The sequence below is a fragment of the Papaver somniferum genome, chromosome 2 (assembly GCF_003573695.1).
Source record: "Papaver somniferum cultivar HN1 chromosome 2, ASM357369v1, whole genome shotgun sequence".
Lineage (NCBI taxonomy): Eukaryota > Viridiplantae > Streptophyta > Magnoliopsida > Ranunculales > Papaveraceae > Papaver > Papaver somniferum.
The window spans coordinates 92,793,724-92,865,812 of record NC_039359.1 but is presented as its reverse complement, the minus strand read 5'-3'; the positions used below and the strand labels follow the sequence as shown (position 1 = coordinate 92,865,812).

Here is a 72,089-nt window from a genome sequence, read left to right as displayed (position 1 = left end):
TGAGGTAAACAGGATTCTAATATCCAAAAAATGAAGAGGGGGTACCTAATCTGTGTAAAGGTTCAAAAATGTCTCTAATTAATTTGACTTATTACCTTGTTATCATTTCCATAACTAATTCAATCTAATCGAAATCGAAAAACTAAAAACCAAAAATAAACTCATTTGATTTCATTTCTTCTCATGTTCTCCTTATTTTATTTTCATCTTCTTCTTCTGCACCTCGTTTCGGCGACGATTAGTCGAGAACAAAGACAAAAGATAACAAGAAGAAACGAAAATCACCTACTGATGAACCAGTGGTGAATTCATCATCATCATTTTCAAATGAAAATGCACCTGAAAATCTACATTCAGTGAATGAAGGTGTTGACACAGACGCTAATACTCCTTATATGACTGCTATAAGGTATGAATTGAAAAACCTACTATTTATTTATGCGTTTACATGATTTTGTCCGATTCGAAAATTTTAGGTCTGAAAAACGGTTTTTGAAACTGTTTACGGCTAATGAGTTATTATATTCCTAGCCATAAATATTTAATATCGGCTTGGTAACTAATAACTCCCAACCGTAATTTGTTAGAAACGATTTGGAATTTTCGATTTCCTAGTCGTAAGTGATTTTATACGTCTAATTTTTCTCATAAGTTTTAGTTCTGTATATGAAAAAATATTCAGAGGTCAGGTTTACGTCTAGGTATTCCTAACCGTGATAGTGAATAACCAGGACGTTACACTTTAGTCTTAGCCGTAAGATATTTTAGGGCTGGATCGTGTTAAAATTTCTAACCATAGGTCTCCTTTACGTCTTGTAATTTTAAAATATTATATCTGAATGTGTTGTTACGCCTTGGTCGAGTAACAATTTCCCAACCAATGTAACCTTTTAATCTTGTATGTAGATATTTGAACACGGTTTTTTATATGATTTGAATTGAACTTTGTTAAATGCATTTATTGAACGGAGCAAATGAAAAGAAAAGGAATAAAACACAATAAGTATCACCTTCTAATGTCCCGACACTGGCTCCTCGTCACGGAAAACCTTTGGATGCAGATGAAAGGAACCTGGGTGGAATTACCATTGGTAGCGCAATTGGAGAAGTAACGACTAAACCCGCAATGGTGGTTACTCAACAATCAAATGTAGAGATTGAAGAAACGACTGAACCTTCAACAGTGGTTACTCAACAACCATCTAATGACACGTTGCTCCACCAATACTGTCCCCACTTAGCCACTCTGGGGTTTTTAACATGCATCGCTATGGTAATCCAGCAGTGAAAAAGCGGGGGTATAACAGCCACACCCATTAATTCGTTCGACAATCTGTATGGATTCCGAGAGCACTAGCTTATAAAGTGAGTTCAACCAAAAAAGATATCAACGAGTTATATCTCTTTTTCTCAAATCAATCAGCAAATCAAACAGATAGAAATCTATGATCCTGATTGATATGATAAATACTTGAACAGTACCAAAGACCAATGTCCAAGTGTCAATCAAGTTCTATCCAACAATCAAGGTAGGATTTATCAACTGTGATTGAACTACGCACAACCTGTGATATTTCAATTATATAAACAAATATAATTCGGAAAAGAAACATCACAAACACCATAATTTTTGTTAACGAGGAAACCGCAAATGCAGAAAAAACCCCGGGACCTAGTCCAGATTTGAACACCACATCGTATTAATTCGCTACAGACACTAGCCTACTATAAGTTAACTTTGGTCTGGAATGTAGTTGATCCCTAACCAAGTCTCACACCGATTAAGGTATGGTTGTGTTCCTTACGCCTCTAGAACCACATCGGTTTTGCGCACTTAATTCCCTTAGCTGATCTCACCCACAACTAAGAGTTGTTACGACCCAAACTCGAAGACTTATAAACAAATCTGCCTCCCACAGATTCTGATAGATAAACCTCTCTCCCACAGAAGTACCTATGAAGTTTTGTTTCGTCTTATGATAAATCAAGGTGAACAGGAACCAGTTGATAATCCGGTCTTATACTCCCGAAGAGCAGCCTAGAAATATCAATCACCTCACAATAACTTAACTATATGGTAGTAGAAGAAGTTATTGTGGAATCACAAAGAATGAGACGAAGATCTTCGTGATTACTTTTTATATCTTACCTATCAGAGATAAATCTCGAATAAATCTCAAAGAAGATAGTACTTAATACGATACAACAAGTAAGATCAAAATTTGTAACTAAAGAGAAAATAGTTGGATCTGGCTTCACGAATCCCAAATGAAGTCTTCAAGTCGTTAACCTAATATGGTTTTGTAAAAACCTAGGTTAAAGGAGAATCGACTCTAGTCGCAAATAGGACACAGGAAAGTGTCGGGATTAGGTTTTCCAGTTGCTAAAGTTCTCCATTATATAGTCTTTCAAATCAGAGTTTTCTTTCAATCAAAGCTAAGATAGCTTAGTAACAAAGCATTTAATATTCACCGTTAGATGAAATACTGATTTAAGATTCAAGCTAAGTTTGCTTAAAACCAAAGAAATATTTCTCCACCGATAGATGGTCTTAGCTTGTTACACACAAATGAAATATACATTTATTTAGATATGGGTAACCATACCTAAACGTGTATATTGAGTTGGCTCAATAACAGTTAACCGGAGTTAGCCATATGAACACTTTTGTATTAACCACATCCATCTAACACATCTAGATCAAATATGATGATCAATCAATCATGAAAGATAATAAATTGAATCTAATTGTGTTTCAAATAGAGTTTTTCAATTGTTCACTATCTCATAGACATATATATGAACAAACTGAAACAAAATCGGATTGATTCGTAATCGTACAAAGTACTTATATAAGAATCAATTCATGAACATTAATCCACGGTTTACAAAGATTGCATTCCTTAATTCATAAATGTATTTGTTCATGAGTATGAGAATCATACTTAGCCGATTTTAGAACTTACCCACTAAGCAAACAGGTACACAAACTATAGTTTCCGGACTTTGGTCTTGTCCAGACGTTTTCAAGTGGGTATGCAAACAGTCGACCCAGACCTAACTAAGGTAGAGCCGTTCGCATACTAGGTATGCAAACAAGGTTCCCGGACTTTACAGTTAAAACCGTTCGCATACTAGGTATGCAAACAAGGTTCCCCGACCTGAATCATTCCAAAAAAATTTGCATACTACGTACGCATATTGTGATGTATCCAGACAAATGTAATTGTTTTAAACTCCCACTTCAATCGTTGAAACATCCTTAGATTAAGACAATGGTTGTCTCACACAAACGATTAACTTACAAGTAATTTCAAGTGATCGAATGATCAATACGAACTTTCCAAGTAGACATCAAATGATTGTCTCACACAAATCATGTAATATGTCTCAAGGAAATTTCCACATGATCATCTTTTGACTTATTATTTAGTTTCTAACAAATAAATTGTTTCTAACTAAACTCGTCAAGAATAATGATGAAAGTAGCTAAAGAAAAAAAACTTCCAACATATATTTCGAGAAATAAATCAGCGAGATAAAATCGGCTCTAAATATCAAATATTTATATAAAAGTCTATATAGATATACGACTTAGTCTCATTAGGAGATATAATAGAATAGACTTTTGATTGATAGATAAGTTTTAGTCTCCACATACCTTTTGTTTATGAAGTTCCTCCAAGCTTTCCTCAGTAGCTCTTCATCTTCAATCGATGAACTCTGTGAAGTCTAAAGCTCAACTATACATTTTATCCTAATCCGAGACATAGCTATAAGTAGATTAAAAATCAGGACTTATGGTTTTGATCAACTAAACTTGACAAACAATCTTGATATAGCAACGCTTGTGAGTTCGACCGAGCAGTGCTCTAGCAAGAAGTAACTTCCCGGGAGGTCACCCATCTCTAGATTGCTCCCTCCAAGCACGCTTAAGTGCAGAGTTTTCTGCCAACTCTGGATCCAATTGTGCTGAAAAGGTCTCGGTATTAGGAAAGGACAAACCATTACCTGAATTTCAGTCCATCGGGAAACCACTGTCAAAATAGGGGTATTTCAATACCACCACCTTAAATTGGAGTCGTCCTCGACTCTGGAATATACTTTGGATCCCAGATATCCGATGTTCCCTTCCCCTCATGAGAGAAGCGCCTGGACTAACCCCGTCCAGCGTACCTTCCCACCCTTGGCAGGTGACCCGTCGTTGGACCTGATACCATTTGTAATGAACCGTACCTCTACCAATATTGTCCCCACTTAGCCACTACAGTTATCCGGCAGTGTGGAGTTTTCAATGGGCATCGCTGCGGTAATCCAACAGCAACTTCCCGAGAGGTCACCCATCCCTGGATTGCTCTCTCCCGAGCATGCTTAACTGCAGAGTTTTTTGTCAATTTTGGAGCCAATTGTGCTGAAAAGGACTCGGTGTTAAGAAAGGACAAACCATTACCTATATTCTGGTCCATCGGCGAACCACTTCCTAAACCAAATGTGGAGATTGGAAAAGAATAAATGGTCGAAACAAGTGTTGTTGTTATTGATAAGGGTAAAACCGCAGTGGGTGATAAGAAGGAGAAGAAGAAGTATCCACCAAAGGCTACAACAAGAAAAGTCATTGGTGTTATGCAGTTCCTTCCTCTTAAGAAGAATAAGATATCTTAGGGTGCGCCAAGAGATCGATCCGTCTTATTTGGTTACCAGACTTCATGGGCTTCCAGGGTTTGTATTTGCAAAGGTAATGAGTCAATTTGAATATTGTATATATATTATTCTTTTAATTTAGTTATGGATTGTTTATTGTAACAACATGTGTATGATTTATGCGGAATATCGACAAATCGGTGCCGAAACTAAAGCACCAACAAAGGAAGTTTAGCCGTTAGATAGAGAGCACGAATATGTGGTTGCCTTGGTGAAATCTTCGGGGTTATGGCATCGAATTGAGTCTTTAGAGATGATTTATGGCGTTGTTACTGTTAGTGGATTTACGTAAAGATTCTGGCCCGAAACTATGACTTTTCTACTCCCATTTGGGGAGATGACTATCATTTCGGATGATGCTCACTGTTAGAGCATAGCTCGGTTGAACCCACCAGGCGTTGGTATGTCAAGTTTGGTTGTCATATTTTAGTGAATCAAAACTTATATAAGAGTCGCTTGATTATGTACTAGAGACAACTTCGTATAGGTTATACTAGAAAGTCTAGGAATATGAGACATACAAGTATTACTCGAAGACCTGAAGAACGTGAAGAAGCAACGAGCCACAACGACGACATCATCCTTCCTCTCGAGGTTAGTAATATTGACTTAAACTGTTTCACTCCTAACGTATCTTTCAAGTCGTGCTATATTGAAAACATAACTACGAAGATGTGAATGATTATTATACTCTAGTAGTGAGACATGATCATATGATCATAGTATTAAGGAATTAGACTACGAAGTGTAACACTTATCTTTTGAACTTCGTAGATATGACATCGACGTAATCGTATGAATGCTATTGTGATTATGTGTATGGGTAAAAGATGAAGATCTCATCCTAGGAAACAATGTTAACATATGTTTAAAGGAAGTACATTCATGAACTTGTTTTATGAATCGAAAGGGAAATCTCTAGGCTTATTGGTATTGTTATTCATTACATATCTTTGGTTACCAATATGTGTGAGTTAGTAGAACCGATCATAACTTGTTATGTATCTTGGTATAACTAATCACAATGCCTGACTTATGATTTGGTATGACTAGTTTTCATTAATTAGTGTAACCGATCCTAAGTAATCACCCGAGATGGTATGATCGATATTTGTAATTGGTGTGACCGATCTTAGTAATTGGTGTGACTGATCACAAAAGAGTTGTGTAATCGCTCCTTGTAATTGGTGTAACTGGTCCTAGTAATTGGTGTAACCGATCCTGGTAATTGGTGTAACCTATCCTAGTGACTTGTATAATCGATCGCAAGCAATACCATGAGTATATGGTAACCGGTCCTGGTAATTGACGTAACCGATCCTAATAACTGACGTAACCGTTCCTGGTAACTTGTGTGTCTGATCACAATTAATCCATATTAAGGTATAACCGATCCTAGTGATTGGTAGAATCGATTGAACCCATGATTGTGATTTGATACTTGATCAATCACATAGTTGTCTTGGAATAGAGATAAACCAATTCTAAACTTGTTTGGAAGTGTGGTATAATCGATTGCAAGATTGTAAATACGAAAGATGATTTACAAATAAAAGATGTCAACATACTTTTAACACGAACAATAACTATTATCTTTCATTATTCAAAGTTATTCCTTAATTACTCAAGGAGATCCCGGTCCGAAATAAATTAAGAACCTTTTAATTAAGGTTGTTAGTTTTATATGCTTTAATTACCAGCAATTAAATGCATATATCTAGAGAATAAAATTTGTAATGTGCATTTACTAATTGGAGATTTTCTATTGAGATATTTTGGAAAATATTGGACAAACCGATTTGGGCATCTATTGCATATTTTGAGAATAATTTAGGCTTTGGAAATTCCTTGGTGTCCAAATATCCTTGGTCTATAAATACTTAAGTTTACATTTCTAGCAAACTATCCTAAGAGTCAGGAAAACTTCATCTTTTTGTTGTTTCTGGTGGAGCCGTCTATCCGGAGAGGAAAGTACCCTAACTAGCTGTTATTGAATGTCGAAAGCGCAGGGATACTGAAGAAACTAAGTGAAATAGGTTTAGTTGTTTGGTCTCAACTATACGAAGTTGGTTTAGATTTTGTATAACAGTTTAATTTTGAGAGTATTCAATTCTGGAATTGGTCCCGGGGTTTTTCTGCATTTGCGGTTTCCTCGTAAACAAAATCTTGTTGTGTCATTTACTTTTCTTTTCCGCAATAATAATTGTTATTATTATATTTTAAAGTAAATCACACAAACGTTAACTTTGTATTACTTGATAGTGATCCTATAGAGTTTGGTTAAGTCCGAACCTATTATCAAGTAATCACACTTTGATTGTTGTATTGTCTTGATCTCGTATCCATAGACCATTACACAAAGTGTGAATACCGATTTGTCGTATTGTCTCGACTATGTCTGTAGACAATAACTTTCGGTAAGAGGACTTATAGGTGAATATTTTAAAGATTGTAGCGTATTTGGGTACCCTCTTCTTTTCACTCACCAAATAACAGGTCTTTTCTTAGATGGGAAAGTTATATATTTACGGGTTTCGAGAACCAAATTCCTTTTGGATCTCTTTATGCCTTGGCAAAATATTTTCTTCAGTGGGGCAAAGTTGAAGCACATGAGATTTTAAGATTGGTATCGGAGCCAAGCCACTAAAATATAGAGATCTAACAGATTTATGGAAAAGTTTTTCAAATTGCAAGGAAGATTAACTTGGTTCGTTTGAGGTAAAAGTCTGTGGATTTGGCCGCCAAGGCTAAAAATAAACAAGTGGTGATGGACAAAGCAAGAGCTAGACATACATTTATATCTTACTTGTTGCACGCTCTTGGGACCGTATTTTTCAGGAAATAAGTTCAATGCTTGTAATTTAAATCTGCTGAAGACTCCCAGTCTTGATCAGGAGACAAACGAGGTACCCAAGTACTCGTGGGGCACTACCATCCGTTCTTACTTGGTTGATTGTCTATGCAAAGCTTTTAGGTGGGACCAAACACAAATTCTCGAAAATGTTGGTCTTCTCCAAGTATTATTTGGTTTTCATATTCAAAATTTTGTTGTAGTTGTGTGTAATATCCTATTCATAATTCTTTTTTCCATAGTCATGGGTTTGTGACCATTTAAAAGCTTATGACCTTCTTGGATAACAAATATCCTATAGAGAAACCTATGGAAGGAAGATATCCCTTTGAAGAGACATATGGACCATATGAACCATCTTTAAATGTCCTATAGAGAAACCTTAGGATCTTTTTTAATATCCAAACCTATAATCCAATTATCATACCATATTCTTGTGCTCCTGCCATTGTTCACCTTCGTGCTGTAATTCTCTTGAAGGATAGCTAGACCAGTTTCAATACTCTTCCAAATTCAAGAAGTATGATACTTTTTAGAATGAATATGCATAAAATCCTCGTTTTTAAAGTACTCGACCTTAAGGATTTTTGTTACCAGTTGGTCACTTTGAGTACATATTTTCCATGCCAATTTAGTAAGCAAAGCATGATTAAGCATTTTCAGATCTCTAAAGGCCAAACCCCCCAAGTCTTTTGGAATGCAGAGATTTTTCCATGAAATTAACTTAGCTCCTTTATTATGCATAAAATCCCATCGAAACTTCCTTTGTTGAGCGTCAAACTTTTTAATCAGCATTTTTGGCATTTTAAAAGTGCTCATCCGATATATAGGAACTGAATTAAGAATTGCTTTCACCGTAGTTGTTCTTCCTGCCTGACACAAGTTAATACCTTGCCAGTTAGATAATCTTCTTTCAAAAGCCACATTAACTTCCCCAAAAGAATTAGTTTTTGACTTACCAATAAGCAAAGAAGAGCCAATACTTTTCTTTTTTATGCATATATTTAACACCAAGAATGTTTCTGAGAGTCTCACAAATAAAAGGATTCATATTGTTACTGAACAAAATTGATGATTTTTCATAATTAATGACCTGGCCAGATTGTGAACTAAAATCTTGCATAACTTGCATGAGATTATTCACACTGGTTAAATTATCTTGTGTAAATATTAGACAATCATCAACAAATAACAAATGATTGATGGAAGGAGCACCTCTAGCATCTTTGATGCCTTTGATTTATTTTGAGTGATGAGAAACTGCCAGAGTTCTAGATAACCATTCCATATAAAAAATAAATAAGTAAGGAGAAAGAGGATCACTTTTCCTAATACCTCTTGTAGGTTTGAAATTTTCACAAGGAGAACTATTAAGGATAAATGATAAGGAAGTAGTACTTATGCACTGATAAATCAACTGATTTTATTCATTTGAGAAGCCAGAACTTTAAAAAACCTTAAGAAAAAAGATCTATTTCAAGTCTATCAAAAGCTTTAGACATGTCCACCTTTAGAGCTAACCAACCACTGTCACCTTCTTTTTTCCTCGTTGAATGAAATATTCATGAGAAATAATTGTGTTATCATTTATTAGTCTACCAGAAACATAAGCAACTTGATAGGGTGAAACAATCTTGGATGTGAAAGGTTTCATTCTACTTACTAAAATCTTTGAAATAATTTTATAAGAAGTATTACATAAACCTATAGGTATAAACTCAGAAGGAGTTATAGGCTTCTTAGTTTTAGGAATAAGAGAGATATAAGTCTTGTTCAAATATTGAAGTATAAACCTAGAAGAAAAAACCTTTTTACCATATCACAAACTTCAGGATCCATTATATTCCACTGTGACTTGAAGAAACCAGCTTGAAAACCTTCAGGACCTGGAGCATACCTACTTCCCATACCTTTGAGAGTACTGAGAATTTTTTCATCAGTAGGGAGAGTTAGAAGATCCCTGTTTTCTTCTATAGTAATGATAGATTATATTATTGCTCTTGAATGACATGAGAAGTAGTAGTTCAATATCTTTGAAATAATTTATGAGTAACTTGCATAAATCCTCTCTAGAATGCATCGAATTACCATTTTTATATTTTAAAGAATCAATGTTGTTCCTTGCCCTTTTCCTCTTAGTCAAAGTATGAAAATATTTTGTGTTATTATCCATTTCCTTTAAAAAATTGTCTCTCGACTTTTGTTTCTGAAAATCATGTTGGATTTGATGCTACCTTTTTAGTTCTTCACTAATCTCAAAAGCCTTAGATGTATTCTCATTAGAATGAGGAAGAAGTTGAATTTCAGTTAGTTGCTTCCGAAGCATATCCATCTTTTGATGAATATCACCAAAATGAAGTTTATTCCATTTTGAAAGAGTGATTATGGTATTTTTAAACTTCTGAGTGAATATATAAGTTACAGAACCATGTACTTTTATGTCCCAGGCTTTAGAAATCTTCGCGCCACAGATTTTGTCATGTAACCAAGTTAAGAAAAACTTAAAGGGTCTGTTTGGCAGCTTGGATATGAAAAACGTTGTCCAGGTTGGGTATTTATTGGTTTATCCAAGACTATCATGGCAATGGTTATTTTAAATGGTGTTTGTTTTCCACATCGGGTTAATGTAGTATGTTGTTTATCTGCAGACTTGTATACAAGCTAAATTAATTAATTAAAAAATAAATAAATAACTAAACCATATAAATTTATGGTTTTGAGTATAAGAAAAATTTAAATAAAAAAACTAGTTATAAAAATAACTGTCTAACCCAGAAAGGATTAAGCTATTCCAGGTTTTACATGGAATTCCAAAACCCCATCTTTTTAGCATCCTAAAATTTAGGTAAGATACACTAATTTATCTTGACATGGAATAAGCACCCACACAAACACAATATACGGTTATTTAAGGGATAACCCAACCTAGGTTAGGATATCAAGGCTGTCAAACACGACCAAAAGGTTTCCATAACTTAGGCTGGTTGTAGTCAGTAACTAACAATATAGGACAACGATCACTTCCGCTTTGAGGAAGATGCACAAACTTAGAATCTGGGATAAGTATTCCAATTAGCATTACCCATAACTAAATCAATCCTTGATATTTTCTTGCATGTGCCAAGATTTTTATTAGTTCAAGTATGATCTTTGCCTATATAACCAATATTTTCAAGACCCATTATTTAATTTGAAGTGTAGAAATAACCCAACCATCTTTTGAAGTAGAAGCAAAAGAATTAAAAGTAATAAGATGAATATTCAAATCTCCCAAAAGAAACCATGGTTGCTGAATATTCTTTCCAAGATCTTCTATAAAATTCCATTGATTTTTCTTCTTGGTTGGATTACAGTGACCATGCATACAAGATAGAACCCATTCCGGATGACTTGGATCATCTTGAACGAGAGCATGAATCGTATTATCTTCATAACCAAGTATTTCACAACTGAAACCATCTATAATACAAAACAGAATGGACTTTTGAGCTTTGGATGGTCGGATAACATTTTGAGAGACAAACGTCGCATCCGACCATCTCAATCTCACCCCAGCCAAAGACATCCGACGGATGTAAGAATTGTAACCTCTTTTCATTATGGCTTTGCGTTGATTAGGTTCCCTCATAATTAGATCATAAATAAAACTGACTATGGAAAAAATAAATACAAATAAAAATAATTAACTTTAATTATCTAATTATTTGATACAAATAACCATGTTGGCATCACCATATGTTGGATACAAGTAACCTTTTTTATTATGAATTCAAAGTGATTGGGTTCCCTCATAATTAGGGTCATTAAATTCATTATTGATTGGATTTCTTCATTTAAATCAAATAAATTCAATGCAAATTTATTTTAAGAGTATTATTATTCCGGTCAAGCTTCGTCAATCAAGTAGAATTGAAAAAATAAATAAAACACCTTTTCTATATTGGTAAGAATCCCACTATTGATCATGTTATATATGCTCTCCCTTATTTTGTATGTTTGTAGGAAGAAACCAGAGATTGATCAAAAAGGTTTTTTTAAGATAAAATTAATAATACGTAAGAATTCTTTATCATGTAAACTATATTTTTTTATTTAGTAAAATGAATTGGTAAAATGCTTCGGATTATTAAATGGATTGATGATACAATCTTAAAGATATATTGTACATTAATCCAAGCTTGATCGAGCTTATGCCATTTTGGTTTGATTCATCAAAAATAAAATAATTTAACACAATAAAATAATTTGACTAGCAAGATTCAAATCAGTAATTATTATTTAATCCACTATACTTAGAACCAAATTTAAGGATTATTAATATGAGACTTCCCGATCCACAAGTTCACGTGTGTGAAATTCAACTTAACAACATCTTGAAATATAATTAAATATAATCTAATTAGACAAATGTTGAATTAGTTTTTTTTTATTAGAGATTTACCAAAAATTTATGCTAGCATCATGCCGTGCCATTACGGCGCGAGTTATTTATAGTTCTTCCACAAAAGAACAAGACCTCCAGACGAACCAATTGGTTCAAGAAACTTAACATTTGGATAATTATAAGAAGCTAACAAGGGTTTTAACTTAGTTTCTTCTAGTTTTGTTTCACATAAAAAGATTATATCAGGTTCTTGTGTTCTTACTAGATCTCTTAGATGGTCTCTAGTACTAATATTCTTACAACCCAGGACATTCCAGGATAACACTCTCATTTTGACGTGATTAACAAGGGACAAGCTAAGTAACCTAAAAACATAAGAATTTCGCACCTTAATTTTTTCTTAGCTAGGGTTTGTACTTTCGTGAAATGCAAGAAATAATTAATGAACTACTAGTATAGTTATGAACGAAAGAGACAAAACTACTTAACGTCGTGAATTTGATGCAATAAGTACAGGAAAAAAGTTAAATGCGACTAGTATAATAAAAAAAAAGTTGTAATCAATATGAAACCCTGAAAAATTAAATGCAATACAGAGAGAAAACCATCGAAAAATCCATGCAACCAATTTGAAAATAAAAATTAAAGAATTTAAAACTTGGCAAGAAATGAATACCTGGATTTCCTTTTCCGTGTGAACAGCTTGATCTTCTCGGTTTGTGACCCTGTGAGCAGTCTGGATGGAAGTGTTAGTATCTAAAAGGTTGTTATTTGAAGAACTTACAACGTCATGGTGAATATCAATTGAGTCATCTGTTATCCTAAGTCTTTTTCCAAGTCGAATGTCTTCTTCTAGAGCTTGATTGTCCTTCTTGAGTAGGAAATCCATGTTGGTCTCTGTTCCATCATTTGGTGGAACAAAAGTTGTGGTTTTTACAAACTTTTTAGGATTTTTCTTACACATTGGAGCTGCACTGGTGGACAGAACTGAGATATTCTTCCTTATAGTATTCACTTTCCGAAAAAAATATGGCTTCTCATGAGCTTTGGTCAGATAAATTGCAGCATCTTTACAAGCACCCTTTGAATGATTAATGACATAGCAACTCGAACATATATTTCTTGGTTGTCTTTCACAAAAAAAACTTCTGCCATTTTGTTAATCCTGCATTAGTGATGCATTTGAATCCCAGTCTCATTGGCATAGAAAAATCAATATTAACACAAACTTTAACCGGATCACTTGCTACTGATATAGCATCCTCAATTACAATTCATGTAACTTCCCCCATAATGTCACCCATTTTTGTTACATAAGCAACATTCGTATGTTCTGAAAATATATACTTAAGATCAATCCAAAATTGTTGTAAACCCAGTGTTTCTCAGAATATACCATTCCTGGTATATAATCATGAACCAAAAAAAGATGTTTTTGAATGCTCCATGGTCTTTCTTCAATAACCTTGTTTAATAAGTCTCATTCACTAAACTTGAATATCGTCATATCAGGTTCAACTTCAACTAACTTCAAGTTTTTTGGGTCCATGAATGGCCAAGCAAAATGATCCACTTCTCAGTAGTTTGATAACTCATTCTTCTTTCAATTATCACTTTTCCTAGAGCGTTATCCTCCCAGTTAGTCTCTTTTTCCTCTTGATTGCTACTGTCTTGATTGAAAACAGGCTACTTTGCATCTCCTAAATCCAAAGTAGCATGTTTAAACTTGTTAACAAGGTCACCGACTTGACTGGAATTTAGTTATTCCATATTGGGAGTGGTAGGTTAGCAGATAAGATGGATAAGAGAATGAAGATGACTTATGTCAGTATAGGTATTAAGTTTTGAGAAGTTAATGGATATGAAAACCATGATATTTTTTTGACTAATATTACAGTAACTAAAAGTTTGAGAATATTTGTTTGTATGGAAAGTAATACATCCGGCTAGTTAACTATGCATGATAATTATGAGGCTGACTTTCTGTTTGAAACTACCTTTTTTAGATTTGAATTTTTTTGAATTGGCGAAAAAGCGGGATAAAATTCATGTTTGACTCAACGAATCGAATCATAGTTATAATTCATCTTTCACAACACCATAAAAACTATTGATACCAACACAATCCATACTTGTAATCAAAAGCTTGAAGACATGCATACTCAGCAAACACAACAATCATAAAACATAAACATGCAAACACCATTAGAGATAGATCAAACTGTAAACACATATTGGAGAAACAAGAAACGTTAAAAACACATGAATACAAGTGAAAAGATAAGTTTAATTTGTAAGATAATAATCAATAATTTTGAAAACTAATCAAAAAGAAACTAGATGATTACATAAATTAATAAAAACGTGAAAATATCTAAGAACAAGATAATATATCAGAGAATCAAAGAACACTTAGATGAAAATTTTGTCACTGAGAAATAACCCATCTTTGTGTTTCTTCTAAAAATAGAGGCTTGGAAACTTTTACTTTCTCTCCAATCTCTCATTCTTCTATGTTTCAACTATCCAAGGCTACCGGTAACACCTTTGTCCAACGCGGAGAAGAAATTGGAATAAGACGGATAAGGCTTCTACTATTCATAGAGTTCTCTTTTTCATCACTACCGCAAACCTATGAGGCGTTGGCTGAGTTAGGTCGCATCGAAATTGAAATGACAACGTTAAAAAGAGAATTTTAAAGGTTTCCCAAAGATATTCAAAGAAGATTATGGAAAGAATTAGTATATGCTCTTGCAAACATATACGAAGTTGAGCGATTGGAAGAAATTAAGAGTCATACTGTAAAAGTAAATGTTTTAGATGAAGGAGATCGATGTACAATTTTCTTTTGGATCTAGTGAGTATATAATGGGTTGTAATGTGGTTTAATTAGTAAAATATTTTTATTTTCCAATCGTAGTATGTTGAAACTCTAAATATCTCAATTTATTGTTTAATTTACGGATGGGAATGTTGCCTTATAAACCTGTTGACCCAGCCGTTAATCTGGTTTACGGGTGGGAGCACTCTAATTCCTAACCATAATATTTTATTTACGGCTTGAAGACCTGTAATTTTGAATCATAAATAGTGTTTACAGCTGGGTCGACTTTTTATCCCAATCATAACTTAAAAAAAAAACATATTTTTTCCATTTTTAATAGATTTGAATCAACAAAATTGATAGTGGGAATTGAGTATAAGGTTTTATTGAATATTTTAAGGACATGTTTCATCATTTTCTTCCAAGAAACTTCATTAATCCTCCTTTTCTTTTTCACAAATAAAATAATAACAAAAAAAAAGTTTTGATTTTCAAAAGATTATTCGATTAATCTAATGCATTCACTGATCTTAATTAGTTTGGATAAGTACCATAATTAACACTAGTTTTAATTGAGGGTACATTAGTAATTATTAAAAAATAGTAAGATAGTTGGTTATGTCATTAACTACTTAATGACCCCTTTTATTGTCTAGTCAGCCCCAAAGTCCAGGTGATCTCAGTCCCAAAAATAGGATTTTTTTTTGTCCCCAAATCTAACCAGGCAGAAAACCCGACTCAAAATCAAATTAGTTCTTAAGACTTAAATTGAAATCTTTGTTTTGGTATTCAAAATCCATCCCCAATTTACCATTGAAGTCTCTATTTTACTTTTTATAATCAAGTTATCTAACCTAATAATTTTGCATTAAATTATTTAATTTGCATAATTAGTTCCTTCAAACAACTGGTAAGGAAATGCCATACTATTTCGATATTTTCATCAAAAAACTTAGTTTATTCCCTTTAGTTGTTTGTGGAAATTATTACTGTTAGAGTATTGCTCGGTCGAACTCGCATGTGTTGCTATCTCAAGCATGTTTGTCAATGTTAGTGATCAAAACTATAAGTCTTGATTTCTGGTCTACTATAGATAAGTCTCGGACTAGGATAGAAAGTGTAATTGAGCTCAAGAACTCCATGGCGATTCATCATAAAAGACGAAGAACTACTCAAGGAACCGGTGGAACTTCATAAACTAAAAGTATGTGGAGACTTGAACTTATCTATCACTTAAAAGTCTATCTACTCTATCTCCTACTCTTTGAGACAAAAGTCGTTTGCTATATAGACTTTGATTATACACATTTGGTATTTCGAGCCGAGTATACCTCTCCCATCTATATCTCGAAATATGTGTTGGTAAGATTTCGCTTCAACCGAGTTTATATTTACCTAGTGACGAAAATCATGATATGTTTCAATCACTTTGAAAATTGCTTTGACGAGAAATGGTGTAACAACTATATAACGTACTCTAAGAATGTTTCAATAATTGGAATGAGAGTTTAGATTATATAACCAATGGTGGACATATGCATTGTTGTGGAAACATATTTATGTACAAGTCCTATTCCTTGAACCAAAGTTTGCGAACTTTGTTGATCAAGAGAAACGGAATGTGGCGTAGCCAAGTCCGCGAACCGGCGGAAGTTTTCGTCCGAGAAATTCTGCTGGAGTTTGTGAACTCCTTCCATGAACTTAAGTCCACGAACTTGAGTAGGTTATATCTAAAGATGTTGAACGTGAACTAATACTTATAAAGACCAAGGAATGCAGCATGCAAACCGTGGCTATAAAGTTCATGAACCGATTCATCACATCATCTTTGCTTCAATTGTGTCTTGTGTAGTACATGATATTTCCTTGCAATTGAACAACTCTCTAACTAGTTCATTTGAAGTCATTTGAAATAGTTATGGTGAAGAAGAACATGGTTGATATGAAATGCTCATATGGCTAACCATTTGGCTAACTATCGTTGAACCAACAAGTGCATACATTTGGGTACGGTTAACAAACCTAGAAACGTGCATTTCAATTGTGTGTAACAAGCTAAGTGTTCGATCTAATAGTTGAAAGATATTAGCTTGAATCTAATCAGGTTTTCATCTAACGATGAATATTGAATTCTTTGTTACTAAGCTAACATTGGTTGCAAACCCTGATTTGAAAGACTATATAAAGGAGACATCTAGCATCTGTGCAAAACCAATCCCCACACCTTACGTGTGATACTAGTTTGCGTGCTAGAGTCGATTCTCCTTTAACCTTTGGTTTTCTTCTTCTAAAACCAGGTTAACGACTTAAAGACTTCATTGGGATTGTGAAGCCAGAACGATACTACTTTTATCTTAGTTGTGTGATCTGATCTTGCATCTTCTATCATACGAGTACAATCAGATTGATTGGCTTGAGATTGATATCTCCGATAGGCAAGACATAAAAAGTAATCACAAACATCTTCGTCTCATTGTTTGTCATTCTGCAACATCTTGTTTTGCTACCATACAATTAAGATTGTTGTGAGGTGATTGATAACTCTAGGCTGTTCTTCGGGAATATAATACCGGATTATCAATTGGTTCCTGTTCACCTTGATTATTATCAAAAGACGGAACAAAACCTTTTAGGGTTTATCTGTGGGAGACAGATTGATCCTTTGATAGACTTGTCTGTGTGAGACAGATTTGTTTATTATCAAGTCTTCGACTTTGGGTCGTAGCAACTCTTAGTTGTGGGTGAGATCAGCTGAGGGAATCAAGTGCGCAATATCCTGCTGGGATCAGAGGCGTAGGAAGTAAAATTGTACCTTGGATCAGTGCGAGACTTATTGGGGTTCAACTACAGTCCAGTCCGAAGTTAGCTTGGAGTAGGCTAGTGTCTGTAGCGGCTTAATACAGTGTGTGTTCAATCTGGACCAGGTCCCGGGGTTTTTCTGCATTTGCGATTTCCTCGTTAACAAAATTTTTGGTGTCTGTGTTATTTCTATTTCCGCATTATATTTGTTTATATAATTGAAATAATACAGGTTGTGCGTTTGAATCAATCAATTGGAAATCCGACCCTTGGTTATTGATTGATCCTTGGATATTGGTCTTTGGTACCATCCAAGTTATTCCTTGTATTTGATTAGAACTCGCAGTTCTTGCTTGAGTAAATCAAATCAAGAAGAGAGGTATAAACTCGTTGATATACTTTTAATTGATTGAGTCTTGTTGATTCTATTAAAAGTATATTCGAGTTTGTCCATACATATTGCTAAGTGAAATATTGGGTGGTGGTGTTAGACCCCCGCCTTTTCAATCACAGTGATATGAAAGATTTTTTTCCATTATTTGAATTGTTGAGCTACTTTGAGCACACCGCTATCTTCATTTTTTTCTCTTCATCGTTCATAGCATTACTTTTTGTTTTTATTATTGATACCTTCTTTTTCTCATATTTCTCCTCTCTCTTAAAATCTCAAAATTGAGGCGATAGAGGATGATTATGGGAGTAGAACAACATGATCACCACCTATTACACACCAAGTGTGCGGTGCAATTCTATAGACTTAAACTGATTTAAATGAAATAAATCATCCCGATTTTGATGATGAGCTTTGGCATCATGTTGATTGACTTCTTGCCAGATTTTCGTGTTGCTGCCATTTTTTAATTCAAGAATTTTAAAGTCTTAAACTGTTCAAATTATATTATTATTGGTTATCTTTTCAATAGTACAAAGGATTATCAAATACGATTATAAGATATATACTAGATTACTGCTGCAGCAGTGAGGGCCGACCAAAGAAAGAAAAAAACACGACTAAAAACTAACAAGTGATATTCGCAAAAATATAAAATACGTAAGGAAACATAGGTACATTTAGAACGAAAAAATCTATTTTCACGATGTTATGAGAATTCCTAAACATTTCAACAACAGGTGATTTCTCTGTAACGTCCTAAATTTACAAATAAAATTTCGGGGACATGATAATCCGTTTTTGAGGCATTTTATCAAATAGATTTTGATCAATATTGTTTTCTTTCTTTCTTTTGGTACACGAGGAGAGAAAAATTGATTAAGAGTCATAAAAAGTGATAAATAGATATAAAACTTGTATTAGTCAAATCGAACCATTAGTACCATGACTGTAGAACATGGATAAATAAATCATAAATCTACAACCTGAATATTCTGCGTACATTCAAACCTTAACCACCCACTTCTCAAAATTGCCCATTTACTATTTCTAACAACCCCATACCTTTCAATTTGCTCAACGAATCCAACATTAATGTCTGCACAAGCTTCGACAACAATATGTTTAAATATGGATCAAAACCAATAGTTTGTCATCAGTCATCATTCGTGAGTTGTGATAGAGTATTTGAGAGTTTGGTTGATTTGGGGAGAAAAAAAGGGGTGTGACTCGGTGAGTTAGTAAATGAGTTCAAGGAAATGATCTGAAACAGTGGGCGCGTGTAAAGGTGGGTGGAAATAACTACTGTATTCTAAAATTAAAAATTCTGGCTAATGAACTCGCTACTCGTCTTCTCTACTCGAATATCCGATAAACATCTCTGTTTCCAAATACCTTGTTATTAAAGTAAGTAACAGATAAAACTAGTCAATGTTATACGATTATATCCTTTATTTTTTGAAAATAGGGTTCTGATGTAGAAATCCGCACCCAAAAGAAATCATCTCCACTGTTTAACCGAGACTTCTCCATTTCAAAATTTTGCTCTGAGTTCGGTTTTTAATGGATTCCGATTGATTTAGTGGAGATTTAAAATAAGTTTAAACTGTTAATTTGCTGGTTTAGTTTTTCTTGATTGAGATTGTCGAACAATTTGTGTAACTATCTCAAATTGTAACTCAATTTTGGTGAAATTGTTTTCGATTTTATTTTCTCTGCACAGTCTCCGTGACTGACAACTTTGGGTTTTTTTCATCACATAGGGACTCCCTTTGGTCGTACAATAATATTTTACATTTGCAAATCATATATATTTTGTATTTTTAAACATATAAAAGTATCACAATAATCACATATTTGAAATTAACAAGACATTTCAAAAAACTTACATAGTGTAACATGTTTTTACGATACCCATACAACATATTAATTTATTGTGAGAAATACGAAAAATCTATGAAAATTCAGTAGTACCACAAAAAATAATGAAACATACTAATAGTAACACTTTCTCACGTTAAGTTGTAGCAGTCTATTTCTAATGTTAGTAGTTTAGTATAAAGTTTCAGATTCAACAAACCGTAAATTTAGTAGGAGATTGATTATACATGGAAATAAACTAAGTCAGGTTCAAACCTCTACACTCAGTAAGTAGGGACATTTTTGCGCTATAGATACATGTATCTGTGACATTTTCTGGGCCATCTAATAATCGCATCAAAAGATTATAATTGACTTAATATACCATTATTATGCGGGTGGACTTTTAATAAAAAACATTATCATCGACGGAGGGAGTGCATTATTTTCTTTAACTATCATTGTTAAGGTTTCTAGTTTCAAATAAGTTCATTTTCCTTTTGTTTCCTTTCCCCGTGTTTTTTCTATTACGTCGATAGTCTTGTGTAATAAATTATGAGGATAATGCACGATCAATATTGGTCAAATCATCATCTAATACCTTGTGGTAGTACTGATGTTTTCGAAATCGACGCTGGACGATTGACATTTGAAAACATAATTGGCTATGGGTCGTCTGCATATCCGTAAGTGCTTTCAGGTCTTCCGTGCATTTTCTAGTGACATGTGAATACTTGCTAAAATTTGTTATTTAACTTATTCAGGTACAAGATTAAAAAGAGAAGGTACCAAGTACACCACCAATTTTTTTCGTTCAACAACTTGTATGGATAGAACCCAACACAATTGCAAGTATGTTTATGTAAAGATCCTTGAACAATTATTTTTTTGAACGATAATCCTTGAATAAATTATATATGAAGTTTCTCTATTTTTTTATTCCATAATCAATATAGACCAAAGGTTCTTGTACCGGACTTTGTGATATTTATTTTGCTTGAAAGAGACTACAAAAACCTAGGTATATAGAGGACAACTCTAGAATCAACTAGGATACAAAGTGTCAGGGATTTAATTTCCTAGTTGAAATAACATCTCTATTTATAGTTTTGAAAGACCAGAGGTTGCTTAGAATTCAAGATAAGATGGCTTCGGAATCACGCAAACACTTTTTGTTATTAAAAAATACACCATGTATCGGTTCTGAAACCGTGTATAATGACTGTTCGGTTTGGAAAGTATGCCAAAGTTCTAAAAGAAATATTATTTTCATTTAAACATTTAAGAATTTAATGATGATGCACATACATAAGTGTTTGAGAGATCAATGAAGTCTTAGAAATGTTTGAGAGAGTTATAGCAATGCTAAACATATTTAAAAAATAAGTTTTTGAGCATCTTCTAGGACAGCAGGTTTGACGGTTCATGAACCGTTAGGCTTGTTCACGAGTCATGGTGCAACGGTTCGTGAACCGGGTTCGCCAACCCTACAAGATTACCGAACTCAGTTGACCAAGGTTCATGAACCGCTATCCTATGATACCAACTTCAAGAAATCAGTTCACAACGGTTCGTGAATTGTTCCCAACCGAACTCACGATTTGCGAACTGGTTTGCTAACCTTCCTGTATTTATAAAACTCAGATATTTGTGGTTCGCGAAGTCGTTCGCCAACCTACCCTGAGCAGAAATATTAGTAGTTCAATATTTCTCTGTTATGATGTTTGAAACATTCTCAAGTATTAAATTATTACATGGGAAATTTCCAATTGATCCGAAAATTAAATCAAACAATAAATTGCTTATAACTGTAATTATTTAGGATCGTCATATTTCAAGATTTTTAATAAGACAAGCTTGACTCGAAACTTCTTCTTTGTAAATATACTAGAAGCCATATGACATCGTCTCAACAGGTAGAATGCAAGATAATGAGTAAAATAGAATTGTTTAGTCTTTACTTACGTGATACAAAAGTTTTTCCAAATGTCTTCATCGATCTTCCATCTTCGAGGGTGATGTATGCTACTCAATTACCAAATATTAACCTAGTCTGAGACCTGACTTAATAGATAGAAATCAAGATATAGTTTTGATCATTTAACATTAACAACAAGCTTGAGATAACAAAACTTGTGGCTTCAACCGAGCATTGCTCTAAGAAAAAGTCTATACGAGATAAACAAGCCTTTTGAATTCCAGCCAATCAAATGTGCAAAAAGTTATCACTAAGATCAGAATATGGAAAAAAAAAATTTCTAGTCTTCAAAGTACTTGCACAAACAAATTGATTCCACTAATGATATATAAGGCACATAATAAAATCTACTGACGATGGATGATCAAAAGTCTCATATTTAGATCTAAATGCAATAAATAAGATATGAAATTTCGATCCTTGAACTAGTTCGAGGGACCTTATATCAAAGGAGAAGGATCACAAAATTACAAACTAGATTTATCAAAGTTCAACTTTACCGTTAGTCAATCAAGTCAATAGTCGAAAACTAAAATAACAATACGATTCTAATTTCCCACCGACGGTACTACCAGTGCTTCTTTGATCCCACATAAGTCTTTAAACTAAATACTCATAAGATATTTCACCTAATTAGAATACTCTCCTCTCGAACAAGCATTAAAAGGATACTCTAGTAGGCCTCCCCACATAAACAATTAGTTTAGTGTGTTCAAGGGATGAGTTTGTAAGATTACAACCTTCGTTATTTATAATGACCAAGATAGTTTGGACAACAAGGAATTACAAATCCAAAATACCAAAGATAAGAAATAAATGTTTATTTTCGGTTTTGTTCTCTTCCGACTATAATCCAATTTTCATACTGAAATCTCCTTTGGATGACAACTAATATTAGCTAGCATACAACATACACTTTACTAATATAAAATCTAGAGACATGATTATCCATTGGATATGAAAAACATACAAATTCCGAATATCAAAAATATATTTAGAATATTTCGATTTTCAGGATCACACCTTAAGTATCAAGGAAAATACTTGAACCTTAAGTAATAAGAGCTTAACAAATATTCAACTACGTTATATTTACATATTGTGAACTTTCTATTTTAACCAAATATATTTTCGGCATATATGCAAACCCTAAAATAATATACAAATTGAAAACATAAACTTGATTAAACTAAGGACTGGTCCTGCTAGGTGAAAAGGAGAGGGTACCAAGTATACCACCAACTTTTTTCTTCGGCAATCTTTATGGAAAAAACCTAATACAATCACAAGTAGATCTAATTAAAGATCATTGAATAAGATTATATACAGAGTTTATCTCTTATCTCTTCCACAATTAATATATTTTGATAACAAAATCCGTAAACCTGATTGTGAAAAAGAGTACCTAGATGATTTCACAAGTCAATATCCAAGTTCAATTCTGTCATATCCAAATCAAAAGGATATGAATTCTGCCACGTACGGAACTTGTTATCTATCTTTCAAGATATGAATTCTACAAGAACTAGTTCTGTAATCAATCACAATTAATAAGGATCTAGACTACCTATATTGATATGCATACTACTTGCGTAATCATATTATAAAGATAAACAATATCTAAGATACAAAACAAAGCTTGGCTAAGTTGGGCTAGATAAAGAGCAGACGAGATTTGTCTAGGAGGGATAAATTTACGGTTGTGTTTTTTTTTCAACTAACCTTTATAGATACTTTATTAATTAATGTCCTATTAATTGCTCATGATGTATGATTAATTAATTTTTCATGATAAATGTTCATTTGATGAATCTAATAAATACATATTTTTATTAATAAACAAGTTTATTAAAAACTATATATATATTTTGATCGTTAAATAATCTGGTCCTGGCGAGTTTCGAACTCAGGTAACTGGTATCATCACCCAATGACTTTACCACTGTATGGAGGTGGAAACATTACTGCTGGTGGAAAAAATAGTGGGCGTGGCTAGTTTTTAGGTACGGTGGTGGATGTTAGTGAGTAGTAGTGGACAATAATAGTTTTGTGTCTTTACAAAATGGGCAACATTTTATTGTGATAGATGTAGTTGGCTGTTTTTAGCACAACTCGTAAGGACAAACCACAAATATTTCGAGGAGAAAACTAAATCATATAAGACAGTATGATCATGACCGCTGGATCACCCAAATGGGATCCTAGCTATTTATAGTACCCGGTCGAATAAATCACGGTTTTTAGTATTAAAATAAAATTGATTATATTTCCAGAATACAAACAAAGTTTGGACAAGTTAGGCTAGATAAAGAACAATCAAATTTATACTTGCAGAACATAAATCTACCGCTATAAATGATCACTTTTAATTAAAATTTAATAACAAATGTTCAATTGATATTTCATAATAAATATTTATTTAATTAATCAAATGAATATACTTTTATTGATACATAATAAATGTATTTGATATTAACTATATCAGTAAGCAATAATGATGGTTGTGATGGTGGGAAGTGGTGGGGATAATGATGGTGGGTATTGGTGAGACTGGTGGAGTGGTGACGATAATGTGGTGGTGGAAGAAGTAGTGGTAGTAGGGTGAGAAAATAGGTCCTAAGATCGGTAATTAAGCACTAATGGTGGTTCTGATGGTGGGTGGTGGTGGCGGATCGACTGTGGGTATTGGTGAGACTGGTGGAGTGGTGACGATAATGTGGTGGTGGAAGAAGTAGTGGTAATAGGGTGAGAAAAGATGTCCTAAGATAGGTAAATTATTTAGTTACCCTTGGTTAATTTTTCTTTGTTTTGTTTTAATTTGATTTTAGTTTTCAAATTACGTTTTTTTTTTATTTTTTTAAATTAAAACAATTTTTAAAGGCCCGATTTTTCCAAAAAAAAAGATGTTGTGATTTTAAGATTTGCCGGGTAGGGGGCAGGAAGAAAAATGAAACCTATAAAAAAATTGACCAAACACAAGGCTACACGCGAATTAACTGTAATCGGTTCAGTTTCTTACATCTCTCTGTATTCCCTTTTTTTGTCATGGTTTTTGTTTCTGTCATTATTTCTCACCTATTTCATGGGATTATGCAAGGCTACGTGTGAATTAATTGTAATCGATTTAGTTTCTCACATCTCTCTTTATTCCCTTTTTTTTCATGATTTTTGTATTTGTCATTTCTCCCCAACTTCGTGTGATTATGCATGCTTGAGAAATAATTCATGATAATAGATAAAGAGACAAGAAAAGAAATGGATCAAGAATTAAATATTATTAGAAATTTTAGGAAAATGAATAAACGCAAATCTATGTAAATTGGGAACCCAACAATTTATATCAAAGAGAAAAATTAATTTCTAATGTTAACATATTTTGCAAGATTAATCTAATTTATTTTAAAGTAATTTTAGGTGTTTTTAGTTTTGTTACAAGTTATAAAAGGTGAATGACCTTTGATGATATTTTTTTTGAAGTAGTGAACGAAGTAATGTTCTACCGCCCATAGGATTTTCTCTAACGATTAACTATGTTTATCTCAAAGGGTTGTATGACTTACATACATAATATTAAAATATTCGAGGATAAGGACATGTTTATTAACCAACTCCTCAAAATACTTGACCTGGAACGATAGGTTCGATTCTTCTCGGACAATTACGATATGTATGAATCGATGTATACATTTGAAACACATATCGGCACGGGTTGAGACATAGTAATATACAAAAGATAAAAAAACAAAACATCATAAGTTTTGTTAACAAGGAAAAATACACCTGCAGAAAACCCCCCAAGACCTCGTCCATATTTGAATACCGAATTGTATTAAGCATCTACAGACACTATTCTACTATCACACTTCGTACCGGAATGTAGTTGGAACCTAATTAACCCTCCAAGAAATTCCCCCGGAGTCGTGTTTCTTATGTCTCTTGAACCTCGCAAGGTATGCAACTCATTCCCTTAACTGAGTTGCTTTAACTTTAGTGGAGACTTTTGATACCAATATGACTCTAACATATAAGACTACTTGATTTCCCTTGATATTGTATTCAAGTCTTGGAAATATGTTTGCATCAATCAAATCTAGAAAACCTCACGAATTCAGAACACATACACTCAATGCTGAGAAGTCTGGATTACTAATTAACCACATCTCAAGAACAATCTAGATTGATCAATGAAGAATCTAGATATCTATCTTGAGGAGTTACAAAGTTTGAAACAAAGAGAACTTTGTAACTATTAGAGCACTGCTCGGTCGAACTCGCATGCGTTGCTATATCAAGCATGTTTGTCAATGTTAGTGATCAAAACTATCAGTCTTGATTTCTAGTCTACCGTAGCTAAGTCTCAGACTAGGATAGAAAGTGTAGTTGAGCTCAAGAACTCCATGGCGACCATCATACAAGACGAAGAACTACTCAAGGAACCGGTGGAACTTCATCGACTAAAAGGTATGTGGATACTTGAACTTATCTATCACTCAAAAGTCTATCTACTCTATCTTGAGAAAAAAGTCGTTTTGCTATATAGACTTTATTATACACATTTGCTATTTCGAGCCGAGTTTATCTCGCTTATCTATTTCTCGAAATATGTGTTGGTAAGCTTTCTCTTTGGCCAAGTTCATCTTTTCCTATTGACGAGAGTCATGTTATGTTTCAATCACTTGAAAATGGCTTTGACGAAAAATAGTTTGTGAATAACAACTATATAACGTCCTCTAAGAATGTTTCAATGATTGAAATGAGAGTTTACATTATATAACCAATGTTTGATATAAGCATTGTGTGGTAACACATACATGTATAAGTTCTTATTTCTTGAACCAAAGTCTGTGTACTTTGCTGCTCAGGAAACCGGAACAGAGACTGCGAACCCAGTCCGCTTACTGTCGGAGGTTCTCTTCCCGAGAATCTGCTGGAGTTTGTGAACTATTTACAAACTCATTTCAGGTACTTAAGTCCGCGTACCTGGTCCGCAGACTTAGGTTGGTTATATTCTAAAAACGATTATTCGTGAACTTATATTTATATTAACTAAAGAATGCAAGTTTGCAAACCGTGGTTATAAAGTTCATGAATCGATTCAAGTGAATAAAATCGTTTTTGTTTCGATTGTGTCTTGTATACTTCTATAAGATCTAAGCAATTAAACAACTCTCTAACTAGTTCATTTGAGTCATTTGAACTAGTTATGGTGAATAAGAACATGGTTGATATGAAATTGCTCATATGTCTAACCATTTGGTTAATTACTGTTGAGCCAACAAATGTACATGTTTGGGTACGGTTACACAAACCTAAAACGTGCATTTCATTTGTGTGTAACAAGCTAATTTTTTGATCTAACGGTTGAAAGATATTAGCTTGAATCTAATCAGGTTTTCATCTAACGATGAATATTGAATGCTTTGTTAATAAGCTAACATTGATTGCAAACCCTGATTTGAAAGACTATATAAGGGAGAACTCTAGCAAATGGGAAACCTAATCCCCACACCTCCCGTGTGATACTAGTTGTATAAGCTAGAGTCAGTTCTCCTTTAACCTTAGGTTTCTACCGAGACCCTGTAGGTTAACGACTTGAAGACTTCATTGGGATTGTAAAACCAGACCGATACTAATTTATTGTAGTTGTGTGATCTGATATTGCTGATTCTATCGTATTGAGTACAATCATAACGATTGGCTTGAGATTGATATCTCCTATAGGCAAGATATAAAAGTAGTCACAAACATCTTCGTCTCATAGTTTGTGATTCTACAATATCTTCTTTCACCGCGTCGATTAAGATTATTGTGAGGTGATTGATAATACTAAGTTGTTCTTCGGGAATATAAGTCTAGTTTATCAATTGGTTCTTGTTCACCTTGATCTATCAAAAGACAGAACAAAACTTGTAGGTATTTATGTGGGAGATAGATTTATCTATTACCATATACTTTTCTATGTGATACAGATTTGCTTATTAAAGTCTTCGACTTTGGGTCGTAGCAGCTCTTAGTTGTGGGTGAGATCATCTAAGGGAATCAAGTGCGCAGTATCCTGCTGGGATCAGAGGCGTAGGGAGTACAACTGTACCTTGGATCAGTGGGAGACTGATTGGGGTTAAACTACAGTCCAGTCCGAAGTTAGCTTGGAGTAGGCTAGTGTCTGTAACGGCTTAATACAGTGTGTGTTCAATCTGGAGTAGGTCCCGAGGTTTTTCTGCATTTGTGGTTTCCTCGTTAACAAAACTTCTGGTGTCTGTGTTATTTCTTTTCCGCATTATATTTTGTTATATAATTGAAATATCACAGGTTGTGCGTTTGAATCAATCAACTGGGAAATCCAACCTTTGGTTGTTGATTGAAATTGATTGATACTTGAACATTGGTCTTTGGTACCGTTCAAGTGATTTCTCTTGTATTCAATTAGATTCGCATATTTCTATTTGCTTGAGTAAGTATTGAATCGACAAAGAGACATATAACTCTTTGATATACTTTATTAAGATTGAATCTAGTTGATTCTCTTGAAAGTATATTAGAGTTAGTCCATACAGATTGTTAATCGAAATATTGGGTGGTGTTGTTGTACCCCCGCATTTTCAGTAACTTCTATCTATCTCGTTCCTGATATGAGAAATCTAGATTCTCGAAGATGAATAAGAATAATAACATGATACAAGAACTATCAAAGTAAATATAGTCGGACCTAGCTTCACGTATCCCTAGGTGCAGTATCGTAAACCTTGAATACAATTCCGAAGAACCTAGGTCAATAGAAAACGACTTTAGTATACAACCAGGACACACATAAGTGTCAGGGATTGAAGTTCTTAGTTGTTTTAGTCTCTCTAATTATAGACTCTCAAGACTATAGATAACTTTGAATTCAACCTAAGATAACTTGAGATTCAAACAAACACTTTCTCAGTTTAGATGAAATTCCTAAAAGAAATACATGTAATCATGTAAGAACTTCATCTTGAAATTGCATGGAAGAATATACACTATGGTCCATGGTTCTGAAACTGTGTACAATTCTTAGGAGACAAAGCTCCTGGACTAATTGACTTCCCACCAAATTTTTTTCAAGATAACTGGGATATTGTCGGTGAAGATATTATTCACATGGTCCAACACTACTTCAATTCTGGTTACATGATAAAAGAAATAAATTCCACTTTCATATCCCTTATTCCCAATATTGACACCCCCACCTCCCAACTTATTTCAGGCATATCAATTTATGCGACACAACCGATAAGATTTTATCTAAACTTATAGATCAAAGAATAAAACCTCTCCTAAATAATCTTATATCTTTTAATTAGCCTTCATCTCATGAAGACAAATCTCATGAGATAATCCATAATATAAACAACAAAATAAGAGAAAAGTGTGAAAAAGGCATTATGGGAATACAAATAGATATGTGGAAAATGCTTTTGATAGAGTTCACTGGAAATTTATCATAGCTATCATGAGAAAATTAGGTTTTGATGATAAATGGTGTCATAAAATACAACAATGCATCTATCTCAACCACAAATATGACAGATCTGGTTAATGGGGCGCCAAAAAATTTCTTTAGACCTTCTAGAGGTCTACGACAAGGATATTCTCTTTCTCCATATCTTTTTTATTCTTCATGGAAGCTTATGTAGAAATCTAACTTATGATGAAGATATGGGTCTCATCACTAGAATCTCCATCTGCAAAGATGCACCTTATATTTCTAACTTCCTCTTTGCTGATGACTACGTGGTCTTCTGTCAAGATAATATATATATAGTTGCAATAATTTGGTAGGTTTATTCAAACGTTTTAGTACTACCTTTGGTCAACAAATAAACTTCAACAAATCTGGGATCTTCTTTAGCAATAATACTGATGAACAACTGGGCACCAGGATAAGCACTATTATGGGAGTTCAGATGATTGACTATGGAGATAATTAAATACATGGGTTACCCTCTGTTTACCGCCAGAAGCAATATTATATCTTTCAAGCCTCATGTAGATAAACTGAAGCACATATCGGTTGGTTGGGAACTACACACCTAAATCCTGTTGGTAGAAAAACCCTCATCAATTTTGTTACTTCAACTTCTGTCGTCTATCAAATGAACTGCATCAAGCTTCCCAAAACTACTTGTCAGGACATCAACAAGATTCAAAGGGATTTATTCTAGGGAAGAGGCCCTAACAACCCCAAAAGCATGAGATTCTATCTACAAACCAAAATATCTAGAAGACCGGGTTTCATGAACACAAAGGCTTTTAACAGTGCTATGATTACTAAAATGGGATGGAAAATTACACAAGATAGAGATTTTCTCTTATCCCTTATATGTTCTAAGTACATCAGAAAGAATAATATTCTCAATATGGATACAAAGGCAAACACCAGAGATTCCTAGATTTGGAAAGGGACATTGAGTGGAATTGACAACATTCAAAAGTATAACTCTTGGCATGTTGAGTATATCTGATATGGCAGACATTAACATCTGGGATGACAGATGGTTTATTGATCCTAATATTCATCTCACTAAACCACATAAATGTCTAGAGGATTGTACTCTTGTGAAACATCCCATCTCCATTATTGGCAATTGGGATGACATTAAACTCTGGAGATTCTTTAACCAAGGAGAAATAAGTCTAATAAGGATACTATGATCCACTTTAGAGATAAGGATACTATTAAATGAGACCTAACTGAAATGAAAAATTTACGGTCAAATCTCTATACACTGCTAAGATGGAGAAAAATATAACCAGAATGCAAATCTGACAGATTGAAGTAAGATTTGGAGCATGGATACTTTACCAGCCATAAAAATCTTTATCTATAAATGTGCGCATATCTATGATTCTACCTACTAATGCTAAGACTGTAAGCATCCTGCACTACATTCATCCAATATGTAAGTCGCACAAAAGTAGAGAGGAGACTATGATGCACCTTTCTTGGAATGTACATTTTCTATCCAAGTATGGTTGGAACTGTTGGGATATAGTCATGATACTGGTGGTAATCAAGCTACCTTTATTGATAGGATGAATTCCTGGTTAGGGAAAAGTAAACATCAAACTGCCACTTATGCTACTACTTGTTGGTTCATCTGGAAAGCTAGATTCTATCTCTTTGAATGTTAAGAAAACGGTAAAGAACATCATCATTCACGCGAGTGATCATAACTAAATGCACAATCATCCTCCCCACATTCTGAATAATCACTATTACAGTAAAGGTTATCTGACACTATTAAATCAATAGTTATAACTCAGCTAACTTGAGACGATATGGGGTCAGTAAAGATGTGTAACCCTCAACTATTTGACAGGCAAACTAACTACATTGTTGTTACTATGTTTAATTTTGCAAGAAAGTTCACTGGGACTAGAGTATATCCAGGATACCATGGAACAAATCGAGCAAACAATGGAGCTTAATTATCTTTTGATTGAGCCAAGAAAATGCAAAAAATAAATGTGCCAGTAGAAGCCGAAGATGAACTACTTTAGAAAGTTTTAAGAATCTATATCATGATGCAGCCCAAGGACGATATCCAATTTTCTACCAAGCAGCTATCAAGGAGACATAAATGATAGACTCCAACAAATACCTTTTGTTCTTAAAATTTTTAGATTAATTCACAAAACTAACAACAGAGATGCTTTGCACTTGGCTCTTTTTTGCAAGAACTCTGATTCTAAAGAGCCTATCATTTGTATGGATCAGATGAATCCGTTTGTTCTGAACGATATTGATCTCCACAGAGATGGTAGGAATACTATACCTAACCAAACTCGGGAATTAACGCAGGGCACCGAAATGTACTGATTTTGTAACCTCGGCTGTGATGGAACTGGAAATGTCTCACGTCCAGGACTTTACCAAAATTTACCCCTGACTTAAGCCAATTGTTACCATAAGGGGTGGCTCCAGCCTGGTGAAGTCTGGTTGTAGTTCGGCCCTTGAATCTCGGCTTATTTGCCCTTTCTTATGTACGGAGTATAAAAAAAGAACAAATCCGAGCCGGAGCCGACGACCCATTGACACCCATGTACTGTGCTTTAATAAAAGAAGGACACTGACATCATGAGTGACCCATTTCAATTCTACCACGAACCGGCTATACCCGGTTTAAATTTTCTTGAATAACACGAATTGGGCAAAATTGAAGTCAGTCAATAAAAGGCATGTAGAAGACTTGGGGAGGAACTTAAAACCTCAGCCAAAAAATCCCTTATTCTTCAACATCTACAGAGAGATATGCATCTCTACAATTCATGGCTTCCTTCGCCAATAGTAGAAGAAACCAAAAAAGAGAAAGAATCATTTTCACATGTTGCTCGATCACTCAAGGAATCATGGACACCAGACGATCCAGAATCTGTCTATTCAACTCTCAAATGGATTTCAGTTATCGACCTGTGAGTTTCAATTTCTTCTTTCGTGGTTTTCTTGAACTTCTTTTTGATGAATTTCATTAAATTGTTGTTTATACAAGAATTTTAGGTTTTTTTTTTCTTCTTCTGAAGTTCTAATTATGGCATCTCAACTAAAATTAGCTTAAATTATTGTAACATTACGTAGCTCAAACTAGTTGATGACAATTTGGAGTACGAATGAGTTGAAATTTTGTTGTTTCTTGAATTTGTTGTTGTTTTAAGACATGCTAATGTAAATAACTTAAGCTTCTTCCAGAAAGAAGGGATTTAAACCTTAAACTACGTTAGATGCTATGCGGTTCATCATTGAGTTTGTGTTGTACACAAAGTTATCTAGGGCAGTGTTGAGCTATTATATCTTTCACTTGATCAAGTGTGAAAGTATTGTTTGTTAATTTTTTATTGTTGAATACAGTTTTCAACCGTTTTGATTGATGTTCCCACAGGAGCATTCCAATTGAGAAAGTTGTTTTGGGTAAAAAAATTTCTATTGTGAATTGTGAAGGTTCATCAAGTCTTAAATGTTTGTTTGTTTCTTTCCTTTTTCCAGTTTTATAAAGGCGAAAAGCGAAGTTTCTTTGGAAGAAGTTGGGGAAGTAGTGCAAATCGGATTACAACTGTTTCACATGTCACAGAACAAACTTTATGCCCAGGTTTGACAAGTTCCTTTTATGCCCATCCTCACGTGCCTACTTGTTTTTCTTTATAGCTCTGATTCTTTAACTTGACTAACTCAATATACTTTTTTTCTTACTTTCTGTTGATTAGGTTAGATGGGGGAACGTTTTATGCCGATTAGTGAATAAGTATGGGAAAAAGTTGTCCCTAAAGGTGCAATGGCGACCTCTTTATGATACTTTAATACAAACACATTTCACACGGTAAGGCTTCCTTTTTGACCTTTAATTCTCTTGGTTGAGATTTTTAACTGTGGACTATTGTAATGTTTGCAATTTCAGCCTTTTTGCTCATGCGTCTTTAAAATGTTCTAGCAACTAGGAAAGATGATAACATGTTACACCAAAATTGTTAACTTAAGAATCATTATCCCACAACAGCTTTAATCTGAAGCATACACTTGCAATGTAGTATTTCAAGGCAAATCCATAGGCACTGCATTGGATAACCTAAACACATTTTTTCCCTGGCATTAGCTCCACATAGAGAGTGACTTAGTAAGAAAGATCAGATACAAAAACACAGAATAGGGAGAGTCCGTTCGAGGAAAACTTCCAAAATATCAAACAAGAAGCATTGCTGTTAAAAACGATAATGTGACAGGTCTGATCAGTCAAACCCATTCTTAACGAATAAATTTTGGCGGGGTTTTACCAGTTTGTGTTGCTTGAGAGATTGCACCTCACTTCGCCAACTTAAGATGTGTGAACACGTGAAACACAAACAGATGATACTGATTTATAGTTCCATTGTGTGGATAACAATGTGTAGGGGAAGGGAAAATAAACACTGTGGGTTTCAGGATTGTTTTGAAGCCTAAATATTATGCTTGTAAATATTTTTTTATTTCTACCTTGGACTAAATAGAGCCCATAGATTAGTTATCTAGGTAAAAAAAATAAGGTAAAATTTTGTCTTCTGTTGAACATTAAGACTCTACTACTGTATCTACTGCATCACCGGGACTCTATTAAGTATTTGATGTAATCAGAACCATGAAGAGTCTACAGATTATTAACGGAGTTTAAAGGTAGGTGAACCACTTAAAAAGTAATCATACCACTGGAGTTTTCCTACATATTAAGCACCACTCCCCTAATCATGATAATCATAGTAGTCTAATATGTGCTCTTGGAGGTTAAACTGGCAGTAATTCGACCAACGTAACTCAAACACAATGTGCTAAAACTATCTAAGTAAAGTGCTTAGGAAGTTCACTTTGAAAAATAAATTAGTGTGGAAAATATTTGGTCAACAGTCAAGTCCTGCACCTAGGAGGCACAAATCAAACACCAAAGTCGAGCTTCCATTGGAGTTTGGGTTTGTCATTTTTGTCTTCTTTTTCCTTAGTTCAGTAGTTGAACAGCTGCTCCTTTCGAGCACGCCACATTAAACATGTCAGGCCAAGTGTGATACATAACCAAGATCTGCAGTGCGGAGGTTACTATATTTTGTTGATCAAGACCATTAATTTGCCTTGAGTTCAGATTTCGAAAATGCAGCTAATAGATTCTTTATACAACTCGTATTCTCTGAGAATGAAAATATATATATAGACATGCTATCTCAACTCAGTAAAAAAAACATCAAATGACTTTAGTGCAAAATTTAAGGTTATCTCACATCTGCAGTTAAAGTCCATTAGCGCTTATGATTAATTTCACAGTGTAAAGGAAGAGCAAGCATCCATCAACTAAGATTGACCATTTACTATTTCATTAACATGTTCCATATATGCATTTATATAGGAGTATGATCCTGTTGCAGAAGTCAGATAGTGCTTATTAATTTTGAGTATTGCCAGGCATGTATTGGTTGCAGTCGACCATTTGTCCCTTGCTTAATTTTTTGTCATTAAAATGTGTTTCCAAATCAGTATTATTATTCACCATACAAAATCGTCAACTATGAATCCGGCATTGGATAACTTGGGATTTACTTCTCATAGCCACTAAAGGCGCTGGAAAGTTTCCTGCTAGTTACTTTGCTTTGTTTAATTTGTACAGAAATACTGGGCCGGAAGGATGGAGATTGAGACAACGACATTTTGAGGCTGTAACATCCCTTATTAGATGTTGCAGGAAGTTCTTCCCTTCAGGTTCTGCCGCTGAGATATGGTCCGAATTCAGGTTTGTATTTTGTCTTCAATATTGTCCAAAAGGATTCCGTCATGTCACAATCTGGCATTTGTCATTTCGGTATCATCTGTCCAATAAAAGGTGTTGATTTACAACCTTTCAAACTGTCATCCTTTATTTGCTAATTAGCTAAAAATACTCCGTGAATTCTGCTTACCCCAGTGGATTTTACATCGCTTATTTACACTATATTTGCAGATTGCAGTTGGAAAATCCATGGCATAACACTGCCTTCGATGGTTCTGGATTTATGAAGTTGTTTCTTCCTACAAACTCAGAAAATCAGGACTTCTTTTCACGGTAAGGATATTCAAATATTCTTTCAAGGATAATTATCTTCTTCTGTTGGTGGTGACTGATTATGGCACAAATAAACTTTCTCAGGGATTGGATCAAACACTGCATAGGTCAATGGGATATTGTACAGAATTGTCAATTTTGGGACAGTCAGTGGGTTGCTGTTATTGGTCGTTGTATTAAGAACTACAGTTTCATTGACTGGGAGGATATCTTACCTGACCTGTTTACTCGATACTTAAATATGTTCGAGGTGAGATAAAAAAAATGGACTACATATTCCGACTTTCATCATTTACAATGCAGTATAAATTACTAAGCTAGTATGTTTACTATAGGTACCTGTTGCAAATGGAAATGCTTCATACCCGTACCCTATGGATGTCCCGAGAAACACGAGGTTCTTGTTCTCCAACAAAGCGATAACTCCAGCTAGGGACATTGCCAAATCAATTGTAAGGAAGCTGCGTCATTTTTCATAGAGTTATTAAATATACTGATTTTGGAGGAAATTATTTCGAGGGCAATTGTTTTGACAATTCGTATGTCTAAGTTTCAAGTTCAATGGTATTATGTGTTATTTGTATTGAAGCTTTATGTTGCAGGTTTATCTTTTAAAGCCTGGAAGTTCGGCACAAGCATATTTTGAGAAATTGGTCAACCTCTTAGAGCAGTTTGTTTTCTGCCGTTATACTATTCATTTGTTTCCTCTTAATGCCTCAGAGTTGTTGACATTTTAACCAATCCCTCCTCACTTTATATGCTGTTGCACAGGTACTACCACCCCTCTAATGGAGGTCGCTGGACTTACTCTTTAGAGCGTTTCTTGCTTTACTTGGTTATTACCTTCCAAAAGCGTCTTCAGCGTGAACAAGAGTAAGGGACTTTATCTATTATTTAGAGTGAGATATTCCATTGTTTATGAAGGTTTTTCAAAGTTCATCTTATTTATCACTGAAGCAATGTTTGATACAGGAACATTGATGACAAGAGGCAGATAGAACAATATCTTGGAAAAGAAGAAAGAACATTGTTTGTCAAAGTGGTACTTAAGTTAATTGATCGTGGTCAATACAGCAAAAATGAATCTCTTGCTGAAACTGTTGCTGCTGCAACCTCCATTTTGGCGTATGTGGAGCCTTCTCTAGTACTTCCTTTTATAGCATCTCGGTTTCATATGGCATTGGAGACAGTGAGTATTTCTTTTTCTATTGATATTTACATGCTAGAACTCTAAGTTTGTCTTACCACTCTATACCTACCTTCTGTTACTCTTTGCTGAATAACATATCAGTTACTACTATTTGATACAGAATTTCCAAACAAAAAACCAACTTTTATCCATTCAAATTCAAACTGATATAATTTTTCAAACAAAAAACCAACTTTCTTTGTCCATTAATTTATTCTCTCATAGATGACAGCTACTCACCAACTGAAGACTGCTGTCACATCAGTAGCATTTGCTGGACGGGCACTCTTTCTTGCATCCGTTGCATCTTCTTCTGATGAAAAGGACATCGAAATCAGAAATGGCTACACCGATCTTCTAATGAGTTCATTGTCAAATGCCTTACTTGGTATGGATGCCAATGATCCTCCAAAGACCATGGCAACCATGCAATTGATTGGTTCCATGTTTTCTAACGTAAGGGCCACCTATCTATGTATTGATTAAGTAAAATCTATAAAGATGGTTATAGCTAAACTTATCATCTTTTACTGTTGCAGATTGCTATTTTAGATGATACTGAAGATGGGCTGGCATTTATGTCAGCCATTAGTTTCTCTGAATGGCTTGATGAGTTTTTGTGTCGACTATTTTCTTTATTGCTGCACTTGGAACCTGGTGCTGTTCTGTAAGTAGTACTCTTTTCTTCTTTGTATTTTGAGTTCTGATTTTTTTCCATCTATAACTTGCTTTGACGCAGCAATGATAACGTATTTTTATTCTTATTTTGCAGAAGCGAAAGTGTCAACCCATCAGCAACGTCAGGGACTTTTCTAGTCGAAGAGGGTCCCTACTATTTTTGCATGCTGGAGATATTGCTCGGGAAACTGTCCAAACCTTTATTCCGTCAGGTTCGAGTTATCTTACTTTATTTACTGGGTTATGTCGTTTATGCTTCTGGTCATATAAATAATCATTATATTATCTTTCTTCTATATGTCTTCGTAGGCTTTAAAGAAAATTTCTAAGTTTGTTACGACAAATATTCTTCCTGGAGCTATTGGGGAAGTTGGACTTCTTTGTTGCGCATGCATTCATTCTAATCCAGATGAGTCAGCTTGTCAATTGATCGAACCTATCTTGAAGTCTATCATATCATCCTTAAAAGGGACACCCAGTACTGGTTTTGGAGGAACGGGAATTTCTGATCCGTCCCTCGCAGCAAAGGTTTTTTTTTTTTTTTTTTTTTTTTCTGTAAACTGGTTTTAGCTGCTGCTTTATGTGTACATGGATTCAAATTTCAAATTTTGTTGCAGGCAAAGCCAACTCTTTCTCCAGCGCTGGAAACAGCAGTTGATTACCAGTTGAGGATATTATCTGTTGCCATCAGTTATGCCGGTCCAGTCCTTCTTCATTACAAGGACCAAATGAAGGAAGTGATCATGGCTTCCTTTGAAGCCCCATCATGGAAGGTTCTGTGTTGTATCTCTGTTGTAATGTTAAACTGTGTGATCATTGTCCTATAGCTTAATGGAATTCCTTTTGAAACATAACTTAGTATTCTACTTCTATGCTCATGATACTATAGGTTAATGGAGCAGCTGATCATGTTCTTCGATCTCTCCTTGGAAGCTTGGTTCATTATTATCCTATTGACCAATATAAGTATGTGATTTCCTTATTTTTTTTTACTGTTCTATAACCATTTGTCTGCAACTTATTCTTTCATTAAACAATCAAAATAAGCTTCCTGATTTTTGCTCCCAAGGTGTATTTACATCATCCTGATGCTGCTCCTTTAGAGGAATGGATTAGTGCAAAAGGTTTTCATAGCGAGGTCCAGTCGTTGCGCCCTAAGTGGCACATTCCTGTACAGGAGGAAGTCATATTTGCAAATGAGCTGTTAAACCTTCATCTTGGATCAGCCTTAGATGATCTTCTCAGAATATGTCAGGCTAAAATTCACTCTGACCCGGGTAAGCCGTGTATTCATTCACTGGTCTCGCTCCTTCTCTGTTTTCTCATAGATGATCATGAACTACTTCAGTTTAGTCAACGGGATCTATGAGAAAGCTTGGTGTAAATAGCTAATACCACGTGGACACTGCCACATGCCTATCTACTTGTCAGTAATTTAGTAATCATGCACTTGGTTGTAACTTGTTAGTCTTGAGTTGTTTAAATAATAGCTATAGCACAGTTGCATATCACACAAGACATAAGTACCTTACCTAGTGCTCGAACAAAATTATGTGAAAGTAAGCACAAGATACACACTACGTTTCGTGATTCTATGGTAATTTTGCCGAAGGGCCTGCAAGTATTGTACACATTATCTTGTTTCTGTCTTAGAAAGTGAAATCTAGGAAGTGGTGTTCATGTCTCGTGGTTAAAGACAACTATTATCAAGGATTGAACTGTCCATGACCTTGGGCTTCTATTGAGAGGGATCTGGTTATGGATTAGATAAACTTGGGTGAGAGGAATTAGGTTGCTGTGTTAACATCATTTCTTCTCTAAAATTCATCTGTACGCATTAGTTTTCATGGTGATTTTATTTCTAGATATTGGAGATTGTGGGACAAGCAGAGATACTAACTATCCTTGACAAATGATGTTGTGTTCCAGGAAATGAGAAAGAACACTTAAAAGTTACTCTTTTACGCATCGATTCTTCACTTCAAGGCGTTCTTTCATGCTTGCCCGATTTTCGTCCATCATTGAGGAATAAGAGGGTCAAAGGTGTAGATGATTTTTCTTTCTTAATTGCTGGAGCAACTGGTTCAACTGTTGGAAGCTCTGAACTAAGGGAAAAAGCAGCTGAAATCATACACGTGGCTTGCAAGTAATTCTTTATACCTCATTTTTTATTAAAGCTGCCCTTCTGCTTCTAGAGTTTTCTAAACAACTGTGATTTTTGGATCACTGTGCAGGTATTTATTGGCAGAAAGATCGGATGATAGCATCCTTTTGATACTCATTGTTCGTATAATGGATGCGTTAGGAAACTTTGGTATGGCTCTGTGTTTTAAAAAGTTTTTCAATTAGCAAGACATAAGCATTCAACACTGATTGCTAATTCTATATGCTTTCATATGTTGATTCCTCTTATCTGTTTTACAGGAAGCTTGGAGTTTGATGACTGGTCAAATCATCGGCAGGCCTGGAAATCGGAATCTGCTGCCATAATAGAGCCTCCAATAAATTTTATTGTGTCATCTCATTCCAAAGGAAAAAGAAGGTTAAGCCTTATTTCCTAAATAATAAAATAAATTATTATTAATTTCCATCTTTCTTGGCTAATTCTCGACTTCATGTTCTACGTTTTCTTCAGGCCCAGATGGGGACTTATTGACAAGGCATACATGCATAACACTTGGAGATCATCACAGGCATCATATCATCTGTTCCGTATGAATGGAAATCTATCTCCGTCAGATCATGTGTTTCTTTTACTAGATGATATTTGAGCCTTTCATTGCATAGCTATGAAACTGTTCGTGCGTAAGTCCACTAACATTTTATGGTTCTTCTAAATTGTTAATATTAGGGTTGTTAATATTAGGGAAAAGACATTCTAGCCTACTAATATGTGCCTACCCTCAAATGGTGCACATTTGCTTGGGATAATGCATTTTTGGCTTGACTTCAGTGAGCTGTGAGGGCTTCCTCATAATTAGGCAATTGATTAGTGTGCATAGGCACTTACTTGCAGGCCTGAATGCTTTTGTCTAGATATTAGCAGCACGCCTCTAATTTATTCTTTTGTTGAAATGCAAAATGGAACTATTTTACTCACCAGGGGATTGGAATACATTGAGTACTGTAAAAAGGTCGTGTAAAACTGGGTACATCTTTCCTCATTGTTCCATAGAGAGTTATTAGTTCCAAGTTGTTGGTAACATTGGATTCTATTATGAAAGCATGCTTTTCTTATAGTCTTAGATTAACCATGAGTTTTTTATAAAGCATTGATTGGTTATTTAGAAAATATATATGCGGCTTCTTAATTATATATTTTTTCTGAATCTGGTCATCAAACTGGTATTTAGGCTTGCTGGGAAATCCCTCCTTAAGATTCTCAAGCGGTGGCCGTTCATGATTTCAAAGTGTGTTCTGGCGCTGACCGAAAACTTATTCAATCCAGATGCATCAGAACATATAGTGCTTGGATCCTGCTCAATTCTTGCCACACAAACTGTTCTCAAGCATTTGACCACGGTGATTATACACAACAAGTGACTGCTTGAAACTAATTTTTCAGGTGGTGACATTTTGCTGATTAACACCTTCGTGTACTTTTGTCCAGGATCTAAAATCCTTCTCCGCATTTCTCCTGAGCATCCTCACAAGGTACATTTTCTTCCGACAGTTCACACTTCCTGCTGAGTTTTGCATATTCTTTAGAGTTGGTTTTCAGTTTTTTCTCATATGCTATGTGTTCCTTGAAGCTCTCATCATGAATCGCTGAAAGCCCAGAAAGCTATCAATGAGGTAAAATTTAGTGATGAAGTATTAAGTGATTTTGAGTAGTCAATCTGTGTCTAATCACTATTGCTCTTTTGATGTCGATAGCTGTTTGTTAAATACAACATTCATTTCGCGGGACTATCGAGGAGTGTTTTCAGGAAATCTGGTAATCATTTAGATGAACCACAGTTTTCAGATTTGGTTTCTCAGATTGCTTCTCTGAGTTTTGACACCTCGGGGTTGCATTGGCGGTAAGGGTTACTTTATTTATCTTTTATTTAATGTTTTAAAGGTGGTACATGCATTATATGCGAAATCATAGTTGCGGATATTGATTCATTTAGGATTAAGATTGTTGTATCTTCTTCCTGCCAAACAATGTAGGCTGAATTTACTGTTTCTGTCATCAAGTAGCAACTTATCTATACTGATCAAGACTGGTGTTTTACCTACAAACCCTAAACCGTGAACTTCTAGAGACCTGGACAAGAAAGTTACGTTAGTAAACAGAAGTTCGCACTATTTTCCTAGGATTTAGTTCACGCTGTGATGCACAGGGTCTGTGTATAAATAAAGTGTCATTCTTTTGTGTTGCTTTACATTTACAGATTTAGGGGTCTCTTTGTTCAGCATCAACAAGTTTCTTTTTTTTTTTGCTATCCTTTTTCAGGTACAATTTGATGGCTAACAGAGTATTGCTACTGTTAACTATGGCTTCTAGGAGCGACCCTGATACATCTTCGAAAATTTTGAGCCAAACTACAGGTTAGTGCACATTGATGAATTTACTGATTTTTTTCCTGGAAAAACGTCACAAGGTAGAAACTGTATTAGGAAATGAAAACTAGCAAGATGAGTGAGACGTAAAGCCTAAACTTCAAAAGAAGAGTACCTAAAAAATTATTGAAAACAATCTCTGATCGTCATTGTACAAAATGGTACGAGCTATGTTTGAAAATGTTTGTTGTTGTGGTCATTGTTATGATAACGATCTCTGATCGTTCCTTATTTGAAATTGCTGTTAATACTGTAATTTTTTAGAGAATTATGGATCAATTCTGTTCATCATGTCTCTTCAATCAATTTACTGTATGCTATATATAAGTACGAAAATTGTTTCTTCCAGGTCATTTCTTGCAAAATTTGAAGAGTCCACTTCCTCAGACAAGGATACTTGCAAGTTCAGCTCTAAATACCTTGTTGAAAGAATCACCATACAAAATTCCGGAGCATGATTTGTTTGGAGACTTCGAAGGGAACATCAAGTCTTCTGTTGAAGGGTCTATGAGCCAAATATTTCAGGAGGAGGGATTTTTTTCTGAGACACTGAATAGCCTTTCTCATGTGCATGTAACAACTGATACTGATGGAAATTCATCCAGAGGAAATCACGCAGCATCTATTCAGAACTTGGCGGACAAGTCGATCACTCTTTTCTATTTCGACTTTTCAACTTCATGGCCTCACACTCCTAGTTGGATCTCTATGCATGGAAATAATACCTTCTTTTCAAACTTTGCTCGGATTTTCAAGCGATTGATTCAAGAATGTGGTATGCCAGTTGTATCAGCACTCCAGAGAGCATTAGAGGAGTTTTCAGATGCTAAAGAGAGATCTAAGCAATGTGTGGCTGCTGAAGCACTTGCAGGAGTACTGCATTCTGATGTAAAAGGTCTGTTAGGAGCATGGGACAGCTGGATAATGATCCAACTGCAGAAGATCATTTTAGCACCTTCTGTAGAGTCTATTCCTGAGTGGACTGCTTGCATCCGTTATGCAGTTACAGGGAAAGGGAAACGTGGAACAAAAGTTCCTCTTCTTAGGCAAAAGATCATGAATTGCCTGTTGACTCCTTTGCCTCAGACAGTGGCTACAAATGTAGTAGCAAAGAGATATATTTTTCTTTCGGCTGTACTGATTGAACTCTCCCCACCAAGGATGCCAATGGCAGAGATCCAGTTTCATGATTGTCTTCTGGTTGAGTTGCTGGATAACATGAGCCATTCATCGGCCCAAGTAAGTGTAACTTTTTCTTGCTTTCTTCTGAATACTGCCATTTTTCTGTTTTCATAACTCAAAATTCTTGTTTGAAATTTCTCAGACTATAACAAATTTAGGTAATGGGTTATTCACTTTTTTTTTTGAGAGCTCTACAGCTCATAAAAGATTATAATTGCTGAATTTTCGTTAAGGTTTACTCTTTTCTGAAGAATCGTTAGATTTATTATCAAATAAATGGTTATTGCTCACCCTGAGCTTCAGGAGGAATCAAAATAGTTCTTTTTCTTCTGGTGGTTTCTGTTTGCACTTTGTCCACGTCTGTTAGGCTTTTCTGTTGGTTTCTGTTACCCTGTTTGACTTCCAAGCTGTGAACCATCTGTGAAGCGTCACAAATGAGATTTGAGGAATCACAGACGCAATTTAAGTACTATTTATCCATCAAAATGCACGTCGAGAATGCTGAAATCACAAATGAACTTTATGTATTGCAATGCTGAAATCATGGACTTTCATGGACAAAGGCTTTGTATTTTGATTTTGTTATATAGTCGAGAATCTCATTTCTCTGGATTGTGTGGCGTCTCAAGCGTTGTTAATGTACCCAAAGCCTAATTTTGTGTGAAACGCTGTGCTTCAAAAGTGGTAGATATTTACGAGTCTTTAATTGCTTTAATGCTATGTTGCAGAATACAGATATCTCTGCTCACCCGTTCTAATTCTTATATTTATTGCTCAAATATAGTCTCATGCAGAGTTTTGGTGGTGCAGGTAAGGGAAGCAATTGGTGTTACCCTGTCTGTGTTGTGCTCAAATTTAAGGCTTTCTACATTTACCCGGAACCATTCTGATGAAGTGGGAAGTACAGAAGGTTATACATTTAAAAGGGAAAACTGGGATCAGCTTCTAACACATAAGGCTTCTGAACTGGCTGCAAATATCCAGAATGCTGGTCAAGCTAACAGTTTGGAGTCCGTATCTCGTGATAGTGGGCTTTCAGACTCCGAGTCACAAGATGTTAAATGGATGGAAACGGTATGCAATTTACAGTTGCTCACCAATGCCTACTTGAATCGATTTTCTTTCACATTACCCTAACGCGCCAACCTCTTCCTGTTCAATTGGGTGCAGATATTCCATTTTATCATTTCATCTTTGAAGTCTGGAAGGTCTTCACTTTTGCTGAACGTAATTGTGGATCTTATTCAACCTGTTATCGCATTGCAGGTACGTAGAGTGAGCAGAAAACAGTTTTAATAATATTTGTAAGATGCCATCATTGCCTTGATATGATATTATATGCATTCTGTATTGTTGGTTTACTTTTCGGTACTTTTTTTCTAGTATTTTCTTGATTATTTAAAGAATAGAGGAAGGAGAGAGAGAGAGTAGGAAACAAAATGTATTAGAAAGGAATTGGATGTGTTATGTTATTATGTACCCTGTTAGAAGATCGAGAGAGAAAAGGTTTCTGCTGTAGGCAACATGTTTAAATCAATGGCAAATTCTTCCCTGTCAAGCAAAGCTCAGCTGTTCTTGTGATAAATAGGTGACTGAAAAGGTTGCAACTAGTGTTAACACGTGCCTGATGTTTCGTGTACTTTTATGCTGTTTTGAAGAGTACTGCTTGTCGTATTGTTTGCATTTTCTAGTATCTGACATCCAAGTTACTCTATTTAACTAAATGCGTCTTAGAGTTTGTTTGCTTGAAATGCGTTGCTGTAGCACCAGTGTCTAATGAACTTTCATTGTTTCTCTGAAGGAAACATCAAATAAAGACTTGTCAACACTTGCCAAGGCATCTTTTGAATTGCTAAAGTGGAGAATACTTCCAGAGCCCCATCTTCAAAAGGCTGTCTCGGTGCTTCTTTCTTTAGCAACTGATGGCAATTGGCGAACCAGATATGCAACTCTGACATATCTAAGAAGTTTTATGTACAGGTATGCAATGTTAATATATCTTTATATCTAGGTATAAATTTATTTTACTGTAGGATAAGTAATTTAGAATCTGTACTCTGTTCTATGCCATGTCTGGTAGTTCATGTGTCACGCTTACATCTTGGATGCCTTAAAAAGTTAACATTTGGGATGCTTACATTGCGTGAATAGAATTTCCTCGTGACTCAATAAAAGTCTGCATCTCTTCATTCTTCTTGTTGTAAGTATGATTACGTAAATCTGTTCAAAATGCATGACTTTCTGCTGCTTGCCATTGAAACAGGCACTTTTTTGTTCTTTCACGTGATGAGAAACAAGAAATCTGGAAAAGCACTGAAAAGCTACTCACAGACTCTCAAGTTGAGGTAAACTTCTGAATTTGTGATTTAAAGTTTGATATTCCGACGTAGTAGAAGAATTATGTTGCATTAGATGTTTTATTAGCAATTTTATATACATAATCTACTCAACTTTATTGAATTTGGTATGGCTAACAAAATAAATCTATACGTTCTCAGCTCTAATTTATGCAACTTTCAAAACTTATTTATGAGTTAATGCTGCTTATTGAATGAGAAACACTTGAAAGTTGCCATGTCTATTCATATTCTGCTCTGGCTCCTTCACTTTTGAGACTATCTTTCCACACTCGTGTACACATATTTGGCTAAAGAGGAGCCCATTCGAATGTATCAGTTTCCTACAACCATACATTTATTGCCATTGGCAAATCAACTTGGTACCGTCATCATTACACCCTTGGAGCAATATCTAGAACTAAATCGGTTTTCTAATTGCTGTCTTAGGTAAGGGAACATGCTGCTGGAGTTCTTGCAGGCTTGTTAAAGGGTGGGGATGAGGATCTGGTCGGTGAATTCCATAGTAAAGCATTTGCGGAAGCCTTTTCTATTCAAAAGAAAGCAAGGAAGAGGTTTGATTTTCCATTACCACCTATAGTTCACATCTTTGTTCTTTGTGTCTGTACATTCACACTAACAATAATAACACGTGATTGCAGTTTTTATTTGAATTCTAGTTATATATCGTATGTATGCTTACGTTCAAAACCTTTGCATATTGATGCTAAAGTTCAACTTTGCAATTTCAGAGTCCCAAGTTCAAACCACTCCATAGCTTTGACACATGGTGCAGTCCTTGCTTTGGCAGCTTCTGTATTATCAGTTCCTTATGACATGCCCAGGTATGTGAAACTCTACAGCATAAGTTAATCAAACATTTCTGTCTGTCCAATTTCAATAATAATTCAATATAGGATTTACTGAGCAATAAATATGTGAGGTCAAGGTGCATTACCGTGGCATCCTCTTCACATCAGACCAAAGGCTGTTTTTAACAGGTCATCCTCCACAAAAGTTTTTTTGTTTGTTTGGGGAAAGGGTCCTCAAAAAGTTGTATTATGTTGGTTTTACCATTCATGTTCAGCAAACTTAAATAGGGTAATTTTTCAAAAATATGGTTTATGATGAGCATATCATAATCCTGATAAGGAACCGATGGTGCACAATTGATCCTGCTCCAGTATAATCTTCACAATTAAATTCTACAAATGAAGGCATAATGGATGTTGTGAAGGAATGTAGTATCGCCACTCTTATTGTAGATTATTGGCAGTCTTTCTCTTCTAATTTCTACAAATGAGAACCACTTCTCTTTAGCAGTTTTTCTCTTCCAATTTCTGTATCATAAACATGTATTTTTTGCAGTTGGCTTCCTGAACATGTAACATTATTGGCTCGTTTCATCGGAGAACCATCACCTATAAGATCTACAGTTATGAAAGCAGTTGCCGAATTTCGAAGGACCCATGCCGACACATGGAGTATTCAGAAGGACTCTTTTAATGAAGAGCAACTTGAGGTATAGCCGCATAATTTTATTAGGCTGTCAAGTATTGACTTGGCTACATCATGTTTTATTTAGATATTTTAATTCATCACCGATACTGTGCAGGTTTTGGCTGATACTACATCTTCATCATTATATTTCGCTTGATCTGTTCGTCTTCCTCGACTAGAAAGGCAGAACTCTTATAGAATAAAAAGGAACTGAATATAGAGATATAGAGAAGTAGTAGAATTTATCGAGATGTTAATTGATGGAAAAGAATCAGAATCAGAGCTAATGTAAGAGTTCTAAAAAATGGGTTTTCATTAGTCTGATGTGGTTCAAATCTGCTCGAATTATTATATCTTGGTTACATTTTGAATCTCTGCTTTCATTAACCTTAGAATATGTAGACTTTATATACGGTAAACTCATCTCACAGAATCGTGCAATACTCACACTTGCACATATAATCGTGCTTACTCACACTAAGCACTAACCAACACCATATACTATTAGAATCAGATCCAAGGAATTTTTCAGAGCATGATCTCCATCTCTCTGATTAGATGCAACATGAATTTTTGAGATTGTTTGGCTCACCGAAAAAAGTAAAACTAGCTGAGTCATGTTATGTTACCGTCCATAATAATACTAGTATACTAGTGAACATCCCATTAATGCAAAATCTATTATTGCATTCTTGTCGTCCAAAAATCAAAACATATTAGATCCTCATAATTTTAAGGGCAATATCTAGGGGCCAGCTACAAACGTGTTGCAAACATAGCGAACATATAGCATGGCAAGAAAAAGGTGGTAGAATCCAAATATCCCACTGTATCCAATAGCACCAAAACAAATGCATAGTGAAGTGGACTGGACTAGTCATCCGGTTCTTGGTTGGAGAAAAATGAAAATCTTGAAATTACATGCCGGCCTCGGAACTCTAATTATCAAAGAAAACTACAAGTAGCAAAGAATTTATTCACATCATTTCTTGTCTCCCTTCGGGCTTTCTCTCTCAATTTTAATTCTCATCACCATCCATTAATTTCATTCTTAAATTAATAACGATCAAATTCAAGATTTTCAACATTTAATGTAGAGTTACTGCCAACATAAATTTCCATTTAACACGATCTTGTACAGATTCGTAGCATAGATTATCTATAAATTTCAACCCCAATTTATTTTCTTCTTCTTCACTCAGTCTCTCTCTAGAAATCACTTGTAATCTTGTCTGTTGAAATGGAGTTTGGTGAAAGTAGTTTTTCTGTGGTGTTGTTAACAATCATAGCAGGTGGTATTATAGGTGGTTTATATGAGATTACTCAAGAAAGCAAATGAATGGTATAATGAAAGGAGCTTAGGTGACAAGCGGTTTTTACTTCCTCCAGGTGACATGGGGTTGCCTATTTTTGGTAATATGTTTTCTTTCCTGCGTGCTTTCAAGTCCGGTAATCCTGATCGCTTCATCTCCAACTTTGTTAAGAGGTATCATCCATTCTCTTCTCTCTACAAGTTTATTATCAGAATATAATAAGATTATATCAAACAAGAATGTTTTCTTTGTATTTTACATTTATTAATCTTTGGTGTACAAAAATATAACTGATCAGATGCACAGAATCTAAATTTATTATTATTATTTTTTTTTTTCAAGCATTCTAAATTGTTAATTATATACAACCCCATAATTATGTTAGTTCTACAAGTAAAAAAATAGGAGTCAGACAACTTTAAAAGAACAGCAGTCTAATAGGGGCAACCACAGCTTCTAAATGAAGAAAAAGTCGTGGGGGTTTCATTTCATACTACACATGTTGCTAAAACTTATAATTGTTCTTCTGAACTATAATCAACTATTCATATAATTAGGTTGTTATTCAGAAAGCGAAAGAACCCCATTCCAGATAAATCATACCACAAGAACAAGAATCAATTCTCTATCCAACTTTTCTCGTGTTCTTGTTCTAACTTAGTGGACTCATACTATTGCTGTAGCGGCTACAGCCTATTCATCTCCTCTCCTCTTAAGACTTGCATTTTATTTTCCAAATCTTTACTCATCAAACTGAAAATAGACAGTTTTGTTTGAATACTCTTGGAAAAGAGAAACTCGAAGCTGATTTCATAATATGGATAGTAGGTTAATAAAATATATTGCTGGGCCTGCTGAAAATGATATTTTAAGTTTTATATCTGACACTCGGACTCTATTTGGTCAACTACATGAAGTAAAAGTCAAAAACAGGTCAGAATAAGCAAGAGTCAACCGGACTTCAAAATGTGGTCAGAACCATATAAAAGTTCAATGTCAGGATTTCTCTTTGACTATTTTCTTAAAGAGTTTATACTTATAGGACCTATATGCATTATGATTGTTTGATGTATTTTCAGGTTTAATAGGATTGGAATGTACAAGGCATACATGTTTGGTAGTCCAACTATTTTGATCACAACACCAGAAACATGTAGGCAAGTTTTGATGGACGAAGAACGTTTTAAGCCTGGTTGGCCTAAAGCAGCTAATGAATTGATGGGAAGGAAATCATTTATAGCGATTCCTTATGAAGAGCACAAGCGATTACGTCGCATTACTGCTGCTCCTGTCAATGGTCACGAAGCACTATCTGTATACCTTACTTATATTGAGGAAACTGTTGTATCAACATTAGACAAATGGTCCCATATGTGGGAAATAGAGTTCTTAACCCATTTGAGAAAGCTTACATTTAGGATTATTACTTATATTTTCCTTAGCTCGGAGGGTAATCCAGTCGTGGAAGCTCTAGAAAAGGAGTATACGCACCTGAATTATGGAGTGAGAGCTATGGCCATTAACTATCCAGGTTTTGCTTACTACAAAGCCTTAAAGGTAAATATTTGCAACTTGTTGTATGCTTATTTTTGCGGTTCCACGTTCATGTCATGTGTAGTTAACTAGTAGATATTTTTATCATTTGTTTTCAGGCTAGAAAGAAGCTAGTTGTTATTCTTCAAACTGTATTGGATGAGAGAAGGGAGAAGAGAGCAAGATTAGGAGAGTCTCCAAAGAAAGATATGATGGATAATTTAATAAATGTTGAAGATGAAAACGGCATAAAATTGACGGATGAAGATATCATCGATATTTTAATTATGTACTTAAATGCTGGCCATGAATCCTCTGGTCATATCACAATGTGGGCTACTGCCTTCCTACAAGCAAATCCTGAATGTTTCAAAAAAGCCAAGGTAATCTATAACTAATCCAAACAAGCTTTCATGTTTCCTAATTCAAATTAGTGTCCATAAACAACTCAAGTGTGGCCAGACTTTGAATTAAGTTACTCATTTTTTATGTTGATGAACTGAAATTTATGGTTGCAGGCCGAACAAGAGGAGATAGTAAGAAACCGGTCTCCTACACAGAAGGGATTAACACTTAAAGGAAATTCGGCAAATGGATTATCTTTCTCAGGTATGCAGCACACTGTAACTTTGAGATGTTTATCAACTTAACTTTGCAATTGGGACATTACGATACACAAATATATCTAATGTTCATTTTTTTAGGTGGTCGATGAGACATTACGTGTTGTCAGTATTTCATCGGTTGTTTTCCGTGAAGCACTTACAGACATCAAAATGAATGGTGTGTCCGAGTTTCTATAATCTCTCTTTACTGTTTCCCTTGTAAAGTAAAAATCACTTTTCTTATATGTTTCCGAAACAGGTTATTTGATACCCAAAGGTTGGAAAGTTCAGGTTTGGTTCAGGACTGTTCATATGGATCCTGAAGTTTACCCTAATCCAAAGGAGTTTAATCCATCTAGATGGGATGTAAGAAAAAGAACTGAAATTTCACTTTTGTATACTTAACCTATGTGATCTACACCACTTTTCAAACTTATTTGCCGGTTGGTTAATTTTTTTTGTCTCTCTAGAATTACACACCGAAAGCAGGAACTTATCTTCCCTTTGGAGCTGGTAGTCGGTTATGCCCTGGAACGATCTTGCTAAACTTGAGATCATGATATTCCTACACCACTTTCTTCTTAATTATCAGTAAGTTTCTTGACTTGTAATATCAACTTTCTCATATTCTTGTTATCCTCCAAAAGCTTTTAGTTTATGGCTTTGACTAGCTCATTTGATTCCTATAACTAAAATTCATGCACCAAGGATACTTATTCCCATGTAATCTATGTTGCAGGCTTGAACGCACTAACCCGGATTGCAAACTGATGTATCTACCTCATCCAAGGCCAAAAGACAATTGTCTAGCGAGAGTTAGGAGGGTTTCTGTATTATGAGTTGATAATCCACTATTAATATTATGAGCTGCCTGTATTTCAGGATGTCACTTCCATTGTATATGTGCTTCTTGTGGTTTTTGAGTTTAGAACTTATTAGAGAATATAGTTTAATCTAAAAATCTATGGCCTCTCTTCATGTTCATGAGTCAATGTTGTTTTGGTATCTTAGTAATTTTTGGAGTCATTTATATGCTACTTGATGCACTATGCTCAGAAATTTCATTTACTATCAAAACTGATTTTGATCTCGTCTTTGTATGCATGTTTATCAGACTTTTTGCTCAAAAGATATATAGGACAGCTTTTAATCCGTTTAGTTTTTTTATAGTAACCACTGACTACTGTCAAAGAAACCCACTTTGCCACTTTGGACTACACGCCAGGAATGTAGATAACGAAGTGGACGCGTCTAGGTAGGAATGGACCAAAAACGTGGACCAATGGTAGACCAAATCCCCTGGACCGTTGAGATTTATCGGGACGGGGTTTTAAGATTTGAGTCGGGCCTACAAAATTGATTTGAATGGTTGGATTTCATTGGTCACAATTGAACCATGAAATTTGGTCCACCTTTAGCTGTTTCCATAACGAAATAGTCCAACCACACAACAACCCAGTCCTCTACATTTATTAGGTGTAAGGTAACACTACGGTGTTTATTTTGTACACTTTTACTTAGCCTGTTGAAACTTTTATTGATGAAAATAAATCGGAGTTTTTTATAAAGCTAAACTCTCCGATGAAGTGAAAATCAATGACCAATTGCTTCATTCTACTGTGAAAAATTGGATTAAAAGCTAAGAATAAGGAGCTGATGATCACAAAGCAAAGAAAGTGGAATAGGAAGAAAAATGTGTAAATTTCTGAGTAATTCGCATACCCATACCAGCTCAGTAGCAGATTGAGCCAATGGCCTGTATATATTCTGGTTCCGCGTAAGACCTAGCCAGTTTTACTTGCTTCTTAACAGACCAAACGATTGGACTTGAGCCAAAGAAGATGCAGTACCCACTTGTGGACTTCTTGTCATCCGGAGAGCCAGTCCAATCAATATCATTGTATCCCTGAAGTGCTGTAAGACCCTTTTGAAAGAAAATGCCATGATCAAGAGAACCTTTGATATACCTTAAAATCCTTTTAACAGATGCAATATGAGTTAATTGAACAATACATGAATTCACATGCTTGTTGAACTACAAAGTTGATTTAAGGCCTTGCCCAAGTTAAGTACCAAGAGAATGAATGACATACCCACAAAACTTTGGAGAATTACCAGTAACTAATATGTCATCAACATAGATAAAAGGATGGTGATTCAAGTACCTCGAACATGGGCAAAATATGAAATGTCAACTGCGGAAGAATGATATCCAAGTGCATGAATGCAGAATGAAGCTTTACATACCAAGCTCTTGAAGCTTGCTTTAAGCCATAAAGTGACTTATGGAGTTTACACATATATTCTGGTTGTCTGGGATCAACAAATCCTGGAGGTTGAGACATGTACAAATCCGCTTGCAGATAACCATGAAGAAAAACATTATTGATGTCTATTGTGAAATTTTCCAGTTAAAAGAAACAACAAGAGAAAGAATAAGCCTAATTGTTGGTTTGGCAACATGACTAATTGTTTCGATAAAATAAAACAATTCCTACTGATGAAATCCTTTACTACTTAGTATGGATTTCCATTTGTTCAATGAACCATCTGAATTAGTCTTCACTCTATAAACCCATTAATAAAAAACTATGTTGGCATTTCGAGGTGGTGGCATTATATAAAAGATACCAGTTTGAACTAAAGCCTTATGTTTGTTAACCTTAGAAATTATCTAAACATGATCCTTGTTGGCTTGAGTGAAATTAGAAAGAGTGAAAGATAATGTATAACAGAGATAAGATGCAGAAATTGATACTTAGTAGCAAATAGAGATTTTGATTTAAGTAGGAAAATTAGTAGTAGTGTGACCAACATCAGAAGAAGTAGTTGGAAGACAATTACTAGAAGGAAGCTCAAAATCCTAAATTTGAAGAACTAAACAAAATACCAGCAAGAATAGAAGATGGAAATTTTGACTCATTAAACACAACATGTTTACAAACATAAACTCTTCCAGAAGTAGGATCAAGAAATGTATATCCCTTTTGATGAGAAATATAACCATGAAAGACACAATGGATACTTATAGGTTGTAGCCAAGGATAGCTTAAAAATTGATAACCAGGCTTGACATGAAACCGTTTCTCAAGAGGTGCAATAATCTGAATTGATCTAGTAAGCAATCTGTTGATAATAAAATTAGCAGTAAGAAAAGAGTGTACCCAATAAGAAGCAGAGAGATTTTCCTGAATCAAAATGTTTTGCAATAGATGTCTATGCTTAGGTTTTGCAACACTATTTTATTCACTGGTATGTGGACAAGTAAATTCATGTCTGATGCCACGTTGAGAAGTAAAGAACTCCAATTCCTTATTCAAGAACTCACCACCATCATTTGCACTTATAGTAATAATACACATTTGTAAATGATTCTCAGCTTGAGCTTTAAATGCAAAAAAAACATCATTTAAATCTGATTTGGCCTTCAAAGGAAAAACCAATAAATTTTTGAAAAATCATCTATTATATTGGCATAGTAGTGGAAACCACTAACAGAAATTAATGGTGATGGACCCCAAAGTTCCATATGAAAAAGCTCTAGATGCTTGCTCGCATGACTACTGGACAAAATAAAAGGAAGCTTATGACTTCTTCCTAATTGACAATCCTTATAGAATAAATGAGTCTTTATTGAACTAGGTAAAGAGAAAGAACTAAAAAATTTCTGAACAGTTTGAAAAGAGGGATAAGCAAGTTTTCCATGCCAAGTGGACGATGGTACAGTGACAGCAAAAAGAGCTGCACATAGCTTGTCAAAATATATTGTATAGAGGCCATTATTGTGTGTACCTTCCAAAATAATCTTTCCAGTTTGCAAATTTTTCACCACAAATCCATATCCATAAAAAGTTATAAAATAACTGTTATCAGTTATAAATTTGTAAACTGATAACAAATTGTGAGAAACATTAGGAACAAGTAACACGTTCTGGAAAACAAAATTGTTACCTGCAGAAATCTGTTGAGAATCTCCAATACAAGAAATAGGCATATTTTCACCATTTGCAGTTTGAATATACATATATCCATCATAAGAAGTATCAGTAGTATCAAGTTGAAAAATACCAGGAGTAAGAATATGATTATTAGCACCGCTATCAACAAAACGTGAATTTTCACCAAAAATGTTTGCAGAGCATGAATGTTTTCACCACTATCAGAGATGGTGCACGATTGAATGAAAGATTCATAAAATTAGCCAGAAATGCCTTGTTTTGTGTTTCAGCCAAAAAATATGTAGTGTTTTCAGAAACAACAACTTCTTCACTAGTGAGGATATTGTGAAGTTCAATGCTTTTTATAGGAGGATTACGAATGCGTATGAAAGTAGCAAAAGCATGAGAATCACTAAGAATACCGGGGAGGATGGATACAATAAGTTCACTATCACTAATAGTAGATCTAGCGCCAATATCACTGTAGTACAATGGTAAAGTCATTGGGTGATGATACCAGTGACCTGAGTTCAAAACTCGTCAGCACCGTATTCCTTACTGATCAAGAAAAAATAAACAACATAAAGATTACCTAACTTGATTTAAAGCTTTGTCCTCGGATGAATATCATGAGAAGCAGAAATTTAATAGAATTGAGCTTCCATATTTGTACATAACTCATGAGAATTAGCAACACCAACAAAATAAGGAACGATAGAGTATGAGATTGTTGAATTGATCCACCAGATGCGAGTAAAATATTCATCTTTCCAAGTGATATAATCGGGATTAACAATGATTTAACTATTGTTAGTGAATTGATCTGGACAGGTTCTTGTTATATTAATCATATTTGTAACTCGATACTTATGAAACATTGGATATATCAAAGCTCTCCATGTAAGATAATTGTCACTAGTATGAATGATGTTCACCAACTGATTCATAGGAACTTTAGAATATATATAAGATTAGAAATAAAAGAACAGATCGCAGAGAACAAAAATACAGAGAATCAAAGGCTTAGAAAGATCTTACAGTGAAAGATTAAGAAAGATCTTGGTCGAATCATCCTCGAATCAAGTAATTCTTTCACCAGCCTCTCAATTTCATATTTCTGTATGTGATCATGACGATATGGCCGCTCAAGTAAATATTATGATCATGCTCATGAACTGGTGGGAGATGCATAGTCGACGTTACCACTGATTATATCTTGAATTTCTCTAGGAATCAAGTTGGTTTTGTCTATTGTAGGAATAATATAAAATTTGCATAATACACCTTGATCACCCTTCGAAATCAAACATCGGATAGTATGAGCAGAAGCCACCTTTATTTTAAGAGTTTGATTACCCCAAGAGGAGAATTTTACTGCCTAGTGACACCAATTCCATTACCAACTTGTTAAAATCCCAAGTAACATGACCTAATGTCTATAACCAATGATATCCTAACACCATATCGTAACCACCAAGACTAAGCAAATAAAAATCACAACTAAATATATGATTTTTTTGTAATTGAAACTTCAAATCAGGACATAATCCAATACATGGTATTTTAGTTCCATTAGCTATCATAACTTCACATAGGTTATCCTTGATAAATTTGAGGATCGCACGCTTAAGAATCAAAGAAATTATGCATACTTCCCATCTTAATCTCACCTTGCAACCGCATCGTTTGAGGTGTATTAAAATACGAGGGTACCCAAATACACCATAATATTTTTGTTTCAACCTATAAGTCCTCTTACCAAATGCAACCGCCTATGGACAAAGTCGAGACAATACAACAACTTCGGTATTCACACTTTGTGTGATCGTCTATGGATACAAGATCCAGAAAATACGACAATCAAAGTGTAATTACTTGATAATAGGTGTTAGAGCATTGCTTGGTCGAACTCGCATGCGTTTCTATCTCAAGCATGTTTGTCAATGTTAGTGATCAAAACTATAAGTCTTGATTTCTAGTCTATTATAGCTATGTCTCGGACTAGGATAAAAAGTGTAGTTGAGCTCAAGGACTTCATGGCGATTCATCATACAAGTTGAAGAACTACTCAAGGAACCGGTGGAACTTCTCGACAAAAAAGTATGTGAAGACTTTAACTTATCTATCACTCAAAAATATATCTACTCTATCTCCTACTCTTTGAGACAAGAAGTCGTATGCTATATATATAGACTTTGATTATACACATTTGGTATTTCGAGCTGAGTATACCTCGCCTATCTATATCTCGAAATATGAGTTGGTAAGCTTTTCGCTTTAACCAAGTTTATCTTTACCATGTGACGAAAGTCATGATATGTTTCAATCATCTTGAAAATTGATTTGACGAGAAATGGTGTAACAACTATATAACGTCCTCTAAGAATGTTTCAATGATTGAAATGAGAGTTTAGATTACATAACCAATGGTGGACATAAGCATTGTTGTGGAAACACATTTACGTATAAGTCTTATTCCTTGAACCAAAGTTTGTGAACTTTGTTGATCAAGAGAATCGGAAGGATGGCGTGAGCCAAGTCCGCGAACTCAGTCCTCGAACTTTCGAAGTTCTCAAACCCGAGAATTTCTGCTGGAGTTGACAAACTACTTGCGTGAAACTAAGTCCGCGGACTCAGTCCGCGAACCGGAGAAGTTCTCATACCCGAGAATTTCTGCTGGAGTTTGTAAACTCTGACCGGTAACTTAAGTCCGTGAACCTAGTCCGCGAACTTGAGAAGGTTATATATCTGAAGATGATTTCTGAACTTAAACTTAAAAAGACTAAGGAATGCATTTTGCAAACCGTGGCTATAAAAGTTCATGAACCGATTCAAGTGAATCAAATCATCTTTGCTTCAATTGTGTCTTGTTTAGTACGTGCGATTTCCTTGCAATTGAACAACTCTCTAACTAATTCATTTGAAGTCATTTGAACTAGTTATGGTGAAGAAGAACATGGTTGATATGGAATGCTCATATGGCTAACCATTTGGTTAACTATTGTTGAACCAACAAGTGCATACGTTTGGATACGGTTAACAAACCTAGAAGCGTGCATTGTCAAGTGTGTGTAACAAGCTAAGTTTTCGATCTAACGGTTGAGAAATATTAGCTTGAATCTAAATCAGGTTTTCATCTAACGGTGGACATTGATTTCTTTGTTACCAAGGTAACTTAATTGTAAACCCTGATTTGAAAGACTATATAAGGGGAACTCTAGTATCTGTGCAAAAATAATCCCCACACCTCTCTTGTGATACTATTTTGAGTGCTAGAGTCGGTTCTCCTTTAAACTTTGGTATTATTCTTCTAAAACCAGGTTAACGACTTAAAGACTTCATTGGGATTGTGAATCCAGACCGATACTACTTTTATCGTAGTTGTGTGATATGAATCTTCTATCGTACGAGTACAATCAGATTGATTGGCTTGAGATTAATATCTCCGATAGGCAAGATATAAAAAGTAATCACAAACATCTTCGTCTCATTGTTTGTGATTCCGAAACATCTTGTTTCGCTACCATACGATTAAGATTATTGTGAGGTGATTGATAACTCTAGGATGTTCTTCGGGAATATAAGACCGGATTATCAATTGGTTCCTGTTCACCTTGATTATTATCAAAAGACGGAACAAAACCTTTTAGGATTTATCTGTGGGAGACAGATTGATCCTTTGATAGACTTGTCTGTGAGAGACAGATTTGTTTATTGTCAAAGCCTACGATTTTGGGTCATAGAAACTCTTAGTTGTGGGTGAGATCAGCTAAGGGAATCAAGTGCGCAGTATCCTGCTGGGATCAGAGGCGTAGGGAGTACAACTGTACCTTGGATAAGTGGGAGACTGATTGGGGTTCAACTACAGTCCAGTCCGAAGTTAGCTTGGAGTAGGCTAGTGTCTGTAGCGGCTTAATACAGTGTGTGTTCAATCTGAACTAGGTACCGGGGTTTTTCTGCATTTGTGGTTTCCTCGTTAACAAAATTTCTGGTGTCTGTGTTATTTCAATTTCCGCATTATATTTTTTTATCTTTATAATTGAAATAACACAGGTTGTGTGTTAGATCATCAATTAGAGTAATCCAACCTTTGGTTGTTGATTGTCATTGATTGATCCTTGGATATTGGTCTTTGATACCATCCAAGTTATTCATTGCATTTGATTAGAACTCGCAGTTCCTGTTTGAGTAAATCAAATCAAGAGAGAGATATAAACTCGTTGATATACTTTTAATTGATTGAGTCTTGTTGATTTTCTTAAAAGTATATTCGAGTTTGTCCATACAGATTGCTAAGCGAAATGTTGGCTGGTGTTGTTAGACCCCCGCTTTTTCAAAAGTTTCAGACTTAACCAAACTCTATAGGATCACTATCAAGTAATTCCGAGTTAACGTTTGTGTACTTTACTTTATTGTAATAAAAAATTATAATGTGGTAATCAAAGTAAAAGACACAACAAGCTTTTGTTGACGAGGAAAACTGCAAATGCAGAAAACCCCGGGACCTAGTCCAGAATTGAATACTCTCAGAATCAAGCCGCTATATAAAATCTAAACCAACTTCGTATAGTTGAGACTAAGAAACTACCCCTAGTTCACTTAGTTTCCTCAGCATCCCTGCGCATCCGATTTCGAAGGTCACGCACAGGTACAATTCCTTTGGATGGTATTCCAAATAGTAAAGGAACAACGAATCTGTTTGGTAACAACTCTATTGATTCTTTAAGATAAAGCTATCTCAAGTCATACACAAAGGCTTTTCCATTTAGTCTAATAAACTCCTTTGCCTGGTTAGATAAACTATCCAATAACTACCAAAGTAGTTAAGTTTAGATTCACAATCAATCAGTATAGATCTCAAATAGAAACTATAAAGTGATGCCGATCTCATGCAACTAATCAATCGAATAAATCCGATTCTAGTTGGATCCCAGCCGATCAAGGTTTGTGCACACAATAAGATATGAGAACCAATAAGAAATCTTCTTCATCTTCAAACAACCTGCACAACACCACTTGAATCTCTTGCGATCAATCGCACACAGAATGAAATCCGTTAAGAATGGATTATCACAAGATGTCTTTAGATCTACAAACAGTTTTAAAGATCCCATCTATACTTTGATCTAGTTTGAGTGAATCTTATATAAGAAGAGAAGATTATCAAGAATAAACAAACTAGGTGCAATCAAAGTTTCAACAACCGTTAGTGTTAGAGAATAGCTCGGTTGAACCCACTAATCGTTGGTATGTCAAATTTGGTTGTCATATTTTAGTGAATCAAAACTCATTTAAAGAGTCGCTTGATTATGTAATAGAGTCAACTTCGTATAGTTTAGCTTGAACATATTAGGATATGAGACATTACAAGTATTGCGAAGACTTGAAGAAGTGAAAAAGTAAGGAGTTACAACGACAACATCATCCTTCCACTTGAGGTTAGTGATATTTTACTTGAACTGTTTCATTCCCTAACGTATCTTTCAAGTCGTGCATATTGAAAACATAACTGTGAAGCATGAATGATTACACTCTAGTTAGACGTAGTATTACAAAATACAATACGAAGTTTATTGCTTAACCATTAAACTTTATATATAATACATCGACATAATCTTTTGAATTTTACTGTGATTATATATGGGTATGAGGTGAAGATTTCATCCTAGGAAACAATGTCTTACATTAGTTTAAAGGAAGTAAATTCATGAACTTGTTTCGTGAATTGAAAGGGAAATCGCTAGGCTTTATTGTTTGGTGTCAATCGTAAGAAAAACTATTGTTATCTTTCTTTATTGTTTGGTGTCAATCGTTTAGGCTTACAAAATTTCTATGCAATAGCGGTGCTTTAATGTCTATGTTGTTTCAATTACTTCTGGTTTAGGTAAATAATTATGCAAGTTGATTTATTTGGTTTGTATGAATTGTTTACGGCTTAACGAAAGAAAAGGTTTATGAGATGAATTGTTTAGTCCAATTCGATTCCGGATAAGAGAAACTAAGTTAATTCTGATCTTAGTTAGACTATCAAAGTGGAGGTTTCGGTTATTCAAGTCTAATCGAATGCCTTAACAATGAATGCTAGTTAACTAACCTAGTGCTTGTCTTGTTTAAAAGTTTAAGGTCTAAGTTATATGGATAATTAGAACCTGATGAGAAAAATAGAATTATCTTTATTTTGGTCTTATCGAAAAAGCGATTGTATGTGTACAATCGGGTTTAGCAAAGGAACTAAGGTGCTTAGTCGATTTTTGGTTTGCTAAACTATTAGGGAAAATTGTTTCGGGCAATTGTTTCCTTGGTAACATATCGAAACAAAATTACTTTGTAGTTTCGGTTTTGATATTGGTTATCAAAAATGGTGTGTGGAACCCTCGTGCTTAACTCTTATAGGTTTCCAAGTCTATTTTGAGATTTGTAAGATCCTTTCGGTTTGTCCTTTATTTTTTCATTTCTTTGTCATTTTGTGACAAAAAGAGGGAGAACTATATGGAGTAAACAAGTGATACTGGTATTGACTTATATTGATTGGTATCACTAAGGGAAAGGACATTGGTGCTTAAACGTTTATCTAACGAAAGAGTAAAGCATAGACTAAGGGGGAGTAGCATATCATATGATACTTGTAGTTATATGGACTATAAAGGAATAACAAAGACGTGCGGATTGATAAAATCTACCTATCTTACCTTTAGGGGGAGTATTAGTTTTGTTATTATAATTTCAACAACGGCATTTATGGATTGAACGTATACAGGTTATTGTGATGTTGAATTCGGGAATCGAGCGTATGTGTAATGAATTCTTGTAATTTTTTTATCCATATGATGTAAGAGTTTTTTCACTAAAATTGACAAAGGGGGAGATTGTTAGAGCATAGCTCGGTTGGACCCATCAAGCGTTGGTATTTCAAGTTTGGTTGTCATATTTTAGTGAATCAAAACTCATTTAAAAAGTCGCTTGATTATGTCATAGAGTCAACTTCGTATAGGTTAGCTTGAAAGTATTAGGATATGAGACATTACAAGTATTGCGAAGACTTGAAGAAGTGAAGAAGTAAGGAGCTACAACGACAACATCATCCTTCCACTTGAGATTAGTGATATTTGACTTGAACTGTTTCATTCCCTAACGTATCTTTCAAGTCGTGCATATTGAAAACATAACTGCAAAGCATGAATGATTACACTCTAGTTACACGTAGTATTAAGGAATACAATACGGAGTTTATTGCTTAACCATTAACCTTTGTATATAAGACATCGACATAATCGTTTGAATTTTATTGTGATTATGTATGGGTATGAGGTGAAGATTTCAAATTAGGAAACAATGTTTTACATTAGTTTAAAGGAAGTAAATTCATGAACTTGTTTCGTGAATTGAAAGGGAAATCGCTAGGCTTATTGGTATTGTTATTCATTGCATATATTTTGAACTACCAATATGTGTAATTAGCATAACCGCTCATGAATTGTTTATATTCTTAGTAAAACTATTCTTAAGGCCTGACTTTTGTATTGGTCTGAATTTTATTAGTGAAACCAATCTTAAGTAATCACCTGAGATGGTATGATCGATTTAGTGTTATTGGTATGACCAACTCTAGGCAAAGGGGAACTGATCCTATGAATAGGTGCAACCGATCACAAAGGGGAATCGATCCATGTAAGAGGTGCAACACGTTTTTAACAGATGAGGGAACCGATCCTATGAACATGTGAGATAAGTTTTTAGTGAAAGGGGAACCGATCCTATGTACATGTGCAACAAATACAAGTAGTTACCATAAGTATGTGGGTAATTTATCCTAGTACCTAGTCAACCGAATTTTTGGAAAGCTAGTGCGACTATGCACAATACTCACATGGATGTAGAACCGAAACTTGTTTTGGTAGAACCGTTAAACCCATGATTTGTGATTGAGTGTTCTTAATCAATCACATAGTTCTTGAAAGTCAGATGAACAAATTCTAAACTTGTTTGGAAGTGTGGCAAATCGGTTTCAAGATTTTAAGTATGAAAGAGGACTTACAAAGTCAAGATGTCGATATTTTTTGAACATGTGCAGTAACGCTTATCTTTTATTGTTCAAAGATATTCCTTAATAGCTAAAGGAAAATCCCAGATCGAAATATAAGTTGAGAATCTTTTAATTAAGGTTTTTAATTTTATTTTTGGAAAATGAAAATTGGTAATGTGCATTTACTAATTGGAGATTTTCTAAGAGATTTTCGGTCAATGTTTGGACAAAGCATTTACAGGAATTATGGAAACGGAATCTGGAATATATTGCATATCTTGAGAATATTTTCAGTTTTGTAAATTCCTTGGTGGCCAGACTTCCTTAGTCTATAAATACCAAATTTATATTTCTAGAAAACTAATCCTCAGAGCCAGCAAAACTACCTAGTTGTGTTGTTACTGGTGGAACTGCTTATTCGGAAAGGAAAGTAACCTAATTAGGCGAAATCTCTTACGGCCGTTCAGTTTAAAGACTTCTTTGGGATTGAGAATCTCTATTAGTACCGTTGGTGGGAAACTATATAGTTGCGGTTTATTATTAGTTTTCGATTGATTTGATTGACTAAGGGTTGTTGAAATTTGATTGCACCTAGTTTGTTTATGCTTGAGAATCTTCTCTTCTGATATAAGATTCACTCAAACTAGATCGAATTTTCGATGGGGATCTTTAGACTGTTTGTAGATCTAAAGACGTCTTGTGATAATCCATTGTTAACAGACTCCGTTCTGTGCGTGATTGATCACAAGAGATTCAAGTTGATTGTGTGCAGGTGTTTATTTAAGATCTAAGAAGATTTGAAGACAAGGAAAACTTTGAATATTTCTGATTTGGGTTCATAATATTTGGTGTGCACAATACTTGTTTTGGTTAAATAGGATCCAACTATAATCACTTTATCCTTGTGGTATATTGGATTGATTAGTTGAGTAGATCGACATCAATATGATTCTTTGTGATTCAAAGTATGATTGCAAAATCTAGGCGATTACTTTGGTAGTCGTTAGTGGATAGATCCAAGGACCTGACAAAGGAGTTTATTGAGATAAACGGAAGAGCCTTTTGTCAAACTCACATCACTTGGTTGAAAAGAGTTGATACCAAACAGATTTGTTGTTCCTTTACTGTTTGGAATACGAACCAAAGGAATTGTTCCAAGTAGGTGACTTATTCATAAGTTGGAGGCGTGGGAATACAGACGAAACTAGGTGAACTATAGGTTTAGTTTCTTGGTCTCAACTATACGAAGTTGGTTTGATTTTGTATAGTGGCTTAATCCTGAGAGTATTCAATTATGGACAAGGTCCTGGGGTTTTTCTACATTTGCGGTTTCCTCGTTAACAAAATCTTGCTGTGTCTTTTACTTTTCTATTTCCGCAATTATAATTGTTTTATTATAATTAAAAGTAAAATACACAAACGTTAATTCCTATTTACTTGATAGTAATCCTATTGTGTTTGGTTAAGTCCGAACCCTTTATCAAGTAAACATATACTTCATTGTTGTATTGTCTCGATCTTGTATCCATAGTCAATCACACAAGTTATCTTCTTATCGTATTGTCTCGATCTTGTATCCGTAGACGATCACACGAAGTGTGAACCGATTAGTTGTATTGTCTCGACTCAGTCCATACACAATCACTTTCGGAGAAAGGACGTATAAGTGGAAATTTTTTAGATTGAGGTATATTTGGGTACCCTCGTCTTTTCAATTGGTATCAGAGCAGGCAAACACGAAAACATCTAGCAATCCGTTTTGGTGCGATCCAACCTATAAGAATGAACTCGAGTTCTCACGAATTAACTTCAATTAACGTACCGCCAAGATTTGACGGAACAAACTATCTATGGTGGAAATCTGCTATGAGATATTTTCTTCAATCACGAGACTTTAATACATGGATATTAGTCATCGACGGTTATAATTACCCAAAGGTAGAAAATTCAGAAACTGAGTTTAAACGCTTAATGGATTTTTCAAACGAAGAAAAGGATTTTGCTAAGCAAAATTCAGATGGCTTGAATGCTATTATACATGATGTTAGTCATGATTTACAACATCATGTATGTACATGTCAAACTTCGAAAGAAGCTTGGGATAATCTACAGATAGTATTCGAAGGATCACATCTGAGAAAGAAGCTAGACTTCAAACTCTTATGTCCGATTGGGAAAATCTTCGAATGGATGACTATATAGAAGTTCCCTAGTTGGAAAACTGAAGATATTTGATCAGGAAAATTTGTCTAAACAAAAATAAAATCTGGGCTACAAAACCATAAAAAGGGTTCCGACTCAATATTCGGAAAACTCCGAAGATCAGGAAGATCGAACTGCTGAAGATGAAGCTGAATTAAATCATCATTTGTCTCTTATTACTCAACGATTCAAGAAATTGTTGAGACATCGAAAAAGAGAATCAGCAGTGTCAAAAGGAAAACATGTTCCTTCACATAAACGTGAAGACACCTGGGATGATGATGATATTATTCCTCAATGCTATAAGTGTATAGGGTTTGGCCATATTTCTCCAGATTGTCCAACCAAGGACACATAGTGGAAAATAAATGCTTACACTGCCACACTTGATTATTGTCCTAATGAGAATGATCAAGTTGATGAGAAAGATCATGTTGCAACCATTGCAGAAGTCTGTGACTCTGAAATTCTTCCAACTATAGATACTCAAGAAGAGTTTACCCCTTCGATTTTTAAGGAAATATTTTTATGTAAAGATAAAAGAACTCACCTTCTTAAATCTGACATTGTTGAAATAAAATCATCGCTTGATCAACTCAAACAGAGTTTTCTGATTGATAAAGAAAAATTTAACAAGCGACTGAAGAAAATCGAGGTTACTCAATGCTCCGAAAAAGCACAAGTGTCTAAACTCATCTTCAATATTCAATGTTGTCAAGATGAGATAAGGAAGTTAAATGCAGAGAATCAGAAATTGAGAGATAGACTCAATTGCTTTGAAAAGTCATCACCGGGTATGAATGCATCAAGAGACAAGGAGGTAAGGCTAGAAAAATTTGAGGAATCTAGAACCAGAAAACGTAATATTTCTGGTGTTTGCTACTTGTGCAAGCAAAGAGGGCATTATCAAAGGCAATGTCCTGATACTAAACACACACAGAGAGAGAGAGAGAGAGAGACTGTATAAACCGGAAAATCAATATCTAAATGTAGATCAAAGATCTCTTCTAAAAAGGAGAATAAGTTCTTAGAGCATCAAGATCTTACATCAAGATTAAAAGTTGAACCTAAAAGTTCAAACGTATTGTTGAAATCTTCAAGGGAAGAAAATTCAACAACCAAAAGGTGACAACCTAACTGGTTAATGGATCCTTACTTGTTACCCTCAAAAGTATACAGTAAGGATATAGATGTAAATATTTGGATAAAAACATTTCTAAAAATTGATTTTTCGGTTAAGAATTTAATTGGAATAATATTCTCAAAGATTTTGAGAAAATGTTCTAGAACTTATAAGAGGGAAGACCTTTTACTTCATTCTCATAGAGATTTGGCAGAATGTCTACCTCTAGTTGCAACTCTCACAAAACCGAAAAAGTCTAGACTATATTGTTTCCTAACAAGAAACTTCGTCTCGAATCTTCTGATGGCGATTCTGATTCATCTCCAGAACTTCAACAGGATGTTCCTAATGAAGAGATCTCTTCTCTCAATGATAATCTTCTCAAGAATCTTTCACTAAAATTAGATTTAATCTTATGTGAAGTAAGGAACATGGAAAAGGATTTGCGAAAGGAAGTTAAGGAAGTCAATGACAATGTTGTTAGTCTTGAATCAAGACTAGTGATTATAGAAGGTGATTGGAATCCGGTAAAATCTTCTGACCCGACTTCAACTTTGAAGGAAACTCTAAGAAGTTGAAATTAGAGTTTCAAAAATGAAAATAGACATGAATTTTTGATTTATTTCAATGATTGTATTAGGTCTACTATGAATAAAACTATCTCTTATTATGAATAAAATTATTTGTTTTATAATTTTTCTTGTGATAGTTTTTGATTTACATAGCCTGTGCTTGAATGCTTTATCTTATTGCTATGTATGTGTATGGGGTGTTTGATTTCGGTTTTCTAACCTTGATATTCGATCTCATATGTTGTAAACCCTTATGGTTTGGGTGACTTTTTGGTTTAGCAAGATTAAGTTCTAGGTCATGTTGGTAGGCTTTATCAAAGGATCATGAGGGGTTCTGATTGAAACAATATGTGAAAAAGTCACAATATGTTGAATCGTTTGGTTTAGCATAAAAGCATGTGTTTCACGGTTTTCAACTTTTGCTTGCAATAGTTAAAATCATTTTTCAACCTTTCTCTGGTAAATGTTGGTTGTTGTTATTTTTCTGTTTTGCATAAGGATGACAACATAACGATATTTCAATATCAACTCTCCCTGGAAGAAGATGCAAACATATTGGAGAAGAGGGCGAAATTTGAGGTAACAACTTTGTTAGTTAATCGTTTTCCTGTTTAAGAAAAGCCTGAGTTTATTGCGTATATTTATTGCTTTTGCTTAACAAAATTTCGGTAGAATTGATGTTTTATTCCATTATTTGTGTATGGATGTGTGTGTGATTCAATTGTTTCCGGTTAAGAAAAACTATTGTTATCTTGCTTTATTGTTTGGTATCAATCGTTTAGGCTTACAAAATTTCGATGCAATTGCGGTGCTTTAATGTCTATGTTGTTTCAATTGCTTCCGGTTGAGGTGAATAGATACGTAAGTTGATTTTTTTTTTGTAAGAATTGTTTAAGGCTTAACGAAAGAAAAGGTTTACGGGATGAATTGTTTAGTCCAATTCGATTTCGGATAAGAGAAACTAAATTAATTCTGATCTTAGTTAGAATTATCAAAGTGGAGGTTTCGGTTATTCAAGTCTAATCGAATGCATTAACAAGGAATGCTAGTTAACTAACCTAGTACTTATCTTGTTTAAAAGTTAAAGGTCTAAGTTATATGGATAATTAGAACCTGATGAGAAAAATAGAATTATCTTTATTTTGGTTTTATCGAACAAGCGATTGTATGTGTTCAATCGGTTTAGCAAAGGAACTAAGGTGCTTAGTCGATTTTTGGTTTGTTAAACTATTAGGGAAAATTGCTTCGGGTAATTTTTTCCTTGGTAACATATCCAAACAAAATTACTTTGTAGTTTCGGTTTTCATATTGGTTTTCCTTGGTAACCTTGTGCTTAACTCTTATAGGTTTGCAAGTCTATTTTGAGATTTGTAAGATCCTTTCGGTTTGTCCTTTATTTTTCGTTTCTTTGTCATTTTGTGACAAAAAGGGGGAGAAATATATGGAGTAAACAAGTGATACTGGTATTGATTTATATTGATTGGTATCACTAAGGGAAAGGACATTGGTATTTAAACATTTATCTAACGAAAGAGTAAAGCATAAACTAAGGGGGAGTAGCATATCATATGATAATTGTAGTTATATTTACTATAAAGGAATAACAAAGACATGCGGATTGATAAAATCTACCTATCTTACCTTTAGGGGGAGTATTAGCTTTGTTATTATAATGTCAACAACGACATTTTTAAGGATTGAATGTATACAGGTTATTGTGATGTTGAATTCGGGAATCAAGCGTATGTGTAATGAATTCTTGTAATTTGTTTATCCATATGATGTAAGAGTTTTTTCACTAAAATTGACAAAGGGGGGAGATTATTAGAGCATAGCTCGGTTGAACCCACCAAGCGTTGGTATGTCAAGTTTGGTTGTCATATTTTAGCGAATTAAAACTCATTTAAAGAGTCGCTTGATTATGTACTAGAGTCAACTTCGTATAGGTTAGCTTGAAAGTATTAGGATATGAGACATTACAAGTATTGCGAAGACTTGAAGAAGTGAAGAAGTAAGGAGCTACAACGACAACATCATATTTCCACTTGAGGTTAGTGATATTTGACTTGAACTGTTTCATTCCCTAACGTATCTTTCAAGTCCTGCATATTGAAAAAATAACTGCGAAGCATGAATGATTACACTCTAGTTACACGTAGTATTAAGGAATACAATACGAAGTTTATTGCTTAACCGTTAAACTTTGTATATAAGACATCGACATAATCGTTTGGTTGCTATTGTGATTATTTATGGGTATGAGGTGAAGATTTCATCATAGGAAAAAATGTTTTACATTAGTTTAAAGGAAGTAAATTCATGAACTTGTGTCGTGAATCGAAAGGGAAATCGCTAGGCTTATTGGTATTGTTATTCATTGCATATCTTTTCAATTACCAATATGTGTGATTAGTATAACCTCTCATGACTTGTTTATTTTTTTGGTAAAACTATTCACAAGGCTTGACTTTTGTATTGGTATGACTTTTATTAGTGAAACTGATCTTTAGTAATCACCTGAGATGGTATGATCGATTTAGTGTTATTGGTATGACCAACTCTAGGTAAAGGAGAATGATATCTGTACCTTGGTGACTATTATTATAGAGGCAGAATTCAGAATAATAATAGACGAAAACTAGAAACAGAACACAAAGAGTTAATTCGAAGAAATATATCTTCTCTAGATTATGAACAAGAAAACTATTACAATTCTCTATTTGTTACGCTCACAATCTCTCCAAACAGTGGATCAACCTTAAACTGTTTGCTAAGCTTGCTTTTGCAATAATCAATTGCCTCACAAAATTCTCTCTAGGTATGCGTGTTAAACCTCCTTTTCTAGGGGTAAAATCACACTCCTTTGATTGCCTTATCTATGAGATGAACATATCTATTTATAGCTTTAACGGTTTCCCAGAACCTTCTAAGAATCTCTTTCCTTATCTAGGAATAATTCCCTTTCTAGGTATATTTCTCTTTCTAGGTATACTTCCTTATTTTGGTTTTGTTTCCCAAACCCCTTAGGAATCTATTTTCCTTTTATAGGAATACTGCCTTAAATCACTAATCCCTCCTAATTTACAATTCTATCTTCAATCCATCTTGAGGATCACTAGTTCCCGGGGAGAGAAAGATACACATGTATCATGCGCCCCACCTCAAGAACTTGAACTCCATTAAAAGTTATATTTGGAGGTTAGGGAACCCGAGAGTTCCTTTCAACCTGCTGAACCATCTCTCTTTGCTGGAAACTTGACCTCGACGTCTAATTTGGAAAGCGTCCATATCCCCTCCTCTTGTCTTAGTCACTCTTCGCTCTATAATGCAATCTTCTTCCATTGGTTCTTCTTCTCGATCAAACCACAAGTCTTCTACACGTGGCAAGATCATCTTTTCATCTTCACCATCATCCTGTAGAGGTGGATAACACAACTTCAAATGTTCGGCATTAATAACCAAGAACATTCTTTCCCCGTCCGATCGTTCCTTATGTAACTTCAACCATACCATGGTTATCTTGTTCTTCTAACGTATTCCGATTTTCGAGTAACTCACCAAGTTATTTGTAGAGATATCTAGTGAAGACCATAAACCACAAGAATCTTCCCTAAAAGAAACGAACTTGCTCTAATACCAACTTGATACGTATTGATCTATGTACCTTGGTGACTATTATTATAGAGGCGGAATTCAGAATAATAATAGCCGAAAACTAGAAAACAGAACACAGAGAGTTAATTCGAAGAAATATATCTTCTCTAGATAATGAACAAGAAAACTATTACAATTCTCTCTTTGTTACGCTCACAATCTCTCTAAACAGTGGATCAACCTTAAACTGTTTGCTAAGCTTGCTTTTGCAATAATCAATTCCCTCACAAACTTCTCTCTAGGTATGCGTGTTAAACCTCCTTTTATAGAGGTAAAACCATACTCTTTTGATTGTCTTAGCTATGAGATAAACATCTCTATTTATAGCTTTAACGGTTTCCCAGAACCTTCTAAGAATCTCTTTCCTTATCTAGGAATAATTCCCTTTCTAGGTATATTTCCCTTTCTAGGTATACTTCCTTATTTTGGTTTTGTTTCACAAACCCCTTAGGAATCTATTTTCCTTTTATAGGAATACTGCCTTAAAACAGTAATCCCTCCTAAATTACAATTCTATCCTCAATCCATCTTGAGGATCACTAGTTCCCGGGGAGAGAAAGATACACATGTATCAGGGAACCTATCTTATGAAGAGGTGCAACCGATCACAAAGGGGAATCGATCCCTGTATGAGGTGCAACACGTTTTTAGCAGATGGGGGAACCGATCCAATGAACACGTGCAACAAGTTTTTAGTGAAAGGGGAACCAATTCTATGGATATGTGCATCAAATACAAGTAGTTACCATAAGTATGTGGGGAACTGATCCCAGTACCTAGTCAACCAAATTTTTGGAAATCTAATGTGACTATGCACAATACTCACATGGAGGTAGAACCGAAACTTGTTTTGGTAGAACCGTTAAACCCATGATTTGTGATTGAGTGTTCTTAATCAATCACATAGTTGTTTAAAGTCATATGAACCAATTCGAAACTTGTTTGGAAGTGTGGAAAATCAGTTTCAAGATTGTAAGTATGAAATAGGACTTACAAAGTAAAGATTTCGACATTCTTTGAACATGTGCAGTAACGCTTATCTTTTATTGCTCAAAGATATTCCTTAATAGTTAAAGGAAAATCCCAGATCGAAATATAAGTTGAGAATCTTAATTAATGTTTTTAATTTTATTTTTGGAAAATAAAAATTGGTAATATTCATTTACTAATTGGATATTTTCTAAGAGATTTTCGGTCAATGTTTGGACAATGCATTTCCATGAATTATGGAAACCGAATCTGGAATATATTGCATATCTTGAGAATATTTTCGGTTTTGGAAATTCCTTGGTGTCCAAACTTCCTTGGTCTATAAATACCAAAGTTTGCATTTCTAGCAAACTAATCCTAAGAGCCAGCAAAACTACCTAGTTGTGTTGATACTGGTGAAACCGCCTATTTAGAGAGGAAAGTAACCTAATTAGGCGAAATCTCTTACGGTCGTTCAGTTTAAAGACTTATTTGGGATTGAGAAGCTCTATTAGTATCGTTGGTGGGAAACTAGATAATTGCGGTTTATTATTAGTTTTCGATTGATTTGATTGACTAACGGTTGTTGAACTTGTATTGCACCTGGTTTGTTTATTCTTGAGAGTCTTCTTTTCTGATATAAGATTCACTCAAACTAGATCGAAGTTTCGACGGGGATATTTAGACTGTTTGTAGATCTAAAGATGTCTTGTGATAATCTATTGTTAACAAACGCCGTTCTGTGCGTGATTGATCACAAGAGATTCAAGTTGATTGTGTGCAGGTGTTTATTGAAGATCTAAGAAGATTTGAAGACAAAGAAGACTTTTAAGATTTAAGATTTGGGTTCATAATCTTTGGTGTGCACAATACTTTTTTCGGTTAAAGAGGATCCAACTATAATCAGTTTATCCTTGTGGTAGATTGGATTGATTAGTTGAGTAGATTGGCATCAATACGATTCTTTGTGATTCAAAGTATTGATTGCAAAATCTAGGCGATTACTTTGGTAGTCGTTAGTGGATAGATCTAAGGACATGAAAAAGGAGTTTATTGAGATAAACGGAGGAGCCTTTTGTCAAACTCACATCACTTGGTTGAAAAAAGTTGATACTAAAGAAATTCGTTGTTCCTTTACTGTTTGGAATACGAACCAAAGGAAATGTTCCAAGTACGTGACTTATTCATAAGTTGGAGGCGTGGGAATACAGACGGAACTAGGTGAACTATAGATTTAGTTGCTTGGTCTGAACTATACGAAGTTGGTTTGATTTTGTATAGAGGCTTAATCCTGAGAGTATTCAATTATGGACAAGGTCCCGGGGTTTTTCTACATTTGCGGTTTCCTCGTTAACAAAATCT

General features: G+C 34.7%; 2 pseudogenes; both read left to right on the top strand.

The window, feature by feature from the left end:
* Positions 1 to 31,977: 31,977 nt before the first annotated feature.
* On the top strand, positions 31,978 to 47,214 carry LOC113348420 (annotated as a pseudogene).
* A 460-nt stretch (positions 47,215 to 47,674) lies between these two features.
* LOC113353714 lies at positions 47,675 to 51,258 on the top strand (annotated as a pseudogene).
* The last annotated feature ends 20,831 nt before the right edge of the window (positions 51,259 to 72,089 follow it).